At 49.6% G+C, this 69568-nt stretch overlaps 4 protein-coding genes and 1 long non-coding RNA gene across 12 annotated transcripts in view; 2 read left to right on the forward strand and 3 right to left on the reverse strand.

Moving 5' to 3' along the window:
- The window catches only part of LOC137306451 (transmembrane protein 179-like), a 9339-nt gene extending 4280 nt beyond the window's left edge, over positions 1-5059 (reverse strand). The window contains exons 1-2 of the mRNA XM_067975662.1: positions 4585-5059; positions 138-275 (exon numbers count right to left, since the gene is read on the reverse strand). Coding sequence (XP_067831763.1) covers positions 138-275; positions 4585-4892 — 446 coding nt within the window. The 5' untranslated portion in view covers positions 4893-5059. The remainder of the gene's footprint in view (positions 1-137; positions 276-4584) is intronic.
- Positions 4811-12168, forward strand: LOC137306452 (uncharacterized). 2 transcript variants are annotated; one of them, XR_010958885.1, is made up of 3 exons: positions 4811-4847; positions 7793-8040; positions 11016-12168. It is a non-coding gene; the product is annotated as an uncharacterized lncRNA (long non-coding RNA). The 2 variants fall into 2 exon arrangements; XR_010958886.1 differs by having other exon boundaries at positions 4815-4847; positions 7760-8040.
- Positions 12169-15789: 3621 nt separating this feature from the next.
- Positions 15790-21566, reverse strand: LOC137306453 (zinc finger and BTB domain-containing protein 3-like). 6 transcript variants are annotated; one of them, XM_067975664.1, is made up of 3 exons: positions 21448-21566; positions 21193-21339; positions 15790-19396 (listed from the first exon to the last, which is right to left on the reverse strand). In XM_067975664.1, exon 3 carries the CDS (start codon positions 19332-19334, stop codon positions 17982-17984), a length of 1353 nt encoding a protein of 450 aa, XP_067831765.1. In that variant the 5' UTR covers positions 19335-19396; positions 21193-21339; positions 21448-21566; the 3' UTR covers positions 15790-17981. The 6 variants fall into 6 exon arrangements, with proteins under 6 accessions (XP_067831765.1, XP_067831766.1, XP_067831769.1 ...); XM_067975665.1 differs by having other exon boundaries at positions 21456-21564; XM_067975668.1 differs by lacking the exon at positions 21193-21339.
- Positions 21567-24856: 3290 nt separating this feature from the next.
- Positions 24857-44907, forward strand: LOC137306518 (5'-3' exonuclease PLD3-like). 2 transcript variants are annotated; one of them, XM_067975786.1, is made up of 13 exons: positions 24857-25072; positions 26083-26271; positions 30554-30676; positions 32718-32840; positions 35145-35356; positions 36811-36994; positions 37472-37586; positions 39389-39516; positions 40324-40524; positions 41309-41448; positions 42026-42191; positions 44191-44290; positions 44670-44907. In XM_067975786.1, exons 1-13 carry the CDS (start codon positions 25019-25021, stop codon positions 44873-44875), a joined length of 1941 nt encoding a protein of 646 aa, XP_067831887.1. In that variant the 5' UTR covers positions 24857-25018; the 3' UTR covers positions 44876-44907. The 2 variants fall into 2 exon arrangements, with proteins under 2 accessions (XP_067831887.1, XP_067831888.1); XM_067975787.1 differs by lacking the exon at positions 24857-25072 and adding an exon at positions 25209-25380.
- A 4473-nt stretch (positions 44908-49380) lies between these two features.
- Positions 49381-62085, reverse strand: polr2g (RNA polymerase II subunit G). The gene is made up of 8 exons (XM_067975671.1): positions 61937-62085; positions 60449-60558; positions 59032-59191; positions 54258-54308; positions 52865-52930; positions 51676-51747; positions 50897-50930; positions 49381-50311 (listed from the first exon to the last, which is right to left on the reverse strand). The coding sequence occupies exons 1-8, from the start codon at positions 61946-61948 to the stop codon at positions 50298-50300; spliced, it is 519 nt and encodes a 172-aa protein (XP_067831772.1). The 5' UTR covers positions 61949-62085; the 3' UTR covers positions 49381-50297.
- Positions 62086-69568: the final 7483 nt, after the last annotated feature.

Genomic DNA, 69568 nt, shown 5'->3' on the forward strand with positions numbered 1-69568 from the left:
TCACTCATTCTGCCCCCCCCCCCAGAGCCTGAAAGCTTGCCCTCGTTCTCCTCCCCTCCCTCAGTCCGTCGTTCCCCCTTACAATCGACGGGCTCTACGAATCCCAAATCCCACTTCATCCAACTCTTCGAACTCACCTCATGGGCATGTTGCCGTGGTCGGTGACTACATCGCACCAGATGCTGAAGCCCACACTGATCATTACACTGGCCACGATTGTCAGGAACAGCACTGAGCAGCTCAGCAGTAGGTTTAGGAACGCAGAGAATAAGGTGCTGGAAATAAAAAAAAATAGGGCACAACGTCAGTCACGACCGAGAGCGAGAGTCTGCGGCAGCGAACTCTCAGAAGCTCTGAGCTCCTCTCAAACGCCAACTGCACCCAGTTTGTTCGAGGACTTGGCCGGGTGGTCTGTACCAGAGAGTGGGGATGGGAGGGCGGTGGAGGTGGGCGGGAGGGTGGGGGGCGGGCAGGGCTCTGTGCATGTGCCACTCCGATGCAACCGTGCTGATCTCCACCAGATACCCGCCCGCACAAACCCGCCCATACCGACTCAACACTGCAGAGTTTAAAACCCACCCGGAAACAAACGGGACGATGTCCCAGCACAGAAACAGATCCATCGGCCCATTGAGTCTGCGTTGAGAAACCGCCCAGTCCAATCCCCGTCTCCTGCTCACTCCCCACACCCTTTAATATCCCACCCAGTCTAATCCCACTCTCCCCCTCACTCCCCACACCCTTTAATATCCCACCCAGTCTAATCCCACTCTCCCCCTCACTCCCCACATCCTTTAATATCCCACCCAGTCTAATCCCACTCTCCCCCTCACTCCCCACATCCTTTAATATCCCACCCAGTCCAATCCCCGTCTCCTGCTCACTCCCCACACCCTTTAATATCCCACCCAGTCCAATCCCCGTCTCCTGCTCACTCCCCGTACCCTTTAATATCCCACCCAGTCTAATCCCACTCTCCCCCTCACTCCCCGTACCCTTTAATATCCCACCCAGTCTAATCCCACTCTCCCCCTCAATCCCCACACCCTTTAATATCCCCCCCAGTCTAATCCCACTCTCCCCTCACTCCCCACACCCTTTAATATCCCCCCCAGTCTAATCCCACTCTCCCCCTCAATCCCCACACCCTTTAATATCCCACCCAGTCTAATCCCACTCTCCTGCTCACTCCCCAAACCCTTTAATATCCCCCCCAGTCTAATCCCACTCTCCCCTCACTCCCCACACCCTTTAATATCCCCCCCAGTCTAATCCCACTCTCCCCTCACTCCCCACACCCTTTAATATCCCCCCCAGTCTAATCCCACTCTCCCCTCACTCCCCACACCCTTTAATATCCCCCCCAGTCTAATCCCACTCTCCCCCTCAATCCCCACACCCTTTAATATCCCACCCAGTCTAATCCCACTCTCCCCCTCACTCCCCGTACCCTTTAATATCCCACCCAGTCTAATCCCCCACTCTCCCCCTCACTCCCCGTACCCTTTAATATCCCACCCAGTCTAATCCCACTCTCCCCCTCACTCCCCACACCCTTTAATATCCCACCCAGTCTAATCCCACTCTCCCCTCACTCCCCGTACCCTTTAATATCCCACCCAGTCTAATCCCCCTCTCCCCTCACTCCCCGTACCCTTTAATATCCCACTCTCCTCTCACTCCCCGTACCCTTTAATATCCCCACCCAGTCTAATCCCTCTCTCCCCCTCACTCCCCATACCCTTTAATATCCCACCCAGTCTAATCCCTCTCTCCCCCTCACTCCCCATACCCTTTAATATCGCACCCAGTCTAATCCCATTCTCCTGCTCACTCCCCATACCCTTTAATATTTCTCTTATTAGAAGGATATGCTGATAGGGTGAGATGAAGGGAGGGAGGGAGGAGTCTTGTGCGGAGCATAAACACCAGCATGGACCAGTTGGGCCGAATGGCCTGTTTCTGTGCTGTAAAATTCCAAGTAATTCTTTTTCAAATAACTATCTAATTCCCCTCTGCTCCCGCATCAGTTTGTGACGGTGTCTGCCACATTCTAACCCCCCCCTCTGCGTGAAGAATTTTTTTTCCCCCCCAAACTCCCCTTTAATTCTTTCTGCGCTTGTTTTAAATTCATCCCCTCTCATTATTATCTCATTGACCAGTGGGAACAATCTCTCACCCTCTACCCGATTGGAAACCCTTCTGAATCGTGACGGTCTCGAGCAGGTCACCTCTCAATCTTCTCGACTCTGATTTTTCCCTACTCTGTGACCCCTCCCCGCCCCACCCCCCACCGTCATCCCTGGTATCGTCCTCAGGCACTGCTGGAACCAGAGTGTGCAGTCGGCACCCCCCCCTACAAAAGGCAAGGGCCACCACCAGCCCTGGATCGAGTCCCTCCACGCAGCTGAAGGGAGAGGCTGGTCACTTTACAGCACCGGCTGAAAAGACCCCGTCTGGAAGGGGAGGGGAGCTGGGGAGGAGGCGCAGTTAAGGGGGAAGGTCGTGACCCAGGCTCCTCCTGCTCGCATGGGTTTCTTGTCCAGGCAGCGTAATTGGGCCTGTGATTGAGTTCGCTGTTGCCTGGATGTCATGATAATCGAATCAGCTAATGGAAAACAGGTAACATCTCGCAGAGTGATGTCCCCGTTTCTCCCTCCTCTCCCCCTCCCCCCCCCTCCTCATCTCCTCTCCTGCCTGTCGCTCGAGCGAGGGTCCCCACAAGCTCCAACTGTCCCCTCGGGGTTTCCGACCCTCCAGGGATTGTCCTGGAGTCTCCGGGAATTAAAGATTAATTTCCTGGACGCTGCTGGGAGCAAACCCGGGGAGAAAAATTGTGTATTTTTTCCTAACCTTCTTTTATTAGCTGTAAAAATATCGGCGATGGGGTAAAAAAGGCTGTTTGACCGGGTGGGGCGGTCGGAGGTGGGGGGGGGTCATGCGATGAAACCTCCAGGAATACGACCAACCAGGGTTGGCGAGCCTACAGTGTCCAATCCCCCGCCCCCCACCCCCTGCACCTCGCCCGTCCTCACGTGCGAGCCGAGGCGGGCTATTCAACCGTGGGGGGCATTGCAACATCGGAGCCAAGCCCGCTCCCGTCCTGAGCCACGTTGTGCAGCATCAGGAGGGGAAACCCCCTCCCCTAGCCCCGGGGAGGGGGGGCAAACCGTAGCGACTCTACCACCTCCCAGGTTGAGATCAGCCCACACGGCGTTCAAATGCTGTGCAGGGGGCCGCACTCCTCCGCCAGGCCGCCCGGGGGGGGGGGGGGGGGGCGTGGGGGGGCGGGGGCCAGTGTGCCTGTTATTTTCCTCAATTGTTAAAAATTCCGTCTTAATCCGAAAGGGAAGGCATCCTTCACGGACTCGAAGGTGCATTTAAACAGCGACAATTAAATGATACCGGGACTTGATAGGTTAAATTACGAGGACAGGTTGCATATTCAAGGCTTGTGTTCCCTCGAGTTTAGAGGACGGAGGGGCGATATAATTCTAGATGTTGGAAATTAGAAAGGGATTCGATAGGGTCGATACAGAGAAACTATTTCCTCTGGTGGGGGGAGACCAGAACGAGGGGGCATAACCTTAAAATTAGAGCCAGGCCGTTCAGGGGTGATGTCAGGAAGCACTTCGTCACACAAAGCGGGGTGGAAATCTGGAACTCTCTCCCCCCGAAAAGCTCTGGAGGCTGGGGGTCGATTGGAGCTTTTAAGATTGAGAGATTTTTGTCGGGTAAGGGATATGGGGCGAAGGCGGGGAAACGGTGCTGAGGTGCAGATCAGCCTGGTTGAACGGCGGAACAGGCTCGAGGGGCTGAATGGCCTCCCTCCTGTGTAAATGATAGGAGATGGACCCTGCCGGGTGTTTGTGAATCAGGCTCAGAGAGTGGGCCACAGAGCTCGACAGAAGCCTGGTCAATGCTGACGATCGTCCTGGATTTCCCCACCCCACCCCTGCCCCCCCCCCCGGTGTCTCAGCGGGGTGGGGGGGGGGGGGCGGGTTATCGAGACGCACGGGTCGCAGGTTCGATACCCGCTCCGTGCTGGGGGGGGGGGTGGGGGGGGTGGGGGTAAGGGAGAGGCGCTACACTTTCCCCTCAGCTTTCCCCGTGCTCTCGATCGCTGCCTGGCGAACCCCCCCCCCCCCCCCCCCCCGCGCGGGCGGGCGGGCGCGAGGGCAGGTCGGACTCGGCCGCGACGGCCCCTCCCCCGGTCGAACAGCCCGACCCGTCCGGGAGGGGGGAGGGGGGAAAAGAGGGACCAGCAGGCCTGCGAGCCACACCCGGTCGAGATTCAGGAGGAGGAGGGGAGAGGGGCGGGGGGGGAGAGGGGCGGGGGGGGAGAGGGGCGGGGGGGGGGGGGGGAAGAGTCAGAAACAGAGCAAAGACTCACGTCCATTAAAGTCCCCGTCTCGAGCCTTGAAAGCACACAGAGGCGCCCCAGTCTCACAACCGACCGAGGCACCAGTCGCGGCTTCTTGTCTGTGTCATCGTTCTCGAGGGGTCGCTTACGAGGGGGAAAAGAATTAGGGGGGGGGCAGGGAAGGACCCGCAAATTGTTTAAGGTTCCCGATTGTTACTTACTCATCGTGCCCCTTGCAGAGGTAGAAGAGCGTCCTCCAGGCCTGCACCACGCAGAAGATGAGCGTGAAGACCCCCACAAAGGTGCAGAACTGGCAGGCTGCCGGGGGCCCCCATTCATCCACAACAAAACGGGTGATGAGGGAACCAGTGGCGTTCTCCTCCCTCCAGAAGGCCCGGCTGAAGAGCAGGCACCTCCCTTTGAACTCGCGTCCGTTCTCCGCTAGAGGCACCAGCACAAAGAGGGAGAGGAGCAGAGCCAGCAGGTAGGCACAGCACTGGGTGAAGAGCAGCTTATTCTGGATCTCCATCTTCCTCCCCTCTCTCCCTCCACCTCTTTATTCCACAACTGACCTGCAGCCTCTGACTGACAGGCAGCGTGATTTAAATCTTTAGTTTGGGGCGTTCACTGCTCTCCGCCTACAGTGGCCTCCTCAGAACACAAAGCCTGTCTGCCTGCGGTCTCTGCCTGCCTCACAATCGCTGACTGGTGGTGGTGGGTGGGGGGTGGGGATTAACCCTTCGTCTCCCCCACCCGTTTCATTTTTGAGTGGCCGTTTTTCTGTCGCAGTTTTGAATATTCACCCAGCGAGTTAAAGGTCGATGAGCAAACCGGGGGTCTTTAAAAGTCTGTGAGGTTACGAAAGGGTAGACGTGGAGAAGGTGTTTCCACTTGTGGGGGGGAGACCAGGACTAGGGGGCCATCAATATAAGATAGTCACTAATAAATCCAATAGGGAATTCAGGAGAAACTTCTTCACCCAGAGAGTGGTGAGAATGTGGAACTCACAAGGAGCGGTTGAGGCGAATAGCACAGATGCATTTAAGGGGAAGCTCGATAAACACATGAGGGAGAAAGGAATTGAAGGATATGCTGATAGGGTGAGATGAAGCAGGGAGGGAGGAGGCTCGTGTGGAGCATAAACACCGGCACAGACCAGATGGGCCGAATGGCCTGTTTCTGTGCTGTAAATTCTATGTCTGCTGCGAAAAAAAAAAGTGCCCTGAATTTGAAGCTGATTGGTAATAATTCCTGTCAAGGGAGACGTTCAGGCACTGGATTTAGTGCAGAGAGAGCTGATCCCCCCCAGTCTCAGGGGCCTGAATTATGAAGAAAGACTGGAGGGAGACTGGGGCTATTCGGCCTGGAAAGGAGGCGCCTGAGGGGCGATCTTACAGAAATAAACATCGGGCAGCAATCTGTGGGGAGAGAGAGAGAGAAACAGAGTTAAAGGTCGACGAGTTTTATAGAGGTGGTTGAGGGGACGGAAATCGGGAATGTTACTTTAAATGGTTAGGACACAGGGTTCAAGTTTAATGCAAGGCCAAACTGAGGACTGATATCAGGGAGGGGGATCGACACATGGAATGGTTGTGTCAGGGAAGGTACAAAACCTGAAGCAATTGGGATGCTGCAGTGGGGAGGGGGGGAGTGTAGGGCCTCCCTGGATGGATGGATGGAGATGGGCCGAATGGCCACCACTCATCCACGATTACCCTGCGGGCTGTTGCCTGCGTCTCAGTAGGACAAAGCGCCTCCTGTCACCCGCGGGTTCGCTACTGGACGCAGTTAGTCTCTGAGCGATGATCGGGGTCCCAGGTTTGATCGCTGGGTTAATGTTCTGTTCTAGTAGGGAGGCAGCTGTAATCAGCCTTGTTGCCCCTCTGCTAGGGGAATGAACTGGCCAGGGTCCCTGCTCTTGATCCCTATCCAGTGACCCCCCCACAACTGCTGGAAGCATGTGGCATGGGCGACCTCGGGTGAGGAGAGGATTGGGCTGGGTGTGACGCACTCCGCGGTCGAATGGCCCAGGCTCTGACATGGAAAATGGCCACTTGGACCAGGGACCTTGCTTTCTCTGTCACGCGTGTGACTGGCGCCCATTCAAAAGACCGCAGGCAATGCGAGGCGATACCGTGCGTGAGGGCAGTGCCCAGAACTTGCTCTCCCTGAGCAAGCACCCTGCCTAATCCTTCCCGGTGGGGGGGGGGGGCAGGGGTGAGGGTGAGGAGGGGGAAGCATCGACCATGATTTCTGCCCGAGATCTTGGCTACAGCACAGGATAAGGCTCGGCCTGCGATGGCCTCCACAGTCGAATAGGCTGGAGACTCTCGACTGTCCGGTCTGGCACGTGGGGAAAGGGCAAGTCGCGGGGGGGGGGGGGAGGGGGAGGAAGGGGGAGAGTGGGATTGATTGAATAGCTATATCCTGCGGGGTCTGTGGGTTTCCAGCATTCCTTGTTTTTTGCAACATGGGAGGGGAGCTGTCACAACCCAATGCTTGTAGTTAAGCTCTCTCGCCAGCGTCTCTCAGCAGGTCCAGGCACCCGGTGTCTGAGACCCACGTTGCCCCATCTCGCTTGAAGAAAGAGGCCCCCACCCCTCACCCCTCACCCCCCCCCACCCCGGTGCTAATCTTCAAAAAACACGGTCACTGCAACCCCTTTTCTGACACCGCAGCTTGCTCTCGACACCTGCCTGTCCCAATCCGACTCTGGTCTTCTACCTGGTTAGATCAGGAGCTGGGGGAGCAAGGCTGAAAACCGCCTTCTCCCCGCCCCCATTGTCCGTAGACCCGTCGCCGGGGGGGGGGGGGGGTCACAGTGACCAATCCGGCCTGTGTCTTTAAGCAAGCTGGAGGAGGAATGCCCCCCCCCCCACCGACAGCAGATTGGGAAACCTGGCTCGGGGAGGCGGCTCTGTGCTGCCACCTGCTGTTTGGAGGTCAGGCAGCTTACGTCAGCGGGCGTTGGCAATAACTTGCATTTATATAGCGCCTTTGTCGTAGTAAAACGCCACAGGAGCGAAATTTGACACCGAGCCACATAAGGAGAGGTGACCAAAAGCTCGGTCAAAGAGAAATAATGGGGGATGATGCACTTTTGCTGCGTGTGATGGTTAAGGCAGAACATATTCAGAAATTGTCCCTTACGTTGAACGCATGTTAAAGTCCTTGTTCCTTTTTAAGAATTGTGATGCTTAAGTCCGATTTTTATATTTGCCGAATGTCTTATTGGTAACTTGGTGTAAACTAGTTCCACGGGCGGGTCAGACCGCCCCAGGATGGTTTGCGTTACGCTGCTGTCTGTTTTTAACACTCCTTATTCTATCTACGCACTGAGACGCAGTAAAGGAGCTGACACTTCCTGTTAACCTTTCGAGGGTCCTTTTTAATCAGACAGAAAATAATATTTTGCTGGAATACCTTTAGAAAGTGTTGCAGCCGTTGGGATTACACCTCCGATCGATGTCTTAAGCAATCACTTCAGAAACTCTCCCCGCGGCGCCATCTAGTGGCCAGAGCCTGCAGCTACACCGTGACAGTTGACATAGGAAAATTGAATGGGAATTTTTGACAGTAATGAGGAAAAAGGAACTGCTCTGATTGACGTGACCGTGGATGGTGCAACTAATCTGCATTCCTCGTCCGATCTCCCTGTATGAGTAGCAGCTGAGAAGGTAAGCAGATGTCCCTTCAATGTTGTTCTTCAACCAGAAAGATCATCTATGCCAATGTGTCCTACTGGTGGACATCAAATCAGCCTCTGTCTCTCTCTCCCTCCCACCCCCACTGTCGAAAGGTCCTGTCTCAGGCTGGGGTCCAATTCCAGAGGTGCCATTACACCCATTTTCTAGCAGGGAACGACGCTGGATGATGCCTCTGTGAAGCACCTTGAGACGTTTACCGCATTAAAGGCACAGTATCAGTATGAATTATTCTTGCCACTTGGGTTCTGTAGCAATGCAAATGACTGCGATGCTATTTTAATATTTTCTTGCCTTCGTCCTTCCACACTCCGAATCGTGATGACGGCTGTGAACCCCACTCCAGAGGCTTGAGCCCCATAATCCAGGCCGACACTCCCAGTGCCAGTGCTGAGGGAGCGCTGCGCTGTCGGAGGTGCCGTCTTTCAGATGAGTCTTTAAAGCGAGGGCCCCGTCTGCATCTCTCAGGTGGATGCAAAAGATTCCACGGCACTATTCGAATAAGGGAAGGGGAATTCTCCCCGGTGCGCAGGCCGACATTCCTAAACCAACAACAGATCCTCTGGTCATTTATCGCACTGCTCTTTGGTGGGATCTTGCTGTGCGTAAATCCGCAGCTGCATTTTATACATTGCAACAGTGACTTTACTTCATTGGCTTTGAAGTACTTTGGGACACCCTTAATTTGTGAAAGGCGACACATGATTGCAAGTGTCTTCAGAATCAGTGAAATACGCTCTTTACAAATCTCCCAGGACACTGCTGCGAGCAACCTGGGAGAAAGCTCACAAGGGCGTTAAAAAGAATGTTTTCTCATTTAGTTTGAACACTTTAATTTGTTAGTTAGAAAAGCATTGCAGGTGGGGAGAAAGTTTGCTCGACTGGGTGAGGTGGTTGAGGGCCATGTGATGTTACTGGGATTGTTCTCCTTGGAGCAGCGAAGGTTAAGGGGGGATTTAATAGAGGTGTTCGAAATCATGAGGGGTTTCGATAGCGTAAATGAGCTGACACTGTTTCCACTGGCAGAAGGGTCAGTGACCAGAGGACACAGATTTAACGTAATTGACAGAACAACCAGAGGGGAGAGGAGACTTTTTTTTTAAATGCAGCGAGCTGTTATGATCTGGAATGCGCTGCCTGAATAGGTGACGGAAGCAGGGAGGGAGGGAGTGAGGGGGAGTGAGAGGGACGAGGGGGGCAGTGCAGTGCTGTTTGGTTTCCTCTGCTCTGTGAACAAGTAAATGCGGGGGGGAAGGGAAATACAGTAAAATCGAGGCTTTTGTTTTCAGATGGGAACCTCCCCCACCGCCAAAATCCCCAACAGTGCAAGGGCAGCACTGGGACCGAACAGAGTGGGAGAGAGGATGAGATAAGTCAAGCTGGCCATGATCCCTTCACTCCCGAAGGCAGTGACTCTTGTGGGTACGGCTCAGTGAGTGTTGGCATCCGCTGCTGCCTCACCCCAGTCTGCATGTATGAGGTTGAGACACTTGGGTTTCATTTCAGCTATTCCACCGTGGGGGGGCGTCGCATTAATGCCTGCGCTCCTGTCCTTGCCCAAAATCCAGCCCAAAATTCATTTCCAACAGAGGGTGCTGCATAGCAACCAGGAAGGCGGGGGGGAAACATCTGGGTTCATTTTCTTTCCCTTCCCCCCTCCCTACTCCAGGGGAACGGAAGACAATCGAAGGGCCCAACTTCCCTGATTGGCTCAGCATAGATCCGGGCGGGGCGGGGGGGGGGGGGCGGCTGGAGTTTATTTACCCCTCGACCAGAGGGCATTCGAACCCCAGCTCATGAGGAATTTGTCCTCACCTGATTCCCCACTCCATGACCTGCTTGGTTCCGATAGGGTTCAGTTGCCTCCTTCGGGTGGTCACGGTGAGTGGTCCCGGTTTCAGACTGTTCTGTGTCACCAGCTTACAGGGGCCTGGCCCCCCTCCCCTCACCCTGTAAACACGGTCTCCCTCTGCAGCAGCCCAGTGATTACAGCCAATGAGCGGACTGCACCCTCTCCCCCTTCTTTCAGTCCCAGGATCAGCTCGTGGTGAATGTTGCTGTTTTGCTGCTTTATTTATCCGCTTAACTCGTATGAAATGAGTTTGGCAAGTCCAAACCCAGCTCTGAGAACTGAGCCACAGCATTAAATAATCTCCTTTTTGTTTGATGGGACAGTGTAGAGGGAGCTTTACTCTGTATCTAACCCGTGCTGTACCTGCCCCGGGAGTGTTTGATGGGACAGTGTAGAGGGAGCTTTACTCTGTATCTAACCCGTGCTGTACCTGCCCTGGGAGTGTTTGATGGGACAGTGTAGAGGGAGCTTTACTCTGTATCTAACCCGTGCTGTACCTGCCCTGGGAGTGTTTGATGGGACAATGTAGAGGGAGCTTTACTCTGTATCTAACCCGTGCTGTACCTGCCCTGGGAGTGTTTGATGGGACAATGTAGAGGGAGCTTTACTCTGTATCTAACCCGTGCTGTACCTGCCCTGGGAGTGTTTGATGGGACAGTGTAGAGGGAGCTTTACTCTGTATCTGACCCTGTACCTGCCCTGGGAGTGTTTGATGGGACAATGTAGAGGAAGCTTTACTCTGTATCTAACCCGTGCTGTACCTGCCCTGGGAGTGTTTGATGGGACAATGTAGAGGGAGCTTTACTCTGTATCTAACCCTGTACCTGCCCTGGGAGTGTTTGATGGGACAGTGTAGAGGGAGCTTTACTCTGTATCTAACCCGTGCTGTACCTGCCCTGGGAGTGTTTGATGGGACAGTGTAGAGGGAGCTTTACTCTGTATCTAACCCGTGCTGTACCTGCCCTGGGAGTACTTCATGCCAACACTGAGTTGCTTCACCCCGATGAGCTCAAAGTTCACCCAAACTATTTATTTGAGATAATACTGTGACTGCTGCCTTGGGTTGAATGTCCCCTCTTTTCTTGTCCTCTTTCAGTTCCAATGACTGGTATGATAGAACACTCTGCAGTGACTGATCTGCTTATTGAGCAGGGAGGCAAAGAAATGGGAACTCTACGAAACTATTACCTGGAGGACCCGTTCTCCGTGAAGGAGGAGCAGCTGCCACAAGCCTGTCCTGTTTTGATTGGTTTAACGAGTGTCAGCCACCTTGGCCAAAGCTAGTCACATGGCTGCTCCCAACCAATCGCTGAGGGAACCATGAGCAGGTTCTGGGATTGGCTGTTTTGGTCTGAAGGATCCAGTCGGTCAGACGGTTGGATTGTGATTGGTGGACTGGACATTGACTTTGGTCAAATTGTGCTCCTTTATTTCCTTATTGAGATGAGGGGTGATGGTGTTTGGTGAATGTAACACTCTTCATATCACCCTCCAACTGGGGCTTATCTGAGAGTCCAGGGAGTTTATCCAGGAAGGAGCTGAGCCACCAAGGAGCTCCCAGGATCGTCCACTGTGCTGAGTCAGCTGATCTGGCAGAATGTCTCCTCGTCGGAACTGGCCAACAGGCACCAGGGTGCTGCTTGGGTGGTGGCGAGAGGGGTCTTCCCCTGCACGCACGGGCTCACGGCGCCCCCGCGAGCTAGCCCTCGAGGCTGCGGCGGGGACGAGACCGTCGTCCGTCTCCTGGCGGACTGCCCTCTTCGCGCAGAGGGTGCGGAGAGAGATGCGTTGGTACCTGTCCCGGTTCATCCCCCGGTGGCCCGGCGACACAGGACGCCGTGCTCTACGGGCTGTTCCCCGGGACGCTCACCGAGACAGATGTAGCCTGCGGCAGGAAGACCGTCAACTCGGTGAAAGAGGCCCTTTGGCCCGCCCGAAACCTGCTGGTCTTCTAGTCGAAGACTAGAGCTGTCCAAGGCCGAGGGTTGCCGACTGGCGCACTCCAAGGTCCAGGAGTACGTGCTGCGGGACGCACTGACGCGAGGTGCGGCCTACGCAAAGGCTCTATGGGGAAAGGCCACCATGTAAGGAGGTGAATTGTTCACCATGTATTATAAGATATGTAATATTGTAATATTGGGATCGTATTGTGTACAATCTGTATTGTATTGTTTTGAATTGATATTTACACTGAACTGTGTGTATCTTTAAATATTACGAAATAAAGTGGATTTTGAAATTTTAAAAAAGCCGATCCAGGTCCAGGCCGAGGGGTCGGGGCGTCACGTGGTCTTAGTGTCCCCTTTATTCGGGAGCGCTGAAACCAGGCATGGTTCCCACTCCTGATCATTTCCACTGACTCCAAAGATGGTCGAATGAGGACAGGATCAAGCTGAGCTGTGATGCCCACCACAGTCGAGCAGCCCGCCACAACACTTGCAGTTCAGGCCCATAAATGGTTAACAGCCAGTTGGGCGAGTTACTGGAGGGCGCCTGTGGAACTCATAAGCCAGAAAGGAGTGAGCGGCTTTGGTGGGGTAGGGGAAAAAATGCGTGATTTACTTTAAAAAGTAATTAATCGGCCACAGTCAGCTGATGAATTTTAACGGTTCTTTTTATAAACAAGCTGGCAGCAGAGGTGGGAGCTTTCAGAAACCTGCCTGGCAGAGCCACCTCGTGGCCACAGCGTGCAAGTACATCGTGACAGTTGACATAGCAAAACTGAATGGGAACTGTTGACATAGGAATTTACACTGGTAAATGTGACGCAAAAAGCATGACCATAAATTGTGACAATGTGAAGTTTGTGGACAGGAAACGCTTGTCTTACACACAATTATATATAGACGGCCCATTCCCCAAACCCTATTTCCACTTTCGCTGTTAGATTCCCGGACTTTACGTTCTGATTCGTAATTTTACCTCAGTTTTTTTTGTTTCTTGCTGAATTGAAGGATGATTGTCTGGATGGAGGTCCCTTACTGATACTTGATTGAAAACCTCTCCCAAGTACCCTCTCCCTAAAGGATTCAGCGGGTAGGTGAACTGATGTTAAACCCCACAGATCCAGGAAGATCCCAGGTTCAATCCCTGGCCTGTATAGAGCTGACTTGAGGCTTGCAATTGAGGGTTCAGCACACCTGGGGTAAGGGAGCAGAAAGTCAGCCAGGATTTCCTGCTCGCAGTTACTATCCAGAAACCCTGAGTGGACGGTGCCTGTGAAATATATCGGCCGTTCCTTCATTGTCGCTGGGTCAAAATCCTGGAACTCCCTTCCTAACAGCACTGTGGGAGAACCGTCACCACACGGACTGCAGCGGTTCAAGAAGGCAGCTCACCACCACCTTCTCGAGGGCAATTAGGGATGGGCAATAAATGCCGGCCTTGCCAGCGACGCCCACATCCCGTGAATGAATTAAAAAAAAGGTGTAGGTTCTAAATAGAGTACAAAGGGAAGGAGGTTATACTAAACCTTTACAAATCACTGGTCAGGCCTCAGCTGGAGTATTGTGTCCAATCCTGGGCACCGCACTTTAGGAAGGACGTCAAGGCCTTGGAGAGGGTGCAGAGGAGATTTACCAGAATGGTACCAGGGATGAGGGACTTCAGTTAGAGACTGGAGAAGCTGGGATTGTTCTCCTTAGAGCAGAGAAGGTTCAGGGGAGATTTAATAGAGGGGTTTGAAAATATGAGGGGTTTCGGTTAAGCTAATTGGCAAAAGAACCAGAGGGGAGATGAGAATTTTTTTACACAGCGAGTTTTGATCTGGAATGCGCTGCCTGAAAGGACAATAGAAGCAGATTCAATAGTAACTTTCAGAAAGGGAATTGGATAAATACTTGACAAGGAAAAAAATTCAGGGCTATGGGGAAAGAGCGGGGGGAAGTGGGATTAACTGGATAATTCTTTCAAAGAGCCAGCACAGGCACAATGGGCCGAAAGGCCTCATTCTGTGCTGTAAGATTCTATGATGCGAAGAAGGGAGGTATTGAGCCAATGGCTGCAGTGATGGTGGCAGGTTCAAATTTGTTAAGAGTCTCTGTCCCTGCATTAGACCCTTCCCCTTTTGTCCCTGCTGCAACCCTCTTTGCACTCTACCTACCCCCACCCCCCCTATAAAAATCCCCACTCAATCCTGTAACTGGAGGCTCAGCAAGGTGCTGACACTGATCTCGGAGCTGCAGCTGGCTCCCGACAAAAGGAAGGAGAACTGGAACGATGGAGGATTAGTCCGACAGGTTAATGGGTAGTCGTGCAGACCGTTACGGTTCCTGTAACAGAGAGTCTCCTCGGTAAGGTTCCACATAAGAGACTGTTAGCTAAAATTAAAGCTCATGGAATTGAAGGCAAATTCTTGACCTGATTAGGAGATTGGTTAGGCGGTAGGAGACAGAGAGTTGGGATAATCGGTATGTACTCGAATTGGAAGGAAATGATTAGTGATGTCCCAGTGATGTGCTGGGGCCTCAATTATTCACTATATTTATTAATGACTGAGATAGTAGAGAGCCATATATCCAAGTTTGCCGATGACTCAAAGATTGGTGGCATAGTAAGTTGTGTAGACGGGAGCATGAAATTACAGAGGCATTGATAGATTAAGTGAGTGGGCAAAACTGTGGCAGATGGAGTTCAACACAGGGAAGTGTGAGGTCATCGATTTTAGACCAGAAAAGGATCGATCCGAGTATTTTTAAAATGGTGAATAGCCAGGAACAGTGGAGGTCCAAAGAGATTTAGGGGTCCATGTACACAGATCACTAAAATGTAGCAGTCAGGTACAAAAAGAATCAAAAAGGCTAATGGAATGTCAGCCTTTATATCTAGAGGGCTAGAATATAAAGGGAAGTTTTGCTACATCTGTACAAAGTCCTGGTTGCAACAACTTGCATAATGGAGCACATCTGGAGTACTGTGTTCAGTTCTGGGCACCACACCTTAGGAAGGATGTACTGGCCTTGGAGGGAGTGCAGCGTAGATTTACGAGAATGATACCCGGACTCCAAGGGTTAAAATATGAGGAGAGATTACACAAACTAGGGTTGTATTCCCTGGAATATAGATGGTTAAGGGGTGATTTGATTGAGGTATTTTAGGACTTTGAAAACAATTGGTAGGGCAGATAGAAACTTTTTCCGCTGGTGGGGGAGTCTAGGACAATGGGACATTACCTTAAAATCAGAGCCAGGTCATTCAGGAGAGAAGTTAAAGAGAGAAAACACTTCTTCAAACAAAGGGTGGTAGAAGTGTGGAACACTCTCCCACAAAAAGGAGATGCTAGCTCAATTAATCATTTTAAATCTGAGATCGATAGATTTTTGCTGGCCATGGGTATTATGGGATAAGGAGCCAAGGCGGGTGGATGGAGTTAAGATACAGATCAGCCATGATCTCACTGAATGGCGGAACAGGCTCGACGGGCTGAACGGCCTCCTCCTGTGTCTATGTTCCGCACCAGGCGACAGCACTGCCTCACCGGCATGAGTCTGGACCCCCTGTCGCTCAAACACAGGACGATCGGAACAGTCATGTGGTTACTACTGCCCAATGAAATTGCTGGGAATAGTCTCACAGCATGGGCCAATGAGGTGGCTGGAAAGTGTTATTAAGAGTCAAGCCAATACTTTTGGCCAATGAGATCACTAGACAGTGACCCCAACATTTGGAGTGACGGCCACGGGTTTGCCAGAAAGTGGCAATGTCATATGATTGTAACTAACCAATAAGCTGGCTCAAAAACACTGCCCACCAATATTTTAAAAATGAATACTAATCGACCTCCCATCTTGTTACACATGACGAACGCAGTCTTCAGCGGAAGTGAGGTTAGATAATTGGACCAGGATTCACAGACATAAATTCACTCCCCATTTTAAAGTCACGCATTCTGCCTTTATTTTTATATTTCCGCTAAAAGTTGTCCACATTTCTAACAAAACCGTCCCTGTAAACATATCATGGACTTCCAGAAGGCATTCGATAAAGTCCCTCATAAGCGACTGTCATCTAAAGTTGAAGCTCGTGGAATTGAGGGCAAATTATTGAACTGGTTGGGAAATTGGCTAAGCAGCAGGAGACAGAGAGTAGTTTCCTAGAAGTAAAGGGAATTAGGGGTTACGGGGAGCGGGCAGGAAATTGGACATGAATTTAGATTTGAGGTTAGGATCAGATCAGCCATGATCTTATTAAATGGCGGAGCAGGCTCGAAGGGCCGATTGGCCTACTCCTGCTCCTATTTCTTATGTTCTTATAATGGGCAGGTACTCACATTGGCAGGATGTGACTAGTGGGGTCCCACAGGGATCTGTGTTAGGGCCTCAACTATTCACTGTATTTATTAACGAATTAGGTGACGGGATAGAGAGCCTCATGTCCAAGTTTGCCGCGACACAAAGATAGGCAGCATTGTAAGCAGTGTAGATGGAAGCATAAAATGACAGAGATATTAATAGATTCAGTGAATGGGCAAAACTGTGGCAAATGGATTTCAATGTCGGCAAGTGTGAGGTCATCCACTTTGGACCTAAAAAGGAGAGATCAGAGTACTTTCTAAATGGTGAAAAGCTCGAAACAGTGGAGGTCCAAAGAGACTGAGGGGTCCATGTACATAGATCATTAAAATGTCATGGACAGGTACAGAAAATAATCAAAGGCCAATGGAATGCTGGCCTTTATATCCAGAGGACTCGAATACAAGGAGGTAGAATTTATGCTACAGCTATACAAAACCCTGGTTAGACCGCACCCGGAGATACTGTGTTCAGTTCTGGGCACCGCACCTCAGGAAGGATATATTGGCCTTGGAGGGAGCGCAGCGTAGATTTACCAGAATGATACCTGGACTCCAAGGGTTAAATTACGAGGAGCGATTACACAAACTGGGGTTGTATTCCCTGGAATTTAGAAGATTAAGGGGTGATTTGTTCAAAGTTTTCAAGATATTAAGGGGAACTGATAGGGTAGATAGAGAGAAACTATTTCCGCTGGTTGGGGAGTCGAGGACGAGGGGACATGGCCTGAAAATTAGAGCCAGGACTTTCAGGAGTGAAGTTGGGAAACACATCTACACACAAAGGGTGGGAGAAGGGTCAATAACCAGATGGCATAGATTTAATGTGATTGGCAAAAGAACCAAAGGTGACATGAGGAAAAGCTTTTTGTACACAGCGAGCGGTTGTGATCTCGAATGCACTGCCCGAGGGGGTGCTGGAGGCAGATTCAATCACGGCCTCCAAAAGAGAACTAGAAAGTGAAAAATTTTGCAGGGCCACCGGGATAGGGTGGGGGAGTGGGACGAGCTGGATTGCTCTTGCATGGAGCCGGCTCGGACTCGATGGGCCCAACGGCCTCCTTCCGTGCTGTAACCTTTCTAAGTTTTGGAACTCTCTTCTGCAAACGGTAGTTGGTGCTCGCTCAATTATTGATTTTTAATCCGAGATTGATAAGATTTTTGTCAACCAAAGGTATTAAGGGATATGGGGGCTAGGGCGGGTCACAGATCAGCATGATCTCAAAGAACGGCGGAACAGGCTCGAGGGGCTGAATGGCCTTGCTCCTGTGCCATAATTACACACTTCTGCCAGCGGAGAGCTCGCAGTCAAAAGCGGGGGGTCATCGCAGCCTGACAAGTGTACAAAGGCAGTTCCCATTAGAAATGTGGTCACAGGAGGTTTAAATGGAGAAATTTGGCAGGAAATGTGTGGTGTGTGTGCAGATGCAAGATTGTTTAATATATTACAGTCCGAGAGATGGTAAAAGTCCCCCAATCAACCCAGAGAGGAAAATAAAATTAATTAAAAACCACAAGTTCTTTTCTCCATTGTACAGCTTTTACTGAACTGGTCTCCCGACTGAATTTAATTTAAAATGCATTTATTTTACAGGATGGCTGGTGCTTACGTATATATTAAAAGATTTTTTTTTCCCGTTTTGTGTTTTTTTTTTGTTTTTTTCTCCAAACGTAGAACTCTGCAGCACAGAAAATCGTCCACTGCCACTTTAAAACACGAGGTTGGTTGGGGAAAGGGGGGGGGGGGAGGTGTGGAGAGGAGACGAGAGGGGTTTATTTCCACTGTTCCGAAGGGGGCTTGTCCAGCCACTTCCAGCCCCCGTTGGAGGAGTCCTGTCTGCTGGTGCCCCCGGTGCTGGTGCTGGCGCTGGCGGAGGAGGAGGAGACGTGAGCGTTGTGGTACTTGCGCATGTGACGGTACAGGTCCCCCGACTGGGAGTACCGGCGCAGGCAGAAACGGCAGCTGTGGGGCCGCTCCCGGGTGTGCACCAGGGCGTGCCGCTTCAGGCTGTAGGTGCAGGAGAAAGTCTTTCCGCAGGCCGGGCAGGTGGGCAAGTCGTCCTCGGAGCCGGGCGGCGGGGGCAGGTCCTGGAAGTAGAGTTTGGTGGAGAGGGCCAGCGGGCTGGAGAGGTCGGGGAAGGGTTTGCCCTCGCCGCTGGCGCAGTACAAGCCGTGCCCGCTGTACCCCTCCTCCTCCGGGGGCATCTCCTCCTCGTCCGAGATGACGATGTGGCCTCCCTGGAGGGCCTGGCACCCGGGGGGCTGGTAGACGTCGCCCAGGCCCGAGCCGGCCTCCTCCGCCAGCTCCTCGCCTTCGTCTGAGAACAGGTCATCCTCCACCTTGACCGTGATCAGGTCGACCTGGTCCTCGGGGTGGGGGTGGGGGTGGGGGTGGGCCAGGGCTGGCGAGCAGCCCCCCCCGCCCCGGTCCAGCGAGGCGTCCGAGTCCCCCTGCCAGGCGGAGGAGCCCTCCAGCGAGCGGCCGGCCCCGTGGAAGGCCGACTCGGTGGAGGAGCAGGGGCTGGCTAGGACGTTCTCCACCTTGGCTTCGGTCTCCATCCCCGGCTGGGTGGTATCGGCAGCATCGGAGGGCCACTGCCCCAAGTCAGGATGCTGGGGGGCCCCCTCTTCAATCCCAGCCCCCCGGTCGGAGGCGTAAGGCACCGGCGCCGGGACCACCCCCTTGTAGGACCCAGTCTGGCGCGAGGTGCCCGGGCCTCCCAGGGCCTCGTCCTCCTTCCTGGTGCTGTCGGCCTCGGCCAGGGCCCGGGCCTTCAGCCGAGTCTTGCAGACCTTGACGATGTCGTTCATGTGCAGGAAGCTGGCGGCGGCCAGCACGTCCTCGGTGGGGGGGCCGGAGAAACGCAGCCGGCCCTCGTACATGAACTCCAGCAGCAGCGAGAAGGCCGGAGCAGTGACGATCTCCTCGTCCAGGCCCACCACGTCCCGCTTGCCCGCTTCCTCCTTGTAGAACATGTGGAAGTAGGTGCTGAAGGAGGCCAGCACGGCCCTGTGGGCCTGGAACTGCACCGGCCCCACCAGCACCGTGCAGTCACACAGGAATCCCTGATGCCTCTGGTCCCGCAGGCTCTGCAGCAGCAGCCGGCTGTGTTCGGGGAACTCCATGGGTTTTTTTTTTTTGTTGACAGGAAGGCTGATTCTCTCAGAAGCTCCAGGCCTCAGTCATTCTAGATCGGAAAGAGACAAGAGTCAGATCTATAAACAGGGTGCAACATTAGTCTAATAATCCACAGGACACAGGGGCAAATCCCACCACGCCGGCTTGAGAATCTGAAATTCACACAGCACGGGAGGCCATTCTGCCCTTCGTGCCTGTGCCGGCTCTTTGGGAGGGCTATCCGATTAGTCCCACTCCCCATTTAATTGGGTTTACAATTTCAGTTAGTGGCTCAGAATCCCAGAATGAATTTTTTAAAAAAAAAGAGGAAGTGGATCTTCCAAATCTTTGCTCGTCTCAAAGTCAGGGATACAACAAGGTGCCAACGAAAGCCTTTTTATGCAAATGCCCATCTTTATTTCGTACCGCCAGTAAATTATCCGCGATATTGTCTACAGTTGATGAATAGACAAGTTTTTTTATGCACGAGATGGAGTTGTGAGACTGCATAAAAATAGCGCCACAGCACCTAGTGGCCAGAGCCTGCAATTACATTGTGACAGGCAATTGTTTACATACAGGATTGCTATTCTAAATGTTTACATGGGCAGTCTCGACATAAAAGCGTAACTGCAAGTGCATGCATGCACGCACAAGATTTTTACATAACTATATATGAAGTTTCATCATTGGTTAAGACTTTCACTTGCTTCTGAATTAATACCTACTGGCTGACAAGCATGCAACCGCTGCCTAGCAACAACATTCTACGCCCCCTCCCCCCAACTCCTGACGTCGAAAGGTGTGGCCATCTGGCAGTGCTCGGGCAGCACGGTTAGTGGTGGCTGAGGACGAACATCGTGTCCGCTTAATATCGGAAGAGCCAGCGCAATCAGTTATAATGGGAATTCCCCATGTAAACATTAGAGGCTGCAGTCGCAGACTGTGGCCCGCTAGGTGGCAGTGTAGCTCCACTCTAACCGCTGACATGTCGTGAGCAATGCCATGGCTGGGGGGGGGTGGGTCTACTATTGGTTTGAAATCGATCACATCACAAGTACTTCCGGTTCATCACTGGAATCATAGCAACGGGATGTACCAGCACAGGCTTTTGTTCCCAAGGAGCCTCTCAGTCCTTAATCCCCATCACATTTACTCCGACCAACCCCCTCCCTTATGAAAGGGTTTGATAGAGTAGGCGTAGAGAAGATGTTTCCACTTGTGGGGGAGACCAGAACAAGGGGCCATTAATATAAGATAGTCACTAATAAATCCAATTTGGTATTCAGGAGAAATTTCTTTACCCAGAGAGTGGTGTGAATTTGGAACGCACTCCCACAAGGAGGGGGAGGGGGGGGGAAAGAGGGAGTGGCCCCCATTAAAGGGGCCCTGTCAGAGGGGAGAGTGGCCCCCGGTCCGGGGGAGGGGGAGTGGCCCCCATTAAAGGGGCCCCGGTCTGGGGGAGGGGGAGTGGCCCCCATTAAAGGGGCCCTGTCAGGGGGAGTGACCCCCATTAAAGGGGCCCTGTCCGGGGGAGGGGGAGTGGCCCCCATTAAAGGGGCCCCGGTCTGGGGGAGGGGGAGTGGCCCCCATTAAAGGGGCCCTGTCAGGGGGAGTGACCCCCATTAAAGGGGCCCTGTCCGGGGGAGTGACCCCCATTAAAGGGGCCCTGTCAGGGGGGGAATGACCCCCATTAAAGGGGCCCTGTCCGGGGGAGTGACCCCCATTAAAGGGGCCCTGTCAGGGGGGGAATGACCCCCATTAAAGGGCCCGCTTGCCCCACTCGGATCCCCCCCACCCACATTGGCCGAGCCTCGGCCCCCCCCCTCCCGTGGGGGGGGGGGGTGAGAGAAATAAAAGACCCACCCAATCTCCGCCGTGATTGGGCGCCCGCTGCCGTCCCGCCCCCTCCAATGGGCGCCGTCCGGAGCCCGAGGTTCCCCGCTCCCGATTGGCCGGCCGAGCTGTCGATCAAAGTCACTTCCGGTTTCCGATCGGATCCTTTCACAAACGCTGCCGGGTAACCGAAAGAAAAAAATCACAAAAAGGTGGGGGGGGGGGGAAAAAAAAGAAGCGGAACGAAGGGCGGCGGCCGAGGGGGGGCCCCCGGGGCCTACCTACCGACCCACCGACCCGCACGGCGCCGCTTCCTCCCCTCCCTGGGACGCGGCCGTTTCTCTCCGCCGGACTCGAAGCGCAGACCCTCCCCCCCCCCTCCCCCCGCGCTCTCGCCACTTCACGCCCCCGGAACCCAGCGGAAGCCGCCAACTCTCGCGGTGGCCCCGCGATCGCCATGGCAAACGCCAACGAGACGGCGGCGCAGGAGGGGGCCGCCCCGACGCTGGCGCCCGGGCGCTGCAGCGCCACCTGCAGGCTAGGAGGACTCTCCGTGTTAACTTTCTCTTTTCCCCCCCACCCCCACCCCCACCACACACATACAGGAGAACCATCACTTTGCGTTTGTAAAAGCGCCTTTACAACTCCTAGTTAATAGGACAGGTGAGCAAAAGTTTGGTCAAAGCAGGTTTTAAGGAGCGTCTAGAGCGAGGGAATTTATTTATTTGTTCATGGGATGTGGGCGTCGCTGGCATTTATTGCCCACCCCTAATTTGCCCTTGAAGAAGGTGGTGGCGAGCCGCCTTCTTGAACTGCTGCAGTCGGTTCCAGAGCTTCTGGCCTCGGGGGCTGAAGGCCAATGTTGGAGCGAGAAGCTATTGGTACCGATCAGATCGGTCAGAGGTTTTTCTTATTCGTTTATGGGATTTATTGCCCTTGTGGAAGGCGGTGGTGAGCCACCTTCCTTTGAACAACTGAGTGGCTTGCTGGGCCATTAAGAATCAACCACATTGCTGTGGGTCTGGAGTCATATATAAGCCAGACCGGGTAAGGGATGGCAGGTTTCACTTCCACTAAAGGACATTAGCAAACCAGATGGGTTTTTACAACAATCCTGGTAGTTTTATGACCACCATTACAGATACTAGTTTTTTTTAAATTCTAGATTTTTATTTAATTAATTGAATTTAAATTCCCCAGTTGCTGTGGTGGGATTTGAACTCATGACCCCAGAATATTAGTCTAGCTCTGTTGGATTACTAGTCCAGTAACATAACCACTATGCTACCATACCCAGAGTGAAACCAAGTGAGGGTAGCCCACCTGAGCTGGGTAACCCCAGTTAAACATTTAACTGAAAACATCTTGTCACATTTCTAGTGGAATACTGAACACTGGTTCCCTTACAAGGACACATAATTGGACACATAAATGTGAACACTGTGTTACAATGGTGCAATTGGTAAATTCACCGCCTGGTGTGTTACTGAGTTGCGCAGAGCAGGAATGGCCAGGTTTGATTCTGTGGAGTTAACTGTCCCATTCAACACACCCAGGGTGGGTACAGCACGGGTTAGATACAGAGTAAAGCTCCCTCTACACTGTCCCATCAAACTCGCCCAGGGCAGGTACAGCATAGGTTAGATACAGAGTAAAGCTCCCTCTAAACTGTCCCATCACTCGGCCTTTGCTCCAGCTCCATAAGAGCGCCCCCTCCTGTACCAAGGCGATATAATTGTCACACCAGACCTCCTGCGCCCTCTGAGTGAGAGTGACAATTTGATGCCAAGTGGGTCAATTTTCTGTTATGGGACCATACCCATAGTCATCTTGTGTAGGCTGGTAACTGCCAGTGGATGGAGCAGACAAGCATCCCATCAGTTTGGACTGGGGATGCCGAGGGGATTGGCCAATGTCTAAAAAGAAACAAAGACTTGCATTTATATAGCGCCTTTCACGACCTCAGGACGTCCCAAAATGCTTTACGGCCAATGAAGTACTTTTGTCACTGTTGTAATGTAGGAAACGCGGCAGCCAATTTGCGCACAGCAAGATCCCACAAACGGCAATGTGATGATAACGAAATAATGCTTGTTTACTGATGTTGGTTGAGGGATAATTATCAGCCCAGGGACATCGGGGAGAACTCCCCTGCTCGTCTTCAAAATAATGCCATGGAATCTTTTACGTCCACCTGAGAGGGCAGACAGGGCCTCGGTTTAACGTCTCATCCGAATGACTAACCCAGTGATAATCATTCACCCCTTTTTCTGATTCATTTCCACTCCCTACCTGTGTTGGGGACAGAGTTGGAGGTCAAGAGGCTGGAAATCAGGAGCTTCCACTTAACCAACCGTGGTGCTCTGTCACAAGAATCTCCCCCCCCCCCCCCTTCTCCCCACAATGTTCTCTCCTGTCCTGAAGGTGCTGACTTTTACTGGGGTAAAGTTCCTGGGCGGTGCTGACTCTGCCCCGGCACCTTGTCCCAGTGCCTGCCCTACCTCACGTGAGCTTGGAGACTGAACGGTGGTGGGCTGTTCAACCATGGGGGGCATCGCGGCCGCACCAAATCTGTCCTCGTCGTACTTGGAACGATTGTTAAAATGTAAAAAAAAAGTGAGACGACTGATATTTGAATAGTCAGAATCTGAGGCATAGAGTACAAAAGCAAGGAAGTTATGCTAAACCTTTATAAATCACTGGTTAGGCCTCAGCTGGAGTATTGTGTTCAATTCTGGGCACCACACTTTAGGAAGGATGTCAAGGCCTTCGAGAGGGTGCGGAGGAGATTTACTAGAATGGGACCAGGGATGAGGGACTTCAGTTTTGTGGAGAGACTGGAGAAGCTGGGATTGTTCTCCTTGGAACGGAGAAGGTTAAGGGGAGATTTAATAGAGGTGTTCGAAATCATGAAGGGTTTTGATAGAGTAAATAAAGAGAAACTGTTTCCAGTGGCAGGATGGTCGGTAACCAGAGGACACAGATTTAAAATAATTGGTCAAAGAACCAGAGGGGGAGATGAGGAGAATTTTTTTTACACAGCGAGTTGTTCTGATCTGGAATGCACTGCCTGAAAGGGCGGTGGAAGCAGATTCAATAATAACTTTCAAAAGGGAATTGGATAAATACTTGAAAAGTAGAAATTTACTGGGCTGCGGGGAAAGTGCAGGGGGGAACGGGATTAATTGGATAGTTCTTTTGAAGAGATGGCACAGGCAAGACGGGCCGAATGGCCTCCTTCTGTGCTGTATGATTTGATGATTCAATTTCTGATTGGGTTTGATCCCTGATCTGAACCTGAGCGGCAGTGGGGGTTGGGGGGGGGGCTAAAATTGGCCTCAGCGCCCCTGTGATAAGCAGGGGGGGAAATATCAGCCCCTGATGGTGAGCCAGTGACTCCTGTGTTGGTGACGGGATAGGAATTGGCTCACTCATGGGCCAGGTATTTGGGGGGGTGGGGGGTACGGTTGGGGTTGCACCCCAGCGAGAATCAGGAGAGAAGAAGGGGGAATATTGGGGAGACCACAAGGAAAAAGTAGGCAGTTTGGAGCTGGACCCTGGGACTGGGCTCCGAGGCGTCTGTTCACCACTGGAGGGCAGACACCTGATCAGGACTGAACAAAAACGAAAGCAAATCCCGCTCTAACTGACAACTGTTTGAATTCAAACTTTGCATCGTAGTTGGTTGTCATTTTACCAGCAAGAAAGTTACTTATTAAAAGGGGCCTTTCGTTCCATGCGCCGGTTTTCTTGCAAAAAAACAGGTGCAAGGCTTTTGCGGAAGACAATCTGCTTGTTTTAAAAGTTTATTGTTGCTCTTGAACAACAAAAAAAGTTTGGCCAAGAATTATTTGCAATGCCAAGAAAGAATCTGGAAACCCGCAGGAGGTCGAACCGTCTGAAGGAGCAGGTATGGGCGTATGTCCGGGAGGCGGGAGAAAGAGTCTTACCCGGGACGGGTCCGGGTTTAATTGCAACTGATCCGGAGTGAAAGTGAGAGTTAACTGGCATTTTGGGTGGGATTTTGTTTCTGCAAACCGAGGGAAAAGTGGGAGGGGGAAATACAGTTTTCAGTTTGGTCGCACTCTCCTGGAAATACAACTGCTTGTTATTTCATATAAAGCTGCCCCATTTCTGCTCGAATCTCTTGAAATAATAACAGCAACTGCTGGCTGACATCTTTATCCTGTAACCCATTCTTGGGTTGCTTTGGGTCAGGTACGTAGGGAGGATGAAATGTGAGGAGAGGGGGAGGAGGCTGTTTGCATTAGCAGGAATTATAATTGATTTTATTTGACATTATTTATCCATTGCATGAATTGTTTGCACATTAAATGCTCTCGTACTGTAATGCACCACGCGTATGTCTTATAATTTATTTAATGTGATTATTGGCGCCTTTTCTGAAACTCATTGCTGATCAGCGATCATTGAGACAGTGTAACTGGTAAATAGGGCTAGGTTTCCATTTGGGGAACTCAAATTTTGTTACTTAAAACAAATATTCTAAAATATTTGTTACATTAATAAAAACAACTGTAACAAAACAACCAATTTGGGGGAATTCCCACACAAACTTTCCACTGACTGCATCAAACATTTGATAGATTAAATTATTTGAAAGAGATATATTTATATATATATATATATTAAAAAAAACACTTCCTCCTCTCCACACCCAGGGATGGCGGCCAATCCAGAATTGATGGGATTCATTGATAAGTTTGCGATCTAATTTTGGCGCCGAAATGTAGACCGCAATTTCCCCCCCCCCTTTTTTTGCGGAAAAAAAAGCGAATTAAACGTCTGGAAATTATTAAAATGTTGCATTTAAAGCGCAGCAGAGGCCAGAAAAGGTCACACTTTAGTTACAGACGTTGCAATTTGATAATACTTGGTGGTGTTTTTTCTTTGGTGCAGGTTCCGGAGCCAGTCCTTTCTGAGGGAGTTGTGGAGATGGAGCCGGAGCCGGAGGAGAGGCTGCTGCCGCCTCTGACCCCTCGGAATCCGATCCGGGGACGCTCCAGGATCCCCAGGAGCAGCGTGGCCGGGTCGGTGCTGGAGGAGGAGGAGGAGGAGGTGGTAGTGGTGGCGGAGCCGCAGCCGCCGGTAAGTGCAGGGGGGAAGCGGGCGTTTTATTGCATTCGCAGCCGCTTGCTGCATTGAAGCAAAAGAGATTAGGGGGTTTCGGGAAACTCCCAGGAAGGGATTAAATATACAAATGAGCAGCATGCATGTGGCGATTGAGACTCTTAGAGATGCCCAGAGTGGTCTTTATCATTCTTGTAACCATGATGTGGAGATGCCGGTGATGAATATGGACCACCATCACCACCTCCTCCTACGTTTCGGCGCCAAAATTAGATCGCAAACTTATCAATGAATTTTTCATTTCGAGGATTTCATTTCCACATCGTTCACCTGAGGAAGGGGGAAGCCTCCGAAAGCTTGTGAATTTAAAATAAAATTGCTGGACTATAACTTGGTGTTGTAAAATTGTTTACAATCATTCTTGTAAGGTAGGGATTTGGATCATGAGTGTCCCACGGTCCGCAGTCTCCGCTTGACCAAGTCCAGGCTTGACCCGAACTTTGTGGTGAGCAGTACCCCTCTTAGGCTGCATCTGGGTGAATGCAGCTGCCGTCTTCTGCTATCCCAGGAAGGGTGAGTTTGATGTGACCTTCGTCTTGGAGGAGCTGTGCAGCCGCTTGTGGGACATCTACCAGGAAAAGAAGGACTTTTCCCCAGCTCAATGCCTTCACTGTGGAGCCTCTCAAGGCTTGGCGACCCTAGGAGAGAGGGTGTCTTTGAGTTCTGAAGTGCTGCTGAATTGCAATAAATAATTTTTGAAATGTTTCTCTTTTTTTTTTGTCCTGGCCAATATTTTACCCTCGCTATCTGGTCATTTGTCACGTTGCTTTTAGTGGGAGCTTGCTGTGCGCAAATTGGCTGCCGTGTTTCCTACATTACAAAACTTAATCGGCCGTAAAGCGCTTTGGGACGTCCTGAGGTGGTGAAAGGCACTGTGTAAAAAAAAAAAAATGCAAGTTTTATTTAAGAAGGAAGCGGTGTTGCAGATGTAGGTCCTGAAATTCCAGAGATTGAGTCTGGAACGCTGGAGATATGATGGGAGAACTACTGCAGGTTCCTTCTCTAGAAGTGTCCTTGCAAGGGTGCAGTTTTGGGCAGGTTGTGGGGGGGAGAGGAGAGGGTGGCACTTGCTGGGAAATGGTGGTGAATTATGTGTTACTTTATCCCCCCCTCCCCTCGCACTGATGGAAATGTTCCAATTTAGCAGCACCTTGTTGTGCCGATGCCTGAAAGTTTTTTTTGCGTTTTGCCCTGTCCCCCGAGCCTGCGGTGTTTGGTGTGAGGCACATCAGGTCTGTAAAGCGAGAAGCTGGATTAATGTTCCTGGTATCGGCCCTTCATCGAGATTGGGAGAAACCGAATACGTGAGTGGGATGAAATTTAATGCAGATGTGTGGACAATGATGCATGTGGGACGGAGAGATGGGCCACACGGGTACAGGTACAGGTACTCCACCAATGGTGTTGAGACAGCTACACATGGAGTGGAATGAGGATCTCGGAGTTTTAATATGGATGTGCTGGGCTCCATCTTTCCCACCAGAGCAGCAATCAACAAAGCCAATGGAATATGGAACTACATAGTCAGAAAAGTAGAACACAAGCCAGAGGAAGCCGTGATCAAACTGCACAGTGTTCTGTTCAGACCGCACCCTGAGTACTGGCTCCGGTCCTGGTCGCCGAGTCACGAGGGAGACATTCAAAAGCTGGAGGCAGTGCAGGAAAGAGTAGCTCCTGGAGGTGTGGCCAGCGCAGCGTGCAGACGAGGCCCGGGAGACCATTTTCTGTCGATCCTCGGGAGGGGCCTCCTGCTTCTGGATCCGGATCAACATCTGCCCCCAGAAATCGGTTGCTAGTCCGATGATGTTGTGAGTTTGCGGGGCTGTGAGAAAGAACTTGCATTTAGATAGCCCCTTCCACCTCCTCAGGACGTCCCAAAGCGCTGCACAGCCAATGAAATACTTTTGAAGTATAGTCACTGTTGTAATGAGGGAAACGTACCAGTCAGTTTGCGCACAGCAAGATCCCACAAACAGCAATGAGATAATGACCGGATAATCTGTTTTAGTGATGTTGGTTGAGGGATAAATATTGGCCAGGACACCGGGGAGAACTCCCCTGCTCTTCGAAATAACGCCGCGAGGGTGCTCCCATTGAGCCAAAGCTAACACCCGTGCTTAATAGTCTTAAAATCAGGCTTATGAATAGGTTAAAAAAAAATCACTGGCCTGAGGACATGTCAATTGGCCTAAGCAGAAAAACTATCTGAGCAGTGCAGTGAAAAGGCATGAGACAACCAAATAAAGAATGGGGTGTGGGAGATCGGGAGCAGGTACTCTGGCTGGTACTCTCTCCCACTGCTTCCCCAGCTGAGAGTCGGCTAACTCGGGACAGGCCAGGAATTGAAGCTGAGACCGCACTGTGCTCACACGCCTAAGTCAGTTGAATGCAGGGCTGAGGGAGTGCTGCATTGTCAGAGGTGCCATCCTTCGGTAGAGCAGGCTGCTTGTCCCGGCCAGCGTTCCTCCCTCAACCAGCACTGCTAAAAGAAAAACAATTAACTGGTCATTTATCTCCTGTGCTGTCTGTGGGCTCTTGCTGTGCGTGAATTGGCTGCTGCGTTTCCTTACAAACCAATAGCGGCCGCGCTCCAAAAGTAAATGATTGGCTGTGGAGGGCTGACGTCCTGAGGATGTGATGAGGTGTGGGATAAATGCAAGTTGCTTGCTTTTTGTTCGGAGGCTCAGCCTGTGATTTGACCTCTAACCCGGGGGAGGAGGGAACGCAGCTCCCAGACTCGCAACTAATTACGAAATGTAGAGATAAGAACACAAGCGTGGGAAGGGGGGAAGGGGCGAGACGTGTTGGGATTTTCAGGAGGGAAAGTTCAAAGTTACAAAAAATCGTTCCTCCTGCGGCTTCAAAAGAAATGGAACCGTTCTGGAGTTTCACTTGTGTGATGCAGCTGTCTGATCCTTTGATGGATCGACTGGAGGGAAGGTCACAGGCCGCCCATCCTGGCCTCGCCCCTCCCTATCCCTGTAACCTCGTCCATCCCCTATTTCCATCGCTCCACCATTGGCGGCCGTGCCTTCAGCTGCCTGGGCCCTAAGCTCTGGAATTCTCGCTCCCTAAACCTCTCCTCCTTTTAAGTCGCTCCTTAAAACCCACCTCTTCGACTAAGCTGCCCCGATACCTCCTTATGTGGCTCAAATTTAGTTTGATAATCGCTCCTGTGATGCGCCTTCGCTACGTTAAAGGGGCTATATAAATGCAAGTTGTTGTTGTTGGGGCGGGGTCACGTCTGCCTCGTTCTTCATGGCCCGTTTCTGTCCTGTGCTGTAACGTCCTTGGATTCTGCTCCCCCTCTCACCTTTTTTAATGTATCCCTGCGATGTGCTGCTACCTCGCTGTATCCCTGGTACAGATTCCTCCAGCTGTTACTATGTCTCTCCCTTGTTTCCTGCCTGATTTGCTGCAGTCCCTGTGTGAATGGGGGGAGCAGCGCCATCTGTTGGGTGGCCCCCCCCCCTGCAGCACAGCCGCTCACTCGGGACCTGCTGCAGCGTGTCGACGACGCCCTCTGCTGCTGTTTTGAGATGTTACTACCGCCACAAAAGTCTTAAGACTGGAACCAGGCCAGTCAGCTGATGCTTCTACTCCCCTAACTCCTCATTACCCCAGCTCCCCAGCTCTCCCGTCGAAGCCTGCCCCCCTCTCGCACCCTAATTCTTAGGTGTCAGCCGTGGCTCAGTTGGCTGTGGGTTCGAGACTTGAGCTCGCAATCTAAGCCGACGCTCCCTCAGTACCTGCGCTGTCGGAGGTGCCGTCTTTTGGATGAGACGTTAAACCGAGGGCCCCGTCCTGCCCTCCCGGGTGGACGTGAAAGATCCCATGGCACTGTTGGAGGAAGAGCAGGGGGAGTTCTCCCCGGTGCCCTGGGGCCAATATTTATCCCTCAACCAGCACCTAAAACAGATGATCTGGTCATTATCTCATTGCTGTTTGTGGGATCTTGCTGTGCGCAAATTGGCTGCCGCGTTTCCTACATCACAACAGTGACTACACCTCAAAAGTATTTCAATGGCTGTAAGGGGCCTTGGGGTGTCCTGAGGATGTGAAAGGTGCTATATAAATGCAAGCTTATCAAAGCCCAGAGTTAGGGCACAAGAGGGGCGAGCTTGTAGGGTCGAACACTCTGAGTCGTGACTTTTTCTTGCATTCCATTGTACCGGATATCGGGATATAAATTGAAATGAATTGTGGCCCTGAAGGCTGATTTCCGAGTATGTCTTATCAGGTGAATGTGAGGCCGGTTCAGGTGGTGTTGCAGAAGATGAAAGAGGTGCAAGCTCCAAAGCCGGAGGAGGGGATGGAGGACACAGACGCTCCCAGGACCGTCGCACCGCCTCCAGCGTTTAAGGTTTGTTCGACGTCTGCCTAATAACACAGACTCATGTGGGATTGAAGGGCAGGTCCTGGGCTGGATGAGGAACTGGTTTTATTCTTGTCGTCAGAGGGTTGTTATTACGGGCGGTGGTTGTGCGTGGGGACCGGTTACTCGTGGAGTCTCGCAGGGATCGTTGTTAGGATTGTTGCTCTCCACTGTCTTTATTAATGAGCTGCAACTCATTAATGATCCAAAACTCTGCGGCCCGTATCCTAACTCACACCAAGTCCCGTTCACCCGTCACCCCGTGCTCGCTGACCTACGTTGACTCCCAGTCCGGCGTTTTAAAATTCTCATCCATGTTTTCAAATCCTCACTCCCCCCCCCCCCCCCCCCCCCCCTCCCTATCTCTGTAACCTCCTCTAGCCCTACAACCCTCCGAGATCTCCACGCCCCCTCCATTTCTGGCCTCTTGCGCATCCCCCACTTCCAGGGCCGCACCATTGGCGGCCGTGCCTTCAGCTCTGGAATTCCCTCTCTAAACCTCTCCCCCTCTCTCTCTCCTCCTTTAAGATGCTCCTTAAAACCTCCCTCTTTGACCGAGCTTTTGGTCACCTGTCCTAATATCTCCTTATGCGGCTCGGTGTCAGATTCTGTTTGATAATCGCTCCCGTGAAGCGCCTTGGGACGTTTTACTACGTTAAAGGTGCCGTATAAATGTTCTTTGTGGATGAAGGTTTTGGAGGAACCGTCTGCTCGTTTGCAGATGATGGAAAGATTTGTTCAGGTTTTACGATCCCAGATGAGAAGGATAGATTACAACCAGATCCAGATGCGATGGGTTAATGGGCCTATGTCTGGCAGATATCATTTAAGGTAATTAAATATGTTGTGCACATGGGTAGGGACAACAGCAAGCATGTTAACACCACACAGGGTTCCAAACTGAAGTCTACAGAGCAGGAAAAAGTCCTGGGTCGGCGAGTAAACGAGTCTCTTAAAGGCTCACGACCAGTGCAGCAGCAATTAGAGGATTAGGATGTATTGCAAGGCTGATCCAACATAAAACAAGAAATACTGTAGCGTCCTTGTACAAGGTCTTGGTTAGGGATCACCTCGAATATTGTGGGTGATTTTTGAGGCCCTGGAAAAAGTTTAGAGGGGGGGCTACTAGATGGACACCAAGATTAAAAACCCTTAGTTACCGCGGTAGGCTGAGAGAGCTGGGGCTTTACACTGTAGAAAAGCGAGGTCTTCAAGGCGATTTGATAGAGGCCTTTAAAATAATGAAAGGGTCAGATTTGGTCCCTGTGGATAGGCTGAAGTCAGATAGATTAGGGCGGACCAGGGCATGTGAGCACAGAACGGATTTAGATACCCGGAGGTTTGTCTTTCCGAAGAGGGTCATCGACCTTTGGGACAAGTTGGCGGCTGGAGCAATGAGCGGGAATATAGGAACAGGAGTAGGCCATTCGGCCCCTTGTGCCCGCTCCGCCATTTGATAAGATCATGGCTGATCTGTGATCTAACTCCATATACCTGCCTTTGGCCCATATCCCTTAATACCTTTGGTTGCCAAAAAGCTATATATCTCAGATTTAAATTTAGCAATTGAGCTAGTACCAATTGCCGTTTGCGGAAGAGAGTTCCAAACTTCTACCACCCTTTGTGTGTAGAAATGTTTTCTAATCTCGCTCCTGAAAGGTCTGGCTCTAATTTTTAGACTGTGCCCCCTACTCCTAGAATCCCCAACCAGCGGAAATAGTTTCTCTCTATCCACCCTATCTGTTCCCCTTAATATCTTTTAAACTTCGATCAGATCACCCCTTAACCTTCGAAACTCCAGAGAATACAACCCCAATTTGTGTAATCCCTCCTCGTAACTGAACTATGCTGCAAGCCTTCATGTTAAACGAGTGACGTTGGTCCAAGGATGCAAGGAAAAGGGCTGCTGTAAATGCGATTGATTCAGTTCTGTTTCTCTGACTGATGCCGCATATTGACCCACATTTAGCACAATCCCTGGGGAATTCCCTGCACCTGATGGTTTCCCTCTCTTTTCTTTCCCAATAAGGGGGACCTGAGACCCCTGGTACGGAGGCTTCCGAAGCTGAGCGAGAAAATTCTGGAAGAGCCGAGGAAAAATACAACGTTGAGAGAATTCCCAAGGATCCGGGCAGTGCGCCCAGGACAGCAGGTATCCCGCTAGTGCTCGTTGTCGATGTTAGGGAGAGGGTTTCTGCCTCGAATCCTCTCCTTGTAAATATTTATAATTGTTTGAGTTGGTGATTGGAATCACTCCATTTCAGGCACCCAGTCCCAGCATCAAACACTCCCAGGGCAGGTACAGCACGGGTTAGATACAGAGTAAAGCTCCCTCTACACTGTCCCGTCAAACACTCCCAGGGCAGGTACAGCACGGGTTAGATACAGAGTAAAGCTCCCTCCACACTGTCCCATCAAACACTCCCGGGGCAGGTACAGCACGGGTTAGATACAGAGTAAAGCTCCCTCTACACTGTCCCATCAAACACTCCCAGGGCAGGTACAGCACGGGTTAGATACAGAGTAAAGCTCCCTCTACACTGTCCCGTCAAACACTCCCAGGGCAGGTACAGGGTTAGATACAGAGTAAAGCTCCCTCTAAACTGTCCCATCAAACACTCCCAGGGCAGGTACAGGGTTAGATACAGAGTAAAGCTCCCTCTACACTGTCCCATCAAACACTCCCAGGGCAGGTACAGGATTAGATACAGAGTAAAGCTCCCTCTACACTGTCCCATCAAACACTCCCGGGGCAGGTACAGCACGGGTTAGATACAGAGTAAAGCTCCCTCTACACTGTCCCGTCAAACACTCCCAGGGCAGGTACAGCACGGGTTAGATACAGAGTAAAGCTCCCTCCACACTGTCCCATCAAACACTCCCAGGGCAGGTACAGCACGGGTTAGATACAGAGTAAAGCTCCCTCGACACTGTCCCGTCAAACACTCCCAGGGCAGGTACAGGGTTAGATACAGAGTAAAGCTCCCTCTACACTGTCCCATCAAACACTCCCAGGGCAGGTACAGGGTTAGATACAGAGTAAAGCTCCCTCTACACTGTCCCATCAAACACTCCCGGGGCAGGCACAGCACGGGTTAGATACAGAGTAAAGCTCCCTCTACACTGTCCCATCAAACACTCCCGGGGCAGGTACAGCACGGGTTAGATACAGAGTAAAGCTCCCTCTACACTGTCCCATCAAACACTCCCAGGGCAGGTACAGGGTTAGATACAGAGTAAAACTCCCTCTACACTGTCCCATCAAACACTCCCAGGGCAGGTACAGCACGGGTTAGATACAGAGTAAAGCTCCCTCTACACTGTCCCCAAGAGACTGTTGAAACACATTTCACACAGGCCCCTTACCGCAGACATTCCTTCCATTAGACTGGGCTGGATTTGATCCCGGGGCCCAGAGTTGACAGGCCAGTGTTTAACCCGTCCAATTTCTCACCCCCCCCCCCCCCCCCCCCCCCCAGTTGTGTTTGATCCTTTGTGTGTCTGGGGAGGGTCCATTTGAGGTGTTTGTGACCGAGCTTTGCCGATGGAGTAATCTACCCATGTCAGGCCTCCAGTGGGAGAGCAGCTGTGGAAAAGATGAGTTATTAGTTTGTGGCTACAGAAATAACCCGCTAGGAAGTCAACACGTAATAGAAAAATACGGCAGTCCCAAGATCTCGCGACCCCCACGGCTGTTCCTCCTGGAACCCCTCAGGTCAGGGGACGCAGGTTTGAAAACCTGTTGTGTTACATAGAGTTACCAGCACAGAAACAGGCCATTCGGCCCAACTGGTCCATGCTGGTGTTTGTGCTCCACACGAGCCTCTCCCACCTTACTTTGTCTCACCCTGTGTTTGAAACTCCCAAAGCCCTGGTTCCCTCCTGCGGCTGGAGCCGTGCTAGACCAGGAAGGGCCCAGATTGCGTTTCCCCCCCCCCCCACCTTGCCTCCCTCATCTGTGTGTTGGCCGATCAGGCCTCAGCGCCCTCGGTTAATGGGATGGGGATTAAAATCAGTCGGAGTCCCTGCTCCTGAACCTTATTCGGTCGTCCCTTGGTGGAAAGTGTGTTTGTGTGCGTCAGAGATGAGGCTCGGGATCGGATTCAGCTGTGACGCCTATCACGGCGGAAGTGCCTCCTGACCCGCGATGGGGGTGCGGAACCACGACCGCCTGCAGCTTTTCCTACTTTGTCTGAGAGGCCGTTCCGTTGCGCGTGAGTACAGGCTATGAGCGCGGGCGGGCTATTTGACTGTGGGTGGCGTCACCGTGGGCGGAAGGCCGGTTCCCATTCTCCTTCACTTCTCTCGCCCAGGGATGCAGAGGGCTGTTTGTGGCTGAGGTCGGGTCTGGTCTGTATGCCTCATAACCACAGCGGATGCTCGGGAGTGGAAGCAGGCGGCTGCCTGTTATATCTGTAGTCATTTGGTTACAGAGTTGGTCCTTCTCTCCTCGCAGGGAGCCCGAGACCGGAGGGGTCCCTCCTGCCTCTTTGTACTCGGTTACCTTGTCTCCATCGTGCTGATCCTCGCTCTCGGGAGCTGGTACTTCATCGACTCCAAACAGGAGGGTCTGACCTGGGGGTCATGGAGCCCAGTCAGGCAGCTGAAGATGGACTGGCTTTACAGCTGGATATCGTGGCGACAGGAGGCGTGCGAGGACCACTGCAGGTAGGCATGGGGGACCAGGGAAGAGGGGGGGCGGGGTGGGCGGTCAGTGAGGGGAGGGGCGGGCGGTCAGTGAGAGGGGGAGCAGTGTGGGGGGAGGGGCCGGTCTCTGGGTGGGGGGCAGTCAGTGAGGAGGAGGAGGGGGGGGGGGGGCGTGTGGGTCAATAAGGGGGGGAGGGGGCGGTCAGTGAGTGGGGGCGTGTGGTCTGAGTGGGGGGGGGTGCGGTCAGAGTGAAGGGGGGGAGGCAGGCGGGAGGAGAGAAGGAGGAGGAGACAGTGAATAACAGGAGGACGAGAGGGTAGGGAGCAAAGGCGGAGGTGGAGAGGGTGAAGCAGGGCGGGATGGGTTGGGGGGCCAGTATGGAGGAAGGAAGAGAGGCAGAGAGAAAGATGGTGAGGAGAGATGGAAGGAGAATGGAGGGAGAAGGAAGGGGGGGGAATTAAAGAAAAGCTGGATGGAGTGAAACACGCATTTATGACCCGATTATTGCGTCACTGAATATCTCAAGTGTTTCACGCAGTGAATTTCTTTCTGGAGTGCGATGATTGTAGTGAGAGGGGAAGGGGAGGAGGTTAAATGGGTAGGGGGTAGGGGGATCTAGGGGGCATGACCTAGTCCAGTTTAGCTGTGGCACGGCCTGGGCCCGATCATTATCTGGGGAGGGGGAGGCTCCGCTCTGTGAGGTCGGGCCAGGCCAGGACTGGGCGTGGCTGTGATGCTGTACAGTCGAATAGCTGCCTGACACTCGGTGCCAGTAGAACTCAGTGAGAGCCTGAGCCTTCAGGAAGGGGTGGAGAGGCAACCAATTAACAACAGCAACTTAACTTTAACGTAGTAAAACATCCCGAGGTGCTTCACGGGACCGTTATCAGACTAAATTTGACACCGAGCCACATATTAGGACAGGCGACCAAAAGCTTGGTCAAAGAGGTAGGTTTTAAGGAGTGAGTTAAAGGAGGAGAGAGAGAGAGGGAGAGGTTTAGGGAGGGAATTCCAGAGTTTAGGGCCCAGACAGCTGAAGGCACGGCCGCCAATGGTGGAGTGAGGGAAATCGAGAGATGCACAAGAGGGCAGAATTGGAGGAGCGCAGAGATCTCGGAGGGTTGTAGGGGCTGGAGGAGGTTACAGAGATAGGGAGGTGGGGTGAGGGCCATGGAGGGATTTGAAAACAAGGATGGAGAATTTTAAAATGGAGGCGTTTCCAGACCGGGAGCCGATGTAGGTCAGCGAGCACAGGTGGGGTGAGGGGTGAACGGGACTCGGTGCGAGTTAGGATACGGGGTGGCAGAGTTTTGGATGAGCTGGAGTTTACAGAGGGTGGAAAGTGGGAGGCCGGCCAGGAGAGCGTTGGAATGGTCGAGTCTGGACGTAACGAAATTTTTAAAACAGCGAACGCAATCCGTATCTTCTGTGCCGTTCATCCGGATGAAATGTTTATGGTTTTTTTGTGTTGCAGCATGACGCTGGTGGAGAGTATCCCGATCGGCTTGCTGTATCCTAAGGAAGCCCCTCGTCACGTCTCAGTCTACAGGGGCTGGATGGACCTGCTTAGCCAGGCCAACGAGACTGTGCAGATCGCAGCTTTTTACTTCACGCTGCGGGGCAGTGATTTGAAGCAAGAGGACCCCTCGGCCTCAGAGGTGACCGTTCTGTGCCAGCCCTGTCGCTCCCCTCCGCTAGTAATACATTAAAAGTCTTGCACATAGTGCTTTCTGCATAATTCACTCTTACTTCCTGTAACGCTTTCTCGGTCACACTCTTATTTTTTATATATATAATATGTTTAATATTCTAGCTCACATCTGTCACACACCAGACGTCACACTCGGTTACAGATGTAAAACAATCTTAAAGAAAGAGAAAGCCAGTCACTGGCCGGGAGCTTGAAATTTACAACCCGTTACACCTACCCTCTGGTTGACCCCAGCTGTTTTAAAGGCAGCTACAGTTACTTGGATTTGCCGGTTTAGAGCAGTGGCCTTAAAGGGACGGGCCAGGTTAGTAGCGAAATGTCACCACCGCGCTCCATCCTGGAGCAATGCCACGGGTGAGCCACCAGTGGTTCACCGCCCCTCTGTCCGACGTCCCTCTAATTTTGAGTTCCGGTTTACGCGCAGGGCGAGCAGGTGTTGAAGAAGTTGGCGGAATTGAAGTCTCGAGGAATCGAACTGAAAATTGCGGTGAACAGTCCCCAGGAGTCTGAAGAGGATACAAATGATCTGGAACAAAGTGGTGAGACCGAGGGCTATAATTAATACTTGTTTGGTTCTTTTCATTTTCTCGGTCATCCCTGTCCCCCCGAGAAGGCGCTGACTCTTGCCTCGGCCAATGTGGCTGTCCTCACCGTGGGTGTCGGCAGGCTGTTCGACCATGGGGAGCATCTCGGCTGACTCCGATCCTGTCCTCGCACATTCCCCCCCCCCCCCCCCCCCCCCCCAAACACCAAATGTACACCTTCCAGCAGATGGGGGTCACTGACCCCTGGCTGATTCCTTTCTCACCCTCAGCCCAGGGGACAATTGTAGCCCCACGGCTGTCACCGACCCCCCTCCACCCTCCGGGGATCAGCTAACTCAGTACAGGCTGGGGATGGAACCTTTCTGTCTTGTGAAGCTGAGAACCCCACCAAACAGTGCACGTGTTTACGTGAGCTGCTACAGCGTCATGATTTCCACACTTGTGATGGGATGCACAGTATGTAGAAAGAAATTGTACAGCACAGAAGGAGGCCATTCGGCCCATCGTGCCTGTGCCGGCTCTTTGAAAGAGTTATCCAATTAGTCCCACTCCCTCTGCCCTTCCCTGTAGCCCTGCAAATTTTTCCTTTTCAAGTATTTATCCAATTCCCTTTTGAAAGTTATTATTGAATCTGCTTCCACCGCCCTTTCAGGCAGCGCATTCCAGATCAGAACAATTTGCTGCGTAAAAAAAAATTCTCCTCATCTCCCCCTCTGGTTGTTTTGCTGGTGGAAACTGTTTCTCCCTGTTCCTAAATTCTTGCTTTAAAAAAATGAATTAATTGGAAAGATTTTACTTTAATCTTACCGATCTGCTAGTTGCTTAGATTTATTGAAATTTCGGTACCATTCAGCCCACAATATTTGTGCTTCTTACTGGACTGCTGTTCTGTAATCCTGCTCTTTCCCTGCCTCCTCTATTATATTTCCTCTTCGCATGTTTATCTCATTCCCTTTTTAAATATTGCCTCAGTAGCCACTTGCGACCATTTATTCCAGATTCCAATGACCCTTTTGTGTTTTTTTTTTTAAAAAATCTTCTAAATCTCCCCTAAACTGAGTTTGAATCCTCAGTTTAAGTTCCCTTGTTACTAATTCAACAAACAGTGGAAATCCACTTTCACTATTTAGCCTGTTAAAATTTCAAAAACTTCTGGTAAGTCCCCTTTTAACCTTCATTGTTCCGGTTTTAATAGTCTTGATTTATCAATTCTCTCATCGTAACTCTATTTCTCATTCCTGGTATCTATTGATATAAAACGTTAAAAATCTTTTGTCTGCCCGCATTGCCTGTTTTCAAAAACCATGCTTCCTGTTGTCGTGTTTTTTTGTGTCAACTTTTTTCCCCATTATAAATTTCTGTATCGGCATTTATAATGGAAACTGCCTATGTAAACGTCACACTGTAATTACAGCCTCCCACCAGTGGTGGCGCTGTGGCTCCTTAGCCTGAACTGCAGCGAAACTCCTGAACTCCAACCAGCTCTGCTTCCCAAGTTTCGTTACTGAAATAATGATATAAAATCCGAGTATTATTTAAAAATAAGGACAGAATGTGAGAGTTTAAAACGGGGAGTCATCCTCTGCTCTTGAACCCTGCTTCACCAGAGGATGAAACTCGCTCTCGATTCCCCGGAGGCAGGACTACAGGTGATCATCCTGTCACCCTCGTTAGTCCCCGCCGCGTTTTTCCATGGCTCCGAGGCCCCGCGTCCGGGGTCGCCTCGGAGTCTCTCGGTCGGCGGCGATGGAGTGCGCGGTTTGTCTGTAGTCTCACTGTGGCGTTTCGCTGTGCAGGTGCGGAGGTCAGGCACGTGAACTTGAAGAATCTCACTGGCGGAATCGTTCACACCAAGCTCTGGGTGGTCGATGGAAGGCACGTCTACATAGGCAGCGCCAACATGGACTGGCGGTCGCTCACCGAGGTAACTGCCAGCGAGGTCATATCTGGACTGACACAGAGACCCACTAAAGCTTGATACTGCCCAAAGCTTTTCCCTCCCTTTATTTTGTCCCCTATCCCCTTAAGGCGCTGGTTCATGGTGGGGTGCGGTTACAAATGGGCGCCAGACGCCCTCTGGTACCTGGTACCTTCACCCGCGAGCCTAAACTGATCCCAGCTGGGGCTCACTGCTCCTGGGCGAGGGGGTCGGAGAGGGAGAAGGACCATCGGTCATCTGCTCTTTTATCACTGTCCAGTGACTCCTGCTGGAGAATGCACCTGTTTGGACATTGAAGACGGGATCGGGATTGGCCGTGATGCCCTCCACGACAGATCAGCTCCGCACTCTCGCCTCCGAGTCAGAAGGTCGTGGGTTCGGGCCCCACTCCAGAGACTTGCGCCCATAACCCAGGCTGTCACTCCCAGTGTAGTACCGAGGGAGTACCGAGGGCCACGTCTCCCCCTCTCAAGTGGACGTAAAAGATCCCACGGCCACTATCGGAAGAAGAGAAGGGGGGGGGGGGCTCTCCCCGCTGTCCTGGGGCCAATATTTATCCCTCGACCGACACCACTAAAAACAGATGATCCGGCCATTATCTCGTTGCTGTTTGTGGGATCTTGCTGTGCGCCAATTGGCTGCCTTGTTTCCTCCATTACAACAGTGACCACACTTCACAAAAGTACTTTGTTGGCTGTAAAGCGCTTTGGGACATTGCGACGCGGTGAAAGGCGCTATATAAATGCAAGTTCTTTCTCTCTTTGACGCTGTGACCTCCTCCTCCGTGTCCAGGTGAAGGAGTTGGGGGTCGTGCTGTCCAACTGCAGCTGTCTGGCTCGGGACGTGGAAAAGGTCTTTGAGGCGTACTGGCTTCTGGGGGCGAAGGGGGCCAGCATCCCCAAACGGTGGCCCAGCGGGTACAATGCTTTGTCCAGCAAGCAGCGGCCTCTCAGCCTGAAGCTGAACGGTGTCGAGGCACAAGTGTATCTGTCGGTGAGTCCTCCGATCCCGCGTCATTTCTCCGCCCCCCCCCGCCTTCTTCGGGGTTTACTCCCCTTCCTTTCCTGAAGGTCGCATCGGGGGGGGGGGGGGGGGTGGGGGCTACAGTTCCACCGGGGCTGGGAGGTCTCCAGCACCCCGTCACGGGTGTACACTATAGTAACGAGGAGAGACCTGAGATACGGGGACCGTTTCCCACTGGGGCAGAGAAGGCCGAGAGGAGATTTAATTGAGCTTTTTTAAAAATGGTGTAGGGTTTTGATAGGGTGAAAAGGGAAAGACTATTTCTTCGTGGTTGGGGAGTCATAAACCATTTAAAATTGTCGGAGGAGAAATGTTTCTGCTTCAAAGATTTATCCCTGTAGAGGAAGGTCACGGGGCTACGGGAGAGAGAGAGCTGGGCAGTGGGGTTAGTTCTTGGATTGCTCCAGCAAAAAGCTGGCACAGACACGATGGGCCGAATGGCCTCCTTTGCCGCAAGCCGCTGGGCAGCAACGATGCCTCCTTGCAGAAGTGCGTCCCCCTTTCTGTTTCCCGCATTGACCACCCTGCCAGTGCCGTGCCGGCTAGGAACAGGAGCTGGACTGAGACTTCCTCTGAACCCTGGAAAGTTAACACCAGCATCTAACCTCCTGCACCAGCCAGGTCTCTCGATCGATAGATGTTAGGTGGAACTCTATAGCATTTTGAATCTTTATGATAGGTCCTGTTAAGAGTTATGCGAGCACATACGACGGGCATGATTTGTTCCGACGTTGACTGTGTCCGTCTTTCCCAGAGCGCTCCTCCGTCGCTGTGCGCACACGGTCGGACCTCGGACCTGAACGCCATCCTGAGCGTCATCGACGACGCGAGAGAATTCGTCTTCATCTCGGTCATGGACTTTCTTCCACTCTGCCAGTTCTGCAAGCCTCAGAGGTACGTAGACAGGCGGAGGCTGTCGGGGCCTCCTAGTGTTACGCCTCAGACGGGCGCACGGGTGAAGACGCTGCCTGTAGTCACTGTTGTAGTGTAGGAAACGCGGCAGCCGATTCGCACGCAGCACGGTCCCGCAAACAGCAATGTGATAATGACCAGATCATCGGAGGTGGGCCGTCTTTTGGATGAGACGTTAAACCGAGGCCCCGTCTGCCCCCTCTCGGGTGGACGTAAAAGATCCCACGGCCACTATTGGAAGAAGAGCAGGGGGAGTTCTCCCCGGTGTCCTGGGGCCGATATTTATCCCTCGACCAACATAACTAAAAAACAGATGATCCGGTCATTATCACATCGCTGTTTGTGGGATCTTGCTGTGCGCAAATTGGCTGCTGCGTTTCCCACATTACAACAGTGACCACACTTCAAAAAGAACTTCATTGCCTGTAAAGCACTTTGGGACGTCCTGAGGTTGTGAAAGGCGCTATATAAATGTAAATTCTTTCTTTATTCAAAGAAACGCTGGTTATTTCTCCTTGAAGTCGGGACTAATATTTTTGTGTTCTGTGCGTTCCCCCAGATTCTGGCCGGTGATCGAGAACCGATTGCGTGACGTGGCGTGCCTGCGGAAGGTGTCGGTCCGACTGCTGGTCAGCTGCTGGGAACACTTGGATCGCGCCATGTTCGTCTTTCTGGAGTCGCTGAGCGCCCTCAGTAAGGAACCCCTAAGCTGCCGAGTCCAGGTGGTGAGTCGTCGGTTCTCGATTTGTTGCTTCTGCGTTTGGTGAGACTGATTTACCGCCTTGGTTACGGGGGGGCGGGGGGTGGGCAGGTGTCTCCTTCTCCGAGCAAGGGAGATTGAATATCGGCTAGAATTCCTGCTCCTGGTCAGCATCCGGTGACCCCTTGCTGGAAGGTACCTGTGTGGGAGGCATTGTGTGCTAACGGGATCGGCCTCCGTTCTGATGCCCCCCCTGGTAGAATATCCTGCCAACACGACGTCTGGGCTGACCGATGAAGAGTAGCCAATTTCGGGTGCTGCCCGACCCCTCCCTGCAATCAACACCTTCAGGAGGGGAGGGGGGCAAATGTTTTTCTTATTATTCGTTCATGGGATGTGGGCATCGCTGGCGAGGCCGGCATTTATTGCCCATCCCTAATTGCCCTTGAGAAGGTGGTGGTGAGCCGCCTTCTTGAACCACTGCAGTCTGTGTGGTGAAGGTTCGCCCACAGTGCTGTTAGGAAGGAAGTTCCAGGATTTTGACCCAGCGACGATGAAGGAACGGCCGATATATTTCCAAGTCGGGATGGTGTGTGACCTGGAGGGGAACGTGCAGGTGGTGTTGTTCCCATGTGCCTGCTGCCCTTGTCCTTCTAGGTGGTAGAGGTCGCGGGTTTGGGAGGTGCTGTCGAAGAAGCCTTGGCGAGTTGCTGCAGTGCATCCTGTGGATGGTGCACACTGCAGCCACTGTACGCCGGTGGTGAAGGGAGTGAATGTTTAGGGTGGTGGATGGGATGCCAATCAAGCGGGCTGCTTTTTCTTGGATGGTGTCGAGCTTCTTGAGTGTTGTTGGAGCTGCACTCATCCAAGCAAGTGGAGAGTATTGCATCACACTCCTGACTTGTGCCTTGTAGATGGTGGAAAGGCTTTGGGGAGTCAGGAGGTGAGTCACTCACCGCAGAATACCCAGCCTCTGAACTGCTCTTGTAGCCACAGTATTTATATGGCTGGTCCAGTTAAGTTTCTGGTCAATGGTGACCCCCAGGATGTTGATGGTGGGGGATTCGGCGATGGTAATGTCAAGGGGAGGTGGTTAGACTCTCGTTGGAGATGGTCATTGCCTGGCACTTGTCTGGTGCAAATGTTACTTCCCACTTATCAGCCCAAGCCTGGATGTTGTCCAGGTCTTGCTGCATGCGGGCACGGACTGCTTCATTATCTGAGGGGTTGCGAATGGAACTGAACACTGTGCAATCATCAGCGAACATCCCCATTTCTCACCTTATGATGGAGGGAAGGTCATTGATGAAGCAGCTGATGGTTGGGCCTAGGACCCTGCCCCGAGGAACTCCTGCAGCAATGTTTTGGGGCTGAGATGATTAGCCTCCAGCAACCACTACCATCTTCCTTTGTGCTAGGTATGACTCCAGCCACTGGAGAGTTTTCCCCCTGATTCCCATTGACTTCAATTTTACTAGGGCTCCTTGGTGCCACACTCGGTCAATTGCTGCCTTGATGTCAAGGGCAGTCACTCTCACCTCACCTCTGGAATTCAGCTCTTTTGTCCATGTTTGGACCAAGGCTGTAATGAGGTCTGGAGCCGAGTGGCCCTGTCGGAACCCAAACTGAGCATCGGTGAGCAGGTTATTGGTGTTCAGCAATGAAAGCCGTTACACTCGTCTCTCAGGTGACAAGGAAGCTCTTATAGTATCAGAGGTGAGAATGTGGAACTCGCCAACACAAGGAGTAGTTGAGGCGACTATCATAGATGCATTTAAGGGGAAGCTAGATAAACTCATGAAGGAGAAAGGAATAGAAGGATATTTTGATAGGGTGGGAGGAGGCTCGTGTGGAGCATAAACACCAGCACAGACCAGTTGGGCTGAATGGCCTGTTTCTGTGCTGTAAACTCTATTTAATTCTATGTAAGAGGAGCTGCTTTGACGCTGACACGAAGGTGTTTTTCCCCTCCGTGTATCAAGAGCCTGGGGATTTAACCAGCCCCCTTCCTTTTTCTCTTGCAGAAGGTCTTTCAGGTTCCGTCCACAGAGGAACAGAAGAGAATTCCCTTCAGCAGGGTCAACCACAACAAGTACATGGTCACCGATCGCATCGCCTACATCGGTGAGTGAAGGGGAGAGGAGCTCTTTTCCCCCACTGGGTAAATTAGGGCCAAGCCGGGTAATTCCAGCACGCAGCGCAGTTCCACTCCCCCCAGCTCTACCACTGGATGAGAGATGAGGGAGGGTTTACAGCACCTCTACTGGTGGGAGGGGGTAATTACAGTGTGACAAGTTTACATAGGCAGTCCCCATTATAAATGTCATAGGAACATGTATTGGGAAAAAGTTGACGGGAAGTAACATTTTTAATATAGTAATAGATAAATATAGTGGAGGCCAGGGTGGGGGACGGGTCGGGTGTTGGAAGGGGTTGGGGGGCGCGCAGAAGTGGTTTAAGCGTGCAGTTGTTGCAGTGAACTAAACTGCGTATTTGCTTAAAGGGACATCCAACTGGTCCGAAGACTATTTCATCAGAACGACCGGAGTGGGGCTCGTCATAAACCAGACCGGGGCCGCCCCTGGTACCCCCGGTACCGCGCAGAGCCAGCTGAAGGCGGTGTTCGAGCGGGACTGGGACTCTGGCCACGCAGCGGAGCTCGGCAGCGAGGTTGTGAAGCACTGCCTGCGGCAAAAGAAGGGCGCGTAAGGAGCAGCGAGCGTCGCTTGCAGGCTGACGGTGTGGGGGAGGGGAGGGGGGGTCAACTGAGTTGTGTGGGGGTGGAGTAAGGAAGGGGTGGAGAGTCTCGGGCTCTTTTTTTTGTCTCGACTCCCTTTTACTCCTGTGTTATCGCTATCCCAGAGGCTGAGCGGCTTATTAAAGTTAATTTACCTGTTTTTGGAACAGCCCCCACCCCCAAATGAAAGGGAATTGCTCTATCCTCCTATAACAAAAAAAAACATATCACCCTCACAAATGAGGTGCCACCAGAGGATTTAGCACGACGTCAAAACTGCTTGGATTCGCTTTGGCTTTCTCATTCGTTTTAACGTCGACCTTTGTGGTATGGGCCTTTTGATGCTCGACCTCCAACCCTCGATTACCCTACACGATTAATGCTGAGAGTTTATCCAGCCCTCCGAAGTTCTGTCGGCCGCCACCTTAACGGAGGCAGCATTTTAACACGGCATTGCTCCACATCCACTTGCGTTGAGTTACGTCGAGTCTACAGCACAGAAACAGGCCATTCGGCCCATCTGGTCTATGCTGGCGTTTATGCTCCACACCAACCTCCTCCTTCCCTACTTCATCTCACCCTATCAGCATATCCTTCTATTCCTTTCTCCCTCGTGTGTTTATCGAGCTTCCCTTTAAATGCATCTATGCTATTCGCCTAAACTACTCCTTGTGGTAGTGAGTTCCATGTTCTCACTACTCTTTGAGTAAAGAAGTTTCTCCTGAATTCCCTATTGGATTTATTAGTGACTATTTCATATTTATGGCCCCTAGTTCTGGTCTCCCCCACAAGTGGAAACATTTTCTCTACGTCTACCCTATTGGACTCTTTCATTATCTTAAAGACCTCTATCAGGTCACCCCTCAGCCTTCTCTCTTCTAGAGAAAAGAGCCCCAGCCTGTTCAGCCTTTCCTGATAAGGATATCCTCTCAGTTCTGGTATCATCCTTGGAAATCTGTTTTTTTGCACCTTCTTCAATGCCTCTATATCCTTTTTATAATATGGAGACCAGAACGGTGCACAGTGCTCAGAGTGTGGTCTAACCAAGGTTCTATACAAGTTTAACGTAACTTCTAACACATTTAGTGCCTGTGCTGTAATAGGTGCGCACGGTGTACGACTTCCGTTTTTACCGCCCTTGAGCATTCAGCCCGTTTCCAGTTGTTTGTTCCTCCCGGGTAACAGCGGAGATGGAAACCTGGAACTCGAAGACTTTCAACCTGGGGGTTTGGGTAGAAAGAACAAGACCGAGAAAAGGTTGGTATTTGGGGTGAGTTTAGGACCCCCCCAACAACTTACGTTTTTATACCTTCCATCTGACAGCAAGGTTAGAATCATGCAGCACAGGAGGCCATTCGGCCCATCGTACCTGTGCCGGCCGGAGTAGAATCGGTGTAGTTTCCGTCCCCTGTTCTATTTGTGAAAGTCACTCGGCCTCTCTGAAGGGCCGGCTGTGTCCCTGAAAAACCCAAGCAAGGGCTGGCCTCCTCCCACCTGAGAAAGGTGAGTTAAGAACGGGATCAAAAAACGCAGGGTCCCTGATTCGAGAGAGGCAAGCTTATCGGACTGGTCTTAACATAAATGCAACACTTTACATTGAGCAACTTGATTTCTCCCCCTCACCTCTTTCTCCCCCCACTCCTCCACACTGAGGAGATTTTTAACAAAAGAAAAGAAAGACTTGTGTTTCTATTGTGCCTTTCACCACCTCAGGACGTCCCAAAGCGCTTTACAGCCAATTAAGTACTTTTGAAGTGTAGTCACTGTTGCAATGTAGGAAATGTGGCAGCTAAATTGCGCACAGCAAGATCCCACAAACAGCAATGTGATAATGACCAGATACTGTTATTTTTTTGTGATGTTTGTTGAGGGATAAATATTGGCCAGGTCACCAGGGAGAACTCCCCTGCTGCTCTTCCAATAGCAGCCATGGGATCTTTTACACCCACTTTCCGGGGCAGGCAGGTTTAACGTCTCATCCGAGAGCTGACGTAAATTGCTGAAATTGCATACCATCTGACGAATTATACCAGGCTTCCCTAGTAGTACACTTGTACTGCTCAGCATGGTTTAGAGCCAAAGAAAGTGCCAAATTCAAGTCCTGCCGTCTGCAGTTCGCTGATCACAACTGGAGTGAAGGTACAATTTGGATCAGTGATCCTGGGCTGGGGGGAGGAAATCAGCCAGGGTTCCTGATCGCATTCCCGCCATATCTGCTGGGGAATCTACATGGGCCGACCCCCTGCCCCCCCTCGTTGTCCATGCTGACTCGAAGAGTAGGTACGTGGTTGAGGTAATGGAGAGCGGTCAGTGCCCATTGAGTTCTACCCCTGCAAGAGTCACTGACTTTTGGAGGATTCGCCATGACCTAATTGAAATGATACAGCAGGCCCGAGGGGCTGAATGGCCTACTACTATTCCTAAAAGGGAAATTGAAGAAAATATATATATATTTTGTTAAATTCTATTTTTGACTAATTTTTTTGTACTGAAATGTAGGATTTATTTAGCTTGGGGCTAGGGTGGTTACGTTTGACTCATTTTATACATTTATAGTTGCATGGGTCAAAGAGCAATATTTTACGAGAACTAATCAGTCTCCCAGGGTATTGAAGGAGAGTCAAGACCAAATGTAATCTTCAGGTGGAATGGGTTTGAGGGTGGAGAATATTTGGATCAGATTGAGCTGATGTAACTGAGTCCCCATTTTAGTTATGCATTCCGTCCTTATTTCCATTATAAATTGCTATGTCCCCATTTATTAATGGAAACTAACTAGTCATTACACCCTGCCACTAGCAGTGGCGCCACAGCACCTCCTCTGGCAGGAGGACTTAATGGCAGCGTGACAAGTTTACATAGATAGTTGCCATTATAAATGGGGACATAATTTACAATGAAAAAATGTTGACAAAGTGTATGAGGTATAATTGTTCATTTGCACGCTCTTCCTGTCACATTTTTACATTATAAATTCCTATTGATGGATAATACTTCTCTCTGACAAATAAAAACTAAACACTGGACGAGATTAGATAAAGCAGCTTTATTCAGGTGTGTTTTTGCATTTTATAAAGTTTAGCAATTCATTTTTTGTTGAAAGATTCCATTTTCCTGCCAAAAAGCAGGCACACCTCCAATTTATTTTCCTGGCCTGCTCTGTCACACCTAACATCAGCTGCTGAAGGGAGCAGTTAGCTCCATGATTGCAGGTGAATTGAGAGCTTAAGGGCTCAAACCCTGTGCAGTCTTTACCCGTACTCTTTTAAAAACCACTAACATTGACCCTTATGCAGGAAACACGTGGAATCGCCCACAACTACCCGGGAAACATTGGCAGACCCCTGACATAGTGCCACAGACCCCAGTCCTAATTCCCAGTGTTATCCACCCAAAGGAAAATAATGATTTTTTAAAAAATTAAGTGTACAGAAACAGACATAATGCCAAAAATCTAGGCCCCCTCGTCAAGCCTCCATCTGCCTGTTACTGCCAAGGTCCAGGATTGAAAACTTAGGTTCTAATCCAAAGTCTGCACTTTTCAGTAGCTTTCACAGGTTTAGTTTACCTTCCCGTTTAAGAGGTTGTGCACTGACAGCAAGGGACCACTGGGTAAGTCTCTGGGAATTTGGTTATTAGTTTTTCCAAATGCCCCTCAGACTTGGATTAGCAGTCTTTTTTTTAAAAAAATGCATTGTACAAGAAGTTTAGTGTCTAAATCATGTGCCTGATAAGTTTGGGAATAAATGTTGAGTATCCTATATACTCGTATACAGTGCCAAAGACCAGAGAGGAAATGTTGGGTGACAGGGCAGGGGTCACTCTCAGGAAGGGTGCTGTATTGCTCGGTCTTTTCCAGTTAATGGTGTGGGGGGGGGTTTGGTGCTGTTTTAATGGGGCTATCTGTGCAGAACTGGAATGCACTTAAGCTCCCCCAATGGCTCAGTTAAGTGCACCACCCATCCTCGTACTCCATACAGACTGGGAAGGTACCAAATTCGAATGTGGGTCTGTACTGAGTTGGCTGAGGTGCTACAGTGGCCGAGAGCTCGGGATCAAGGGAATAAATAAGCCAGTGGACTTGCTATCCGGTTGTTTCTACTGGAAAGTGCAGATGTGGACTTCAGTGAGGATGGGATCGGACGTGCTGTAATTGAACTGTCCCCAAAGACACTCAGTTTGTTTGGGGTAGAAACATTCCCATCTTTAATGGATAGTAACTCCTGCAACGTTTTCTTTGTGTAAAAGCAGAGATACAATGTTACACTGCAGTGCAGAAATCTGTGCAGAGTGCTTGTAAATAAAAGATTTGCTTGTGTTGAAATAAAATGATTTGAGCTTCTTATATGGGAGTCATCAGCAGGTTTTTTTTTGGATGATGAAGTATTAAATTACTACCAACATAGCCTCCTCCCAAATCCCTTCTGTGTGCAAGATTTGGGTTCTATACCAAACAAAACCAAAATAGCACACTAGGTTTCTGGTTCATCCAGGATTTCTTTATTGAGTAACAAATGCTCATCTTGTCACATGGGACTTTACAGGTTGGTTATAATTATATACAAAGAAACCAAAACATGCCATTACAAGACTGCCAAATTGACGCTTTAAAAGACGGGAATCACAAATTACCATCTGTACTCATTATCCTGTCCTTTCATTCAAAACTCATAACAATCACCCTACACCTAAGGTAGCCCCAAATATACCAATCAACAGACGGATCCAAAATGCTTGATGAAACTGAGAGGTGTAACTGAGGCAGATGGTAGAAAAAGCAGCCCACCTTCTACACATCTCGGGTACAAATGGCGATGGTTTTATGCTGCCATTAGGGTACTGGGAGAGGGGCTGGTTAGCAGCAACCAGTGCTGCTCCATATTCTTCCTTGCAGGGTGCTTGTGGGTCTTAAGCAGGCCAGATTTTGCACCAGCGTAGCTCTTGCAATTTTGGTTCTAGGGCGGAATGTGTGTCCTTTACACTGTAACACTGGCGTAAAACTATAGAAACGGAAACAAACACTTACAAATCAGGCTGGTCTCGTGTTCTGTTGGAGCCTGACTCACTGTCTGTGAAAGGGAGGGGGGGGGGGAAGAATGAGAGCAAGATCGCTGTGGCTAATCCGAGGAGGAGCTGATTCATTCAGAGGGGCAGGAAGTTCCTGTTGGAAGTGTACCCAAACAAAACTGTCATTTCACAGATCTGCTTAAAACAGGAGCTTCCTGCCCTCGGCTCAGTCCTCGTAGCACAACTGCATCTGCAGGCTCAGTGAGCAGATTTGTTGGTGTTGATCAGGTTTCGAGAGGCAGGACCGTGTATCAGGGAAGAAAGAGATTATCTTCAGGAGAACTCTTCTCTGCTCCCCACTGCGGCTGTGGACGGCCAGCTGTAGCTTTAGCTGACAAGTCCTATAAAGAGAACAAAATATTGAACGTTTAACCATTAGAGGTCAAGACTTGTGCAAAATAACAGATATAATCCCCTCCCTCCAAGGCTTACAGCAGTGTTTATACTGCGGGTACCGGCTGACAGCACCAAGTTTGCTGCCGTCTGTGGTTAGATAAAGCTGACTTCAATGCCTGTGCTCACACACACACACCAATCTTCACCCGCCAGCTGGTTAAACATTGAGAGATTATTGAGTCGACTGGACAGTCAACTCTTCTCCCAAACATGCTGACTTTTGAAACTTGCAGGAACTTTAGAAAATTTGCTGCAGTGTTGAAACAATGCACCATTCCCTCATCTTTAGGGATCACCCATCTACGCACATCATCCCACGCAATCCTCAAACTTACTTCCGAGCTAACCCTTTCATAGAAACGGTACAATGGGAACGTTTGTTCACACTAGTTCCCAGCGAAACCAGTACATGCCTGCCCCCCTCACACCCACTGTGGTGCTATTACTCCTTACTGTGCAGCCAAATCTAGCGGAGACACCCCTTGAATAAATCAGGTGTACACTACTGGACAGGGAGCAGCCGCACTTACCCAGGTAGTCATCCATCAAAGAGCCAATGGCGAACTGGAAGAGAAATGAGTACGGGTTATCAGAGTCAACAGACCCCCAAACTCCCTCCCCCAAAAGCAAGAATGGGTGTATAAAAGCCACCCCCCCCAACAATGACCCGGACACATGCCACAGGCACCTGGGCCCCATGGCCCCTCAAGTGCCTCGCCATTCTTCAGTCAGACAGTATTGGCGGGCTCTTCATTCATGTGAGGGGAGGCACAGCTGGGCTTTGCAGCACAGATGACGGCCATTCGGACCATCGTGCCTGTTTGAACGAGCTATGCAATTAGTCCCATTCCCCCCGCTCTTTCCCCATCGCCCTGCAAATGTCTCCTTTTCAAGTATACATCTAATTCCCTTTTGAAAGTTACTCTTGAATCTGTTTCCACCACCCTTTCAGACAGTGCATTCCAGATCATCACAACTCACTGCGTAAAAAAATCTCAACTCCCCCCTTACTTTCCAGATGTCCCCCAGCACGTGCAATTTTCCAGCACAATTCACCGGATAGTGATCGGGAACAGGGCACTCGGGCCCTGGTTTCCCCTTCCTAGACCAGGAGCATGGAGGCTAATTGTCGTCCCCCTTTCAGCTAATTCATGGATAACAGGAATCAAACCCTGGCCGTTCTTTGTGTGTATATCCCAGTACATTTTGCAACAGTTATTGGTGGAGCAAACAAAAATATCACTCGTAATACCCAATATGTGGACAACCATTATAAAATCATTCGCTAAACACTCGGCTGTGTACTTACTATGTCGTTTTTATCTACTCTGGTTCCCACGATCTTCAGCCGAATTTCATCATCTTGCTGGATGACTATGTCCTGGAAACAGACCCAGAGAGTTAGGAGGCCCTGACTGGCAAACCTTGGTTACATTAGGTGCCCTGCAGCCGTTACGAACATACGAAAATGACGGGCAGGAAAACATCAGCTGGTCCATCGTGTCTGTTTCACACTCATGATTCTGCAGCATCCTGACCAAACACTTCCTAATCTCTCTCTCTCTCTCTTCGCCCCCCACACCCCCCAGCCATGTAATCGCTTGGGAGCGGCAAGAAACCAGAGAAAAATCCTGGGCCAATAAGGGATAAAATACTATGATAAATTCTTCTCCGACCCCTTCAGGATATCAAAACCAGTCCAGGAGATCACGTGGACCAAGTGTTATCTATAAAGACATTTACCTTCTATATGATACAATTTCTGCCCCGGTCAGGAACCGGTCCAGCTCCTTCTTGAAGGCAGAGAGTCAGCACCCTTCACACCAGCCGGCAACACATTCCAGAGGCTCGCTACACTGTTGGAGCTCCCGCGTCCAGGCACGAGTGATAATCCCCATCCCATGTAAGTTTAGTGGTAGAGAGGTCGATTGAGTAGAAGTTTCAACTTTACGGGCATCGGGGTGCCGTGCTTCTGGTAAGATTCAGTCACAACTCTGCTAACCGATTGCAACTCCCCCAAAACACCCTTCAATACACATTATTTTCTTTCAAGTTTTTTTTTGGCGGGGGGTGGGGGGGGGGGCAATGTTTTCAATCCTCTTCTCATAGGGGCTGACTCTTGTTGGGATGCAGTCATCTTCTGCTACCTCACCCACATGCCCATTCTTCAAAAGGTGATTCTGAGCAGCGTGTCGGAAGACTTTTCAAACATGGGGGACATCAAAACTGAGCTCAATCCTTTCTCACCTAACATCCACACACTCACTTTCCAGCAATAGGGTTTACTGGTTAGTGATCGGAGTGGGAACCCAATTTCCCTCCCTTCATTGCCCAAGGCCCATTGTAGCATCCCTAATGCCTCTTTCACCAGAGCTCAGCTAACTTGTGCACAGACTGGGGAATAAACTTGGGACCTTTTCCATTTGCAGTACTAAGCAACCGAGCCCGTGGGCGAAGCTTTCAGTGTAGGATTCATCACTCGTCTGCCATCAACATACCTCGTCACTGGTCTTGTAACAGGGAGGATTGGAATTGGGATCAAACTCCATTTCTGACGGAATGGACTGGGAAGAAAGAGAACAGAGTGAAGGATTAATGACTCAAAACAGGCTCATTAATTTTCTCCCCTCCCAAAGGTGCTGACTCACGCGGCCTTGAAATTTCTATACGAGCAGCTAATTCTTCATGCTTCAGACCGAAGATGCCAGCAGGCTATTTGACTGTGGACAGCGTCAGAATTCATCTGACACAGGAACACATGGATTTTCTAACTGAATGGCCATCAGAACACCTGGCTGCTTTCCCTGCCAGAGAGGGATACACACATACAGTATCTCTTGTCCACCCAGCAACCACCTGCCATTTTTATAGCAGTGGATATGTGAACCAGGATCCCAGAAAAAGTTGAAGCTGAGAGGATTAACCCCTTCAAAAAGGAGTTGGACAGACATGTGCTTGGAAGTGTAATTGCTGGTGATGGAGAGAAAGAAGGAAAAAGACAGAAAATGGAGGTCTGTAAAGACCAAAGGCGGGTTAATGATTAAGTATGGACCCTCAATCAAGAACTAGAAACTGGAAGATAAGAGAGGCCTTTAGTCGAGCTAAATAAAAAAAAACGGAGGAGAGAACATATAAGACCACCTATCCCGATCACTAGGGCTCCTGTCAGTGAGGAGTTAATGGTTACACAGCCAGCTAATAGGGCTCTTAGCAAAGCTGGAAAAAGGTGAAAGTGGCCGGGTGAAATGTAACAGTTTGAAGTGACCAAACACCCCACAGGAGGCAATGCAAAAAATATTTCCTCTGGGTTTTTCCCCCACAGGTCACTAGTCTGCAGCAAGACACCTCTCAGTCATGATAGCACCTCACCCCGAGCCACAGGCTTGCCTGCTTTTTAAAGAATTGATTCTCAGGATGTGGGCGTTGCTGGCAAGGCCGGCATTTATTGCCCATCCCTAATTGCCCTGAGAAGCTGGTGATGGGCCTCCTTCTTGAACTGCTGCAAGCGGTTTTGATACAATTGAGTGACTTGCTAGGCCACTTCAGAGGGTAGTTAAGGGTCGACCGTGTTGGTGTGGGACTGGAGTCATATATAGGCCCAAACTGAGTAAGGATGGCAGGTTTCCTTCCCTAAAGGGACATTAGTGAACCAATTGGGTTTCTAATGACAATCCGACAGCTTCGTGCTCACTGTTACCGTACCAGATTTTTATTTCCAGTTTTCTTTAAAAACTGAATTCAAATTCTCAAATTGCCACAATGGGATTTGAACTCAAGTTCTCTGGATTATTGGTCCAGCCCTCTGGATTACTGGTCCAGTAACATAACCACTACAGTACCTTTAATAGCTAAGAGGAGTACAGTTTTAAATGTCAGGAAGTTGCAACTTACATGTCTGGAGATGAAGCAGGACATGGGCCCGATTTCAGTGAAGAGTCCAACCTGTGGTTTAAAAGAAACAGCTATTAATAAACAAACAGAAACTCTGTACCTTTACACAGTGTCTGACCTTACCCTACGAAATAACTGGACCCTCTACACAGTTATGAAACACAGAACGTTAACATGCAGGTACAGCAAGAAATTAGGAAGGCAAATGGCCTTTATTGCTAGGGGGTTGGGAGTACAAGAGTAAGAAAGTCTTACTACAATTGTACAGGGCTTTCGTGAGACCACACCTGGAGTACTGTGCACAGTTTTGGTCTCCTTACCTAAGGAAGGATATATTTGCCTTAAAGGCGGTGCAACAAAGGTTCACTCAATTGATTCCTGGGATGGGAGGGTTGTCCTATGAGGAGAGACTGAATAGAATGGGCCTATACTCTCTGGAGTTTAGAAGAATGAGAGGTGATCTCATTGAAACGTACAAGATTGTGAGAGGGCTTAACAGGGTAGAGGCTGAGAAGCTGTTTCCCATGGCTGGAAAGTCTAGAACTAAGGGGCTTTGTGTCAGGATAAGGGAGCAGCCATTCAAGACTGAGATGAGGAGAAATTTCTTCACACAGAGGGTTATGAATCTTTGGAATTCTCTACCCCAGAGGAACATAGGAACTGGAGTAGGCCATTTAGCCCCTCGTGCCTGCTCCACCATTTGATAAGATCATGGCTGATCTGTGATCTAACTCCATATACCTGCCTTTAGCCCATATCCCTTAATACCGTTGGTTGCCAAAAAGCTATCTATCTCAGATTTAAATTTAGCCATTGAGCTAGTATCAATTGCCGTTGAGGGCTGTGGATGCTCAGTTATGTGTATATTCAAGGCTGAGACCGTTAGATTTTAAGGGAATCAAGCGATATGGGGATCGGACGGGAAAGTGGAGTTACGGTTGAAGATCAGCCATGGTCTTACTGAATGGCGGAGCAGGCTCGAGGGGCCATATGGCCTACTCCTGCTCCTAATTCTTATGTTCTTACACTATGACTGATCTTTACCCTGCTCAATAACCGGACACTCTTATACAGTTGCACAATGCAAGATCCTTACCCTGCTGAATTACTGGACACGCTCTGCAGTTACAGTAAGTTAGTGACCCTTACCCTGCTCAATATCCAGACACTCCACAGATACAGAATAAGAAATAGTACGGTATTAGGTGGGATCAGACTAAGAGAGAGTACAAGAAAGTCTAAGACTGGTTTGCAGTGCATGTGTGTAAATGCATGAAGCGTGGTAAACAAGGTTGGTGAGCTGCAGGCTCAAATAGCCACATGGGAATATGATGTTGTGGCGATAACGGAGACCTGGCTCAAAAAAGGGCAGTATTGGGTACTAAATATCCCTGGATACAAGGTGTTCAGAAAAGATAGGGAAGGAAAAAAAAGGAGGGGTGGTGGCAGTATTGATTAAGGAGAATATTGCAGTGCTGGAGAGAAAGGATGTCCTGGAGGGATTAAGGACAGGATCTATTTGGTTAGAGTTAAGAAACAATAGAGGTGCCATTACACTCCTGGGTGTACTCTATAGGCCACCAACTAGTGGGATGAATATAGAGGAACAAATTTGCTGGGAAATTACAGAAAGGTACAAAAGCCATAGAGTAGTGATAACAGGGGACTTCAACTATCCTAATATAGACTGGGATAGGAATAATATAAGGGGCAAAGAGGGGAAGGAATTTTTGAAGAGAACTTTCTTGACCAGTACGTTTCCAGCCCAACGAGGAAGGAGGCAATGTTGGATTTGGTTCTGGGGAATGAGGCGGGCCAAGTGGAGCAAATGTCAGTGTGGGAACATTTAAGGAACAGCAATCACAGTATCATAAGGTTTAGAATAGCTATGGAAAAGGACATGGACCATTCTAAAGTAAAAATACTCAAATGGAGGGCCAATTTCAGTGGGGTGAGAACAGATCTGGCCCGGGTAAATTGGAATCAAAGATTGGCAGGCAAAACTGTAATAGAACAACGGGCAGTCTTTAAAGAGATAGTTTGGGTAGTCTAGGTACATTCCCACGAGGGAGAAAGGTAGGGCAACTAAAGCCAGAGCTTCCTGGATGACAAAAGAGATAGAGTAAGATGAAGAAGAAAAAAGGGGCGTATGACCGATATCAGGTTGATAACATAAGTGAGAACCAGGCTGAAATTAGAAAGTTCGGAGGGGAAGTGAAAAAGGAAATAAGAGGGGCAAAGAGAGAGTATGAGAAGAGACTGGCAGCCAACATAAAAGACAATCCAAAAGACTTCTTTAGGCATGTGAACACTAAACGGGTAGTAAGAGAAGGGGTGGGGCCGATTAGGGACCAAAAAGGAGGTCTACTCATGGAGGCAGAGGGCATGGCCGAGGTATTAAATGAGTACTTTGCATCTGTCTTTATCAAGGAAGAAGATGCTGCCAGAGTATCAGTAAGGGAAGATGTAAGTAAGATACTGGATGGGCTAACAATTGATAAAGGAGGTACCAGAAAGGCTAGATGTACTTAAAGTAGATAAGTCACCCGGTCCAGATGGGATGCATCCTAGGTTGCAGAGGGAAGTAAGGATAGAAATTGCAGAGGTACTGGCCATAATCTTCCAAACATCCTTAGATATGGGGGTGGTGCCAGAGGACTGGAGAATTGCAAATGTTAAACCCTTGCTCAAAAAAGGGTGCAAGGATAAACCCAGCAACTATAGGCCAGTCAGTTTAACCTCGGTGGTGTGGAAACTTTTAGAAACGATAATCCGGAACAGAATTAGCAGTCACTTGGACAAGTGTGGATTGATTAGGGCAAGCCAGCATGGATTTGTTAAAGGCAAACCATGTTTAACCAACTTGATAAGAGTTTTTTGATCAAGTAACAGAGAGGGTAGATGAGTGCAATGCAGTTGATATTGTGTATATGGGCTTGCAAAAACGTTTGATAAAGTGTCACATAATAGGCTTGTCATCAAGATTGAAGCCTATGGAATAAAAGGGGCAGTAGCAGCATGGATACAGAATTGGCTAACTAACAGGAAACAGAAAGTAGTGGTGAACTGTTGTTTTTCAGACTGGAGGGAGGTGTACAGTGGTGTTCCCCAGGGGTCAGTACAAGGACCACTGCTTTTCTTGATATATATTAATGACTTGGACTTGGGTGTACAGAGCACAATTTCCAAATCTGCAGATGACACAAAACTGAGGAGGATAGTGATAGCCTTCAAGAGGATATAGACAGGCTGGTGAAATGGGCGCGCACGTGGCAGATGAAATTTAACACAGAAAAATGCAAGGTGATACATTTCGGTAGGAAGAATGAGGAGTGGCAATATAAACTAAAGGGCACAATTCTGAAAGGGGTACAGGAACAGAGAGACCTGGGGGTATACGTACACAAATCATTGAAGGTGGCAGGGCAGGTTGAGAAAGTGGTTAAAAAAAGCATACGGGATCCTGGGCTTTATAAATAGAGGCACAGAGTACAAAAGCAAAGAAGTCATGATTATCCTTTATAAAACACTGTTTCGTCCAGTTCTGGGCACCGCACTTTAGGAAGGATGTGAAGGCCTTAGAAAGGGTGCAGAAAAGATTTACTAGAATGGTTCTAGGGATGAGGGACTTTAGTTACATGAATAGTCTGGAGAAGCTGGAGTTGTTCTCCTTGGAACAAAGGAGGTTGGGAGGAGATTTGATAGAGGTATTCAAAATCATGAGGGTCTAGATAGAGTAGATAGAGAGAAACTGTTCCCATTGGCAGAAGGGTCAAGAACCAGTGAACATAGATTTAAGGTGATTGGCAAAAGAACCAAAGGTAATATGAGGAAAAACTTTTTTATGCAGTGAGTGGTTAGGATCTGGAATGCACTGCCCGAAGGTGTGGTGGAGGCAGATTCAATCATGGCCTTCAGGGAACTGGATAAATATATGAAATTAAAAAATTTGTAGGGCTACGGATAGGGCAGGAGAATGGAACTAGCTGGATTGCTCTTGCATACAGCTGGCATGGACTCGATGGGCCGAATGGCCTCCTTCCGTGCTATAACCTTTCTACGATTATATAGACATGTATCACTGAGGTATGAAAGATTCTATTAGGACTGGCGAGGTAATTAGAATGAACAAGATTGTTCTAGATGAACGATGAATGAAGCTGCATTTATACAGCACCTGATCACATCCTCAGGATGTCCCAAAGTGCTTCAGACCTAATGATATATATTTTTTTAAAATGGCGCCTGTTGTTAAGGGAGGAATGTTGGCCAGGCACCAGGAGAACTCCCTGCTCTTCAAATACTACCCTGGGATGCTTATAGCGTCTGAAGCAGGTAAACAGGAGCTGGCCTCATCTGAAGGATGGCGCCTCTGACAATGCAGCAGTCCCTCAGTACTGTATCGGACCGTCAGTTGCTGGATATTGAGCTCAAACCTCAGTATGGGGCTTGAACCCATAACCTTCTGATTTCAGGGCAGGATTGCTGCCAACTGAGCCAATCTGACCCGCTTACTGTTTAAAGGTAAAACCAAGAATGGTTTCATGCAAAAATGATGGGCAGAAAAAGACCAGCTGGTCCATTGAGCCTGCCCTACACCATGATGGCTGGACCAGCATGACTAAATACTTCTTCCCTTCCCCCCACCCTCTCCCAGCCATGTAATCTCTAGGGAGAGGCAAAAGAGAAAAAATCCTAGGAAAAAACACTTCATTTAAAGGCTTTATTTAGCTGCATACAGGAACTATGGCGACTAAATATACCTAGATGTTACCTTGTTGACCTGAGTGACCACAGCATCAACCACCTCCCCTTTAAATGGGCGGAAGACTATGGCCTTGTACTTAACAGGGTAGAGCACAAATCCGCGTCCTGGCTGTATTACTCCGGCTCCAATGTTGTCTATGGTGGTGACGGCAATCACAAAACCGTATCTGCAAGGTCAAGAAGCAAGAGAGCATAAAAAGGTTGCAGCTTACAGTGCATGTTATTCCAGACCAAGGCCAAACCAGAACACAGCTCATGAATCAGTCAGTGTGATCACCAGGATCTGAGTCAAGCCCATCATCAGTTCAGCGACGATACTCTTCAATTGCTACACGTTTGCCTTGATGGTCTGCAACCATAGAATCATACAGCCACAGAAGGAGGCCATTTGGCCCATCTTGCCTGTGCTGGCTCTCTGAAAGAGCTATCCAATTAGTCCTGCTCCCCCCACTCTTTCCCCATAGCCCAACTGATGGAAAAGCTGCAGCATCACTGGATCGTGAGAGGTTTTCTGATTAAAAAGGTTTTCTCCCCTGAATATTTAAATGCCATAACCTCACAAAAGGCTGGACATGTATCGTTGCTGGGTCAGAATCCTGGAATCTACTACCTAACACCGTCGTGAAAGTACCATCAGCACAAGGCCTGCAGTGGTTCAAGGAGAAGGCCCACCACCATGCAACAAATACAGCTTTGCCAGCATTTCTCACGTCCAGTGAAGATATTTGCCTTTTGTGCTTGGGATGCAGGCAATACTGGCAAGGCAGCATTTATTGCCCATCCCTAGTTGCCTTGAGACCATTAAGAGTCAGCCACATACTGTGGGACTGGAGTCACAAGTAGGCCAGACCAGGTAGGGGTGACAGGTCCCCTTCCCAGTAGGACATTAATGAACCAGTTGGGTTTTTAACAATAATCTAGCAACTTCCATGGTCAATGGGGACTTAACACCCTTTGCATTGCTAGTTCAGCACCATAACCACTAGGCTACCATGGTGTTCCCATGCACCTGCTGCCCTTGTCCTTCTAGGTGGTTTGGGAGGCGCTGTCAAAGAATTCTTGGCGAGTTGCTGCAGTGCATCCTGTAGATAATACACACTGCAGCCACGGTGCACCAGTGGTGGAGGAAGTGGATATTTAAGGTGGTGGGCGTGCTGCTGATCTTAGGGCGATTTTGAGCAACAGAGTTGGTTGGAGGACAGGGTTTTTTTCTGCAGTACAGGCAATGAATGCCAGAGATGCCCACATCCTGAGAATAAATAAATAAAAAGAAAAAAAAAATCATAGCAGGGCACGTTTACATTGGCAGTTTTCATTATAAAAGTGGGCTTATAATGGAAAATGTTGATGGAAAAGTGTGACAAAAGATGACTTTTTTCATATTTTTGGATATCGATTTTGAGTAGGGCTAGTTGGTCACTCACTTTCCAGTGCAGGTTCCCTCCACCTCAGTGAAGAGCTTTTGTTTGACAGTGTTGAGGAGGTTAGGACCAAAGTACCGAGGGTGCAGCAGGATCTCATGTTCCAAAGAAATCTATATTTAAAGAAAGAGAAAAGCACAGGTATTTCAAATTGATGCTTTTCATCTAAAATGACTGGGATTTCAGAAGCTTTAAACATTAACCAAAAATACAGCTTGGAAAACACACAGGATAGATTGTCTGAGGTGGGCCACTCTCACCGTGCTCAAGAAGGGGGACAGAAGGGTTAGCCCCCACTGCCTTCTTACTCGGGAGGGAAGGAGGTGCTGTCTGCCTGGGCTCAGTGGTAGCACTCTTGCTTGTGGGTTCAAGCGCCACCCCAGAAATATGAGCATAAAATCTAGGCTGACTCTCCAATGCAGTACTGAGGGAGTGCTGCACGCTCGGAGGTGCCTTCTCTTTTATGAGATACTAAACCCTCTCGGGTGGATGTAAAAGATCCCAAGGCACCATTCAAAGAAGAGCAGGAGCGTTCTCCTAGTGCCATGTCCAATATTTATCCCTCAACCAACATGACGAATACAGATTAGCTGGTCAGTTTTCTCATCTGTGCAAAAACTGACAACCATGTTTTTCTACGTAACAATGACTTGGGACATTTTGTTGCATAACGCTCCCATGAAAACACCTTGGGACATTTTACTAGGTTAAAGGCACTATATAAATGCAAGTTGTTGTTGTCATCGTTGTCTTAGAAAGTGTCATATAAAAAGAAAAATACTTGCATTTATATAGCACCTTTCATGACCTCAGGATGTCTCAAAGCGCTTTACAGCCAATGAAGTACTTTTGAAGTATAGTCACTGTTGCAAGGTAGGAAATGTGGCAGCCAATTTGCGCGCAGCTTGGCCCCACAAACAGCGACGAGATAATGACCAGATCATCTGTTTTAGGTGTTGGTTGAGGGATAAATATTGGCCAGGACACCGGGAGAAATGCAATTTATTACCAAACCATTTGGGGGAAAAGGGCAGGGGAGTGGGGTTAACTGGATAGCTCTTTCAAAGAGCTGGCACGGGCAATGATGGGTCAAATTCTGCGCAGTACCAGTCTATGATAAATTCAAGTTCTTCTCTTTATGGGGAGGGAAGAGGCCCATTCTCTCCTTACTGGCATGGTAGGTGGTACCAAGGAGGAGTCCTACTCTGCGAGGGGTCGCAAACGAATGAAGATGTTCGGAGGCTCTTACTTCTTCCTCCTCCCCCACACGGACCTTCTTTGCCATTGGTGGAAATAGCTGCCAATCATGCAAAAAAAAAAACCCGCCCACCGCTCACACTGGATAGGCCGTTACAGCTGTCAATCAAGAGACGTCACCACGCAGCGCGCCAGCCGTTCCTCAATGCGTAATAAAACATTTTTAAAAAAACTCAAACCAACTGTTACCGTCTTACTTTCCTGGCCCATTTTAAAGAAAAATAAATTGCTCACGTGATAAAACATCGCCGCAGTTGCCGAAAAACCCTGCCTTCGGAACAGTAAACAGTAAAGGCTTCTCCGTCAGGCAGCAGGCCGCGCACGAGACGATCAACGGCTGACCGCCCGGGCCGCGAGGCAGCCGTTTGGGTGATCACGTGCTTCCGGCGCGCGCACGTCAATCACGCGGCCTCGCCTCCACCCGCGTGAGGCGTGCGGTTGGTGTTCCCGCCCTTTTTGAAGAGCTGTCCGTCAGCAGGTCGTGCGGTCGTGTTGGTTGCGCCTCTCCTCGGTGAAGGGCTCAGGACCCAAAAGAATAGGCGAACAAGGCAAAGTGAACCCAGAAGCAATGACACCAGGCTTCAAAGGAGTCTAGATTGCAAAAAGGAATGGGAAGACTGAAATGAGGCAAGGATTTTCACAGGTTTGTGGTCATATATATATAAAAAGGACGGGCAGGAAAAGTCTATCTGGTCCATCAAGCCTGGCCCCACGCAGTCGTGAACATGATTAGATTCCCCCTACCCTCCAACAGCCATGTAGTATCTCTGGGAGAATAAAAAAAAAACAAGGTAAATTAAAAAAAAACAATCTGGAAAATTTCATCCCGACCCTCTTAGGCGATCAAAACTAGTCCAGGAGACCACGTTGACCATGTTTATATTTATCATCTGGTATTTCACCTACCTTTTATTAGTCGTGATCTGTGCACAAGCCAGCAACTGGTCCAGCTCTCTTCTAAAGGTTTACAGAGAGCACTCGTCACAGGAGCAGGATACTTTTTCCAACAGTCTACAATCCTCTAACCTTACGTAACTTGTAAGTATGGCCTCTTGTCTTCCCCAATCTAGCAAATTGAAATAATCTATCAGTAGGAAGACAATCTAGTCCTTTAACTCAAAAGCAAAATACAGCGGGTGCTGGAAATCTGACGAAAGGTCTTCGACCTGAAACATTAACTCTGTTTCTTTCTCCACAGATGCTGCCTCACTTGCTGAGTTTCTCCAGCATTTTCTGTTTTTAGTCCTTTAACTATTTTATATACCTCTATCAAATCACACCAAAGTCTACACATCTCTAAAGTGACTGGACGCAGCTTTTTAAAACTCTCTAAGGATATTTAAGATGGGAATCATTCTTGTGGCCCTCTGCGTAAATTGGCTGCCACGTTTCTTACAATACAACAGTGACTATACTTCGAAGGTACTTCATTGGCTGTAAAGTGCTTTGGGACATCCTGAGGTCATGAAAGGTGCTATATAAATGCAAGTCTTTCTTCTCTGAACCTTTATATATATATATATGAGGAGACCAAAACTGGACGCAGTATTCTAAATGCTGCCTAACAAAGATCTTACACATAAACACCAACCTACAAAACTCAGAAAAGCTGACCAACGGTTTCAAATAAGCTGAGAGAACTCCCCCCCCCCCCCCAAAAAAAAATAACACAGCTGAAAGCAGCCCTGAAAAAAGGTCTGTGTTCAGAACCACTTTATTACATTGGGTTTCAGGATTTTTATCAATGTTTTGAGATCACATTCTACAAATCATTTTTATTTTCTTCCATTTCATCTACTTTAGATCTCCTCATGCTGTCCTCCAACCTAGAAAATTGGGTAGGTGAGCTGGGCTCCAGCGTGGTTGCCATCTTTTGCCAGCTCCGGGGTCAAACATTGATGGAACAATAGGTGAAACTATTGGGGATGACGCAAAATTAGGGAAACACATTATCTAGACATTCAGCTTAAAAACTGGACCCTCGAGTCCAAAACCAGAGAAGGTGGATCCGGAAAGTGTGCCGTCAGTACAATCCGTGCCTTCAGTTATTTATTTGTCAGCAGACAACTGTCGACAATTGCAGGTAACAGAGATAGTTGTGCATAACGAGCAGGGAAAGGAGAAAATGCAGAGGTTCGGGAATGGTTTTTGAGGATTCTTTTGGAGGCTGGGAAGCAGATAACAAGGCAAAGTGGTTATGGGAGATAATTCCAGAGGTGTAATGAAAGTTTGGCCGCTAATGGTAGAGCGGACAATGTGAGCCAATTTATTGCTGATTTTAAAAACCAGGAGAAATTCTGCGGTAAAAAATTAGAGCCCAAGAAACTCGGGCATTTTGGAGAAAATGGATAAATATCAATTTTTATTTCCAACATCACTAAACCTCAAGAAAACATTGCTGAAAAAGCAAACTTCTTTGCTGCTTTAGGCATCATCAAATAGTTTCCAAGCATGGAGTAAAATTTTTTTGCTGATTTTCTGTGTTGAATTTTTAAAAATTCATTCTTGGGATATGGCTGTCGCTAGCAAAGCCGGCATTTATTGCCCATCCCTAGTTGCCCTTGAGAAGGTGGTGGTGAGCTGCCTTCTTGAACCGCTGCAGTCCATGTGGTGAAGGTTCTCCCACAGTGCTGTTAGGTAGGGAGTTCCAGGATTTTGACCCAGCGACAATGAAGGAACGGCCGATATATATCCAAATCAGGATGGTGTGTGACTTGGAGGGGAACTTGGAGGTAATGGTGTTCCCATGCACCTGCTGCCCTTGTCCTTCTAGGTAGTAGAGGTCACGGGTCTGGGAGGTGCTGTCGAAGAAGCTTTAAATTGTTGCAGTGCATCCTGTGGATAATACAGCAGTCATGGTGTGCCTGTGGTGGAGGGAGTGGATGTTTAAGGTGGTGGATGGGCTGCCGATGGAACGGACTGCGTTGTCCTGGATGGTGTTGAGCTTCTTGAGTTGTTGCAGCTGCACCCATCCAGGCAAGTGGAGAGTATTCCATCACACTCCTGACTTGTGCCTTGTAGGTGGTGGAGAGGCTTTGGGGAGTCAGGAGGTGAGCCACTCACCACAGAATGTCCAGCCTCTGACCTGCTCTAGTTGCCACGGCATTTATGTGGTTGGTCCAGTTGAGTTTCTGGTCAATGGTGACCCATAGGGTGGGGGAATTCGGTGATGGTATTGCCATTGAATGTCATGGGGATGTGGTTAGGCTGTTCCTTGTTGGAGATGGTCATTGCCTGGCAGTTTTGTGGTGCGAATGTTACTTGCCACTTATCATCCCAAGCCTGGATGTTGTCCATGGGCATGGACTGCTTCATTATCTGAGAAATTGCGAATGGAGCTGAACACTGTGCAAGTCTTAACGCGCATCAAGGTAGATAAATCTCCGGGACCTGATGAAATGTATCCCAGGACGTTATGGGAGGTTAGGGAGGAAATTGCGGGTCCCTAGCAGAGATATTTGAATCATCCACCGCTACAGGTGAGGTGCCTGAAGATTGGAGGGTAGCAAATGTTGTGCCTTTGTTTAAGAAGGGCGGCAGGGAAAAGCCTGGGAACTACAGACCAGTGAGCCTGACATCTGTAGTGGGTAAGTTGTTAGAGGGTATTCTGAGGGACAGGATCTACAGGCATTTGGAGAGGCAGGGACTAATTAGGAACAGTCAGCATGGTTTTGTGAGAGGAAAATCATGTCTCACGAATTTGATTGAGTTTTTTGAAGGGGTAACCAAGAAGATAGATGAGGGCTGTGCAGTAGACGTGGTCTACATGGACTTCAGCAAAGCATTTGACAAGGTACCGCATGGTAGGTTGTTACATAAGGTTAAATCTCATGGGATCCAAGGTGAGGTAGCCAATTGGATACAAAATTGGCTTGACGACAGAAGACAGAGGGTGGTTGTAGAGGGTTGTTTTTCAAACTGGATGCCTGTGTCCAGCGGTGTGCCTCAGGGATCGGTGCTGGGTCCGCTGTTATTTGTTATTTATATTAATGATTTGGATGAGAATTTAGGAGGCATGGTTAGTAAGTTTGCAGATGACACCAAGATTGGTGGCATTGTGGACAGTGAAGAAGGTTATCTGGGATTGCAACGGGATCTTGATCAATTGGGCCAGTGGGCCGATGAATGGCAGATGGAGTTTAATTTAGATAAATGTGAGGTGATGCATTTTGGTAGATCGAATCGGGCCAGGACCTACTCCGTTAATGGTAGGGCGTTGGGGAGAGTTATAGAACAAAGAGATCTAGGAGTACAGATTCATAGCTCCTTGAAAGTGGAGTCACAGGTGGATAGGGTGGTGAAGAAGGCATTCGGCATGCTTGGTTTCATTGGTCAGAACATTGAATGCAGGAGTTGGGATGTCTTGTTGAAGTTGTACAGGGCATTGGTGAGGCCACACTTGGAGTACTGTGTACAGTTCTGGTCACCCTATTATAGAAAGGATATTATTAAACTAGAAAGAGTGCAGAAAAGATTTACTAGGATGCTACCGGGACTTGATGGTTTGACTTACAGGGAGAGGTTAGACAGACTGGGACTTTTTTCCCTGGAGAGTAGGAGGTTAAGGGGTGATCTTATAGAAGTCTATAAAATAATGAGGGGCATAGATCAGGTAGATAGTCAAAATCTTTTCCCAAAGGTAGGGGAGTCTATAACGAGGGGGCATAGATTTAAGGTGAGAGGGGAGAGATACAAAAGGGTCCAGAGGGGCAATTTTTTCACTCAAAGGGTGGTGAGTGTCTGGAACGAGCTGCCAGAGGCAGTAGTAGAGGCGGGTACAATTTTGTCTTTTAAAAAGCATTTGGACAGTTACATGGGTAAGATGGGTATAGAGGGATATGGGCCAAGTGCAGGCAATTGGGACTAGCTTAGTGGTATAAACTGGGTGACATGGACATGTTGGGCCGAAGGGCCTGTTTCCATGTTGTAACTTCTATGATTCTATGAATCATCAGCGAACATCCCCACTTCTGACCTTATGATGAATGGAAGGCCATTGATGAAGATGGTTGGGCCTAGGACCCTGCCCTGAGGAACTCCTGCAGCGATGTCCTGGGGCTGAGATGATTAGTCTGCAACAACCACAACCATCTTCCTTTGTGCTAGGTATGACTCCAGCCACTGGAGAATTTTCCCCCTGATCCCCATTGACTTCAGTTTTACAAGGACTCTTTGGTACCACCCTTGGTTGAACGCTGCCTTGAGAGAGGTGGAGAGATTTACGGAGGAAATTCCACAACGTGGGCCCTAGACAGCTGAAGACACGACTACCAATGGTGGGAGATGCTCAAGAGACCAGAGTTTGAGGAATGCAGAGCTGTGGGAGGGGAAGGTTGTAGGGCTGGAGTTGGTTAGAGGTAGGGAGGGGCAGGGCCATGAAGGGATTTAAAAACAAGGATGAATATTTTAAATTGGGGGGTGTTGCGAGACCGAAAACCAATGTAGGTCAACAAGGACTGAGTTGATGGGTGAGGGGGATAGGATGAGCTGATGTTTATGAAAGGTGAAGAATCGGAGGCGGGCCAGGAGAGCATTGGAACAGTCGAGTCTGGAGATGACAAAAAAACAGAAAGATACTGTTTTTATTATTTATCCACCAACCAGGAAGAATCCAGGAATTTATTGGTGAAGATTGGTTAGTGGACTGGGAGCCAGAGGGATGCAGCTACTGGCATGAACAATGGCTTTGGTTTTGCCATTGTTGTGCTGAAGGAAACTTTGAACGCATCCATGACTTAAGATTGGATACGCAATTAGAAAGCTCCCTTGGAGTTGGCGACAGAGAGACATATTTGGGTGTTGACCTGTTGCTTGCAGAGGAAGTCCCTTAGGCAGTGATGAGGTTCATCCCTATTGCTCTGTGATGCAGAATATCACTACGTCCATGAGCTGCGCCACAGTGATTAATGCAAGCCGGAATGTTCCAGATTGGCAGTCCTGTTCTTAAGCAAAAGCAGCTTTGCAATATATCAGAACACTTCAGCTTCAATGTTTTCAAGTGTTCTTAGCCAGTGCCACAAGACCAGTGTCTTATCAGCAATACTGATGGTTATCTGGCGATACTATCTTTGAGGGCAGTCACAAAATTCTTCTGACCTCTGAGGATAACCCACCAGTGGCACTGAGATTCCACAACCCTGGAGTCCTTTCCCGACTAACTTCAAATCCCTTCATTCCACTCCCGCCTTTATTCAGTTCCAGACTCTCTCCCGACTTATTATTTCAGGGTTGAGACTCCCACTTCGTGGCCCTCATTTCTTTTCTGTTATGTTTGTTGGAAGCGGTGTTTCAGTGGAATCATCTTACATGAAAGAACAGTTTCCTTCCCATTTATGAGTCAGAGTCACTTGATCCTTTGCGCCAAATTGAATCAACCCTCTTATTGAGTTAATTAAAAATAACTTGTTTCCGTATCTCATGTCATATCATTGTTCAATGTTGAATTGAATAGGTGAATTTAACATGTCAGATATAATTGTATAAATACTCCAATAAGCCGGACAGACCAGGAAGGCTCCAGGATTGATCTCAGATTTATGTTGAGCTAGCTGACCCCATTTGGGGCACCAGTATTGTTCTTTGTGTCACTGGGCTACCAGCTGGAAAGTGCGTGCATGTGGATGTCAGGTGAGGACAGGATTGGGCTTGGTTGTGATGCCAATTGCAATTGAATATCCTGGCGACATTCATAACCTAGGTACCCATGGAACCATACCCCAACACTCTCCTCCTTAGATGTGCAGATTGTGCTGGGGAACTGAAGGGTAGCTAATCTAATATCCCAAGAAGAGAGAAAAGGATATACAGATTAACGGTATATAGTTAGTCTAACATCAGTTGTGGGTAAACTCTTAGAATCCATCATCCAAGATCAAATTAGTGATCATTTGGAAATGCATTGGGAAATTAACTGTTAAAGGCAAATAGTGTTGGACAAATTTAATGGAGATTTTTGAAGAAGTGACCAGTTAGGGTAGATAAAGGGAATGTTGTAGATGTACTTACTATATGTTATCTTCAGAGGCATTTGTTAAGTTGTCTCACAGGAGGCTTATTACAAAAATTCAGCCATATAAGAGGACATGTAGCAACGTGGTTGGAAGGTGGGTTGACAGACTGGAAACAAATGGTTAGAACATAAGAAATACGAGCAGGAGTAGGCCATCCGGCCCCTCGACCTGCTCTGCCATTCAACAAGATCATGGCTGATCTTCTACCTGAATGCCATTTTCCTGCATTATCCCCATTTCCTTTGATGCCTTTAATATCTAGAAATCTTTCGATCTCTGTTTTGAATGTACTCAATGACAGCCTCCACAGCCCTCTGGGGTAGAGAATTCCAAAGATACGCCACCCTCTGAGTGAAGAAATTTCTCCTCATCTCAGTCCTAAATGGCCTACCCCTTTTTCTGAGACTGTGACCCCTGGTTCTAGACTCCCCAGCCAGGGGAAACATCCTCCCTGCATCCATCCTGTCGAGCCCTGTAAGAATTTTGTATGTTTCAATGAGATCACCTTTCATTCTTCTAAACTCTAGGGAATACAGGCCTAGTCTACTCAATCTCTCCTCATACGACAATCCCACCATCCCAGGAATCAGTCTAGTGAACCTTCGCTGCACTCCCTCTATGGCAAGTATATCCTTTCTTAGGTAAGGAGACCAAACTTGTACACAATACTCCAGGCGCAGTCTCACCAAGGCCCTATATAATTGCAGTAAGACATTTTTACTCCTGTACTCAAATCCTCTTGTAATAAAGGCCAACATTCTATTTGCCTTCCTAATTGCTTGCTGCACCTGCATGTTAGCTTTCAGTGACTTATGTACAAGGACATTCAGGTCCCTTTGAACATCAACATTTCCCA

Source organism: Heptranchias perlo, chromosome 43 (assembly GCF_035084215.1).
Source record: "Heptranchias perlo isolate sHepPer1 chromosome 43, sHepPer1.hap1, whole genome shotgun sequence".
Classification (NCBI taxonomy): Eukaryota; Metazoa; Chordata; class Chondrichthyes; order Hexanchiformes; family Hexanchidae; genus Heptranchias; species Heptranchias perlo.

Excerpts from the sequence above, each read along its gene's own strand:
- LOC137306518 (XM_067975786.1), top strand. The coding sequence starts at position 25,019 with ATGCCAAGAAAGAATCTGGAAACCCGCAGGAGGTCGAACCGTCTGAAG. Across the intron at positions 25,073-26,082 it reads CGAACCGTCTGAAGGAGCAG|GTTCCGGAGCCAGTCCTTTC; the intron begins GTATGGGCGTAT and ends TCTTTGGTGCAG. Across the intron at positions 39,517-40,323 it reads ACTGGCGGTCGCTCACCGAG|GTGAAGGAGTTGGGGGTCGT; the intron begins GTAACTGCCAGC and ends CTCCGTGTCCAG.
- LOC137306453 (XM_067975668.1), bottom strand. The coding sequence starts at position 19,334 with ATGGAGTTCCCCGAACACAGCCGGCTGCTGCTGCAGAGCCTGCGGGAC.
- polr2g (XM_067975671.1), bottom strand. Across the intron at positions 54,309-59,031 it reads TGGTCACTCAGGTCAACAAG|GTTGGACTCTTCACTGAAAT; the intron begins GTAACATCTAGG and ends TTTAAACCACAG. Across the intron at positions 50,931-51,675 it reads GAGTAGATAAAAACGACATA|TTCGCCATTGGCTCTTTGAT; the intron begins GTAAGTACACAG and ends TTTCTCTTCCAG.